The following is a 72,089-nucleotide window of genomic DNA, read 5'->3' on the forward strand; positions in this document are numbered from 1 at the left end:
CAGATGAAACATGTCCGAGGATATGTGCATCATTTACTGCATTTGCCGTAGCCGACGACGTAGTCTTTTTACGAAAAAAATCGAGAACACTTTTCTGCTATATCTTGTTTTATTACATGAACTAAATTATCCTTAATAAAAGACCGCATACTTCATCAGAAATAACTGGATGCTATCCTCATATCCTAACCTTTGTTACATACGGATACCTCCGAGTTTAACTGCTGCGAACATATCTTTATTTATATTTTGTTCCTGTCAAAATGATGTGGATGCTTGAACATCTGAGCATACATGCAAGCTACGCCACTGCCAAGTGTTCAAAATTAAAACTATGTAACAGTATTCAGCAATCTTTCCAAAAAATGTGAATGAATGAATGAATGAACTCTATTCTTATAAAACTACATTTCATAGTTAAGCTCATGTTGTAGTATATATAGCCATTCAATTCAAAATTCCATTATTGCACAAATGGCAAACCACAAGTAAGAGTACAACTAATTCCTCGTGCCAGAGGTCACTACCTAGCAGTTTCAGGCTACAGATATTGTGTTAAGACCAGAAAACAGGGCAGAGATGCAGAACTTGTATGCTTGAAGTGGACTGCCCTGGCACCATAAACACCACAGATAATCTAGTTACCAGATTTCTAAGAGACCATAACCACCCACCATCACATGCAGATATCAAAGCCAAGCTATTATTGTCACACTTATCAGAGAAAGCACGCTCCTGTCTAGACCCACTACCAACACTCTATGACAGTGAAATAATACAGTTATTTCAAATGATTTTACATTACATCAACTAAATGTCAGTTGCACATTTTAACATGCTATGCTAAATAATACTACAGAAAATTTGTGTACTAGAAGAAAATAACCCGTATCATGTCAATAACTGGTTTTTGAATGATTGTTTAAAGGTTTGGTTAGCTTTTGAGGTGAGCAAATAATTGAAACAAACCAATATGATAGCACTAATATGTTATTTAACAGAAAACTTGTGAATAGAAACAACAACCTGCTGTTTCCTTTATTGTCATAACAACAAGAATAATCAACATATACACCATATATTATATCAATAAAAAATGTAATATTTATCCTTGTCTCGCAAACATATTAATATGTTATCATGTATCAAACTATTTCAGCTATGTTTATTTAATATATTGTATATTTTTTGCCCATATATTATATATTATATTTTGCATAAAATATATTTAAGTAACTATTATTTTCATGTGCAAATACCATTTTTTATTTCAGGTGTGACATTCATAGTATAATTTCATTTACAATGCACACACTTATCATACAACATTGTCATATACCATTCGAAACTGTTTAAACGGTTGTCAAATATTCTTAGCATGGATGCAGTATAAGTCAAATTCAATTAAAACTTCAATATCTTAACTTCCAAGGTGTCAGCAATATTACATATTGTTTCTGTCAAATTATAAGATGATCGATGAAATAAGAAAGCTTTTAGAATCGAAGTTTACTGTATCTAAAATAACGTACTTGAAGATAAAATCGTGTCCTTTTCAGAAATCACAAGTACGGCAATTTTGAGTGTTTCGTGTTTCCTTGTTTTTTTTATGCCCCATTTATGGGGATTATGTTTACTGGTCTGTACGTCCGTCGTTGGTCTGTTCGTTCGTCCGTTCGTCCGTCTGTCCTGCTTCAGGTTAAAGTTTTTGGTCGAGGTAGTTTTTGATGAAGTTGAAGTCCAATAAACTTGAAACTTAGTACACATGTTCCCTATGATATGATCTTTCTAATTTTAATGCCAAATTAGAAATTTTATCCCATTTTCACGGTCCACTGAACATGGAAAATGATAGTGCGGATGGGGCATCCGTGTACTTGGAACACATTCTTGTTGCTCTTTTTTGGTTTAATCTTTTTGAAGGTTTACCTACGTTTGTTTTTGCGTATTCTGATTCATCAAATATCAAATGCAAAACAAGAAAAGAAACCACTATAGCAAGCAAATACTGATTCTTACAAGATCGAAAGATCTGTTAGTGTATATACACTTAAATTTACCTTATGCCATAGTTTCCAACAGCTCATTTCACAAACCTGTGAACATTAGCGCATGGGATGCATACAATTTATCAATGTTATCATCATTCAGACATTTTTAACAACAACATATTTTTATTATTTCTGTTTGAGGAAAATATGCTCTCAACATTTATTCGAATTAATTTCTCTATTCGTATGAGACAGATTGCATAGAGATGTTGCCTAATAAGTATCATTTGCTCTGCTATTACTAGTAATATATACGGTTTTCAATTAAGACAATTTTTTAGAATTCCAATTCAATGGATGTTATTTTACATTTATATTTATTTCGTATTAACCTATTAGCTTTTGATAACGAATGTAACCCGAAGGGATAGAAGATAAAGCAAAACTTTAAACAATTCAATCAACCGACCGATATCATGTATGTGCAATATAGGTTTCGTTGTGTATGAAATATAATACTCACTTGTGGCATCTAAATCCTATGATTTTCAAAACCATTAATCAAAGATCAAGCCTTAAGGTTGCACTTTGTAAATACAGCTGTTTCTCAAAACACGCTTCTTTAGGGGAGATCTTGAATTAATATTCAAAGAAAATAAATTTTGTTTACATACTGGTTCCCAGTTATGCTCTCTGTGTTCCATCTCACAGAGACATAACTTGGGAATGTTACCAGTACATTAACATGTGCATATTGTTTACATTGAGATCTGTGGTAACCTTTCATTCGAGGTAGGGGTAGAAAATTAGTGTTAGTTTAAACTCTGAGAAGTTCAGGGCATATAAATGTTGAAAATATGCCGCACAGCCCTATATTTTGACCATTGAAAAAAATTGTGGTGCAAATGAACTTTCAATTCTAGGATAAGATTTTTTTCAAAACTTCATAGAAAAAGTGGTACAGTTTGAGCCGTAAAAGGAGTTCCTTTGAGAAATTGCATTGTCAATATTTACAGAAATGCAACCTTAATCCGTATAGTGAAATAGTTATCAAAGGCACATTAACCAGGTTTATAATTGGATACGCCAGACGCACGTTTCGTATACATAAGACTCATCAGTGACGCTCAGATAAAAAAGTAAAACAGCCACAGTTAAACACACTTTATACTGATTCTAGAAAGTGTATTTTATTTGGCAAAATATAACTAATGTTACAATGGTATACAAAATGAAAACAACACTATAAAAACACCATCCAAATAACATCTTCTAGATCTGTCAGTTATGCTTAACGTTTAGATTATGAAATGAAGCTGCAGAAAAGACAGTAATTACATCATAACTCATTACCCAACTATTTCCTTTTCAGAATTCTACTAAGAACTCACAATGTTGTTCTATATCATTATAGAAAATGTCCACGTGACGATATCAAATGGAAATACTGTATGGATATAAAACCACGTATTGTTAAAAAAATGTATCAATTGATGCCAAAACTGCTTAGCAATTTGATGGATGTAAAGGCACGAACTGGTATCTCCTGAGGTTCAGTGTTTAGTGTTCTAGTGTACGTTTTTTGATGCAGATCTCCAAAATGACAGACTAACATTGTGTTAAAAATTACGATTGTTTGCATTGAGTCACCTGGTAATAAGCATGTCGTATCAACATTTTCATTATTTCAACTTCTATAAGTTTAGAAGTTTATGTATATTTTCATTTATGTATTTTATTTCACACATAGTATTCATATCGTGAAATTAAACATGACAAACGAAAAGCTGTAATGCAGAAACATGACTTTGTTTTCTTACGTAGTAAGGAATTTATACATCATTGGCTTCAAATATTTGACTTTGAGTGTTCTAGATAAAACTACGTAACAAAAGAAATTTGAAGATTATTTTTAACAGGAGAACATAATACCTTCCCTTTTGTTCCATTTAGACTAACGGTAAAAAACAAGAGGAATGGCCTCGGTGGCCGAACCGAGGCCCGAGTCTTCCAAGTAGTTACTATTAGCCAGTAAACACTGAGGTTTTGAGTTCGAACTCCGCTTGTGTGGGTGCAATCGTCTCCAATCTTAATTGACTAGGGTTGTCAGTTTTCCTTTAGAATGTCGGTGTTTTTTTTCAGAAACTCCGGCTCCCTCCACCAATAAAACTGGCCGCCACGATATAGCCCGAAAATGGCGCTTAAAAGTGGAGTTAAAACACCAACAATCAATCAATCAATAAAACACGAGGAAAAGAAAAATGGTTATCACTTGAACAAAATACCCACAAAGACGTCTGTCTGGTATCCTGTGTGTACCTCCTAAATAAAATATTTTCAAAACAAAGGATAAAGAAGATACCAAAACTTGTGTTCTATTGTTTAAGACTGCAATATTTTCCTGATTTTTAAAATCATGTATAGTTTTTATTTCAATCGCTATAAAACCAGGTTCAATCCACCATTTTCTACATATGGAAATGCCTGTACCAAGTCAGGAATATGACAGTTGTTATCCATTCGTTTGATGTGTTTGAGCTTCTGATTTTGCCATTTGATTATGACTTATATCTAGAAATTGACTATGAGTGTCGGTTGAAAACAAAACTTTACGACAAAAGAGATGCTTTCAGCTTCCCAATTGTTACCTTCTCATTTTTAAACCAAGAGATCCAAATGGTGAAGTTGTAATCATTAATTCGTTAATATTACGGACGCCATCACGAGTTGGTTGAACGTTGTGGAATATTCGTTATACACATGATATCGGATATGTTCCTTATGTCGTACCTACAATCCCCTTCCCTTTTTACGAATTTCACCTACCGAATTAGACTATTTACCGGCTTGATAACAACATCAGCAACACGACGGGTGCCACATTTGGAGCAGGATCTGCTTCCCCTTCCGTAGCATCTGAAATCATCCCTAGTTTTTGGTGGGGTCCGTGTTGGTCTTTTACTCCTTTTTGTGACATTTTGTTCATGCATCATTGTCAATATAATGGAAATTGATGCGACTGTCGTACAAGTGAGAGGTTTAGCGCTATAAAACCAGGTTCAATTTTGCCCATGTGAAATTTTAAAATTGTTTGTATAAACATTGAACAACAAAAATGTGTGACGTATAAATGTTCTGACGTCAGACACGCGAAATTTTTTCTTTTAAAATTGTAACACGATGATGACTGCTGTACCCATATTTTGACTATTTTATTTATTATGCCTGTTTGGTTCACGTATCGTTGTAAATATAACGGAATTTGATGAGACTGTCGTACAAAGTAAGAGGTTTAGCGCTATAAAACCAGGTTTAATCCACCATTCCATATTTTTTGGGCGGCCTTTATAGCTTGCTGTTCGGTTTGATCCAAGGCTCCGTGTTGAAGACCGTACCTTGACTTATAATGGTTTACTGTTATAAAGTGTGACTTGGATGGAGAGTTGTCTCATTGACACTAAAAATACATCGTCATATATCTATTTTTCACTTTTTTGGTCTTTTGAAAATGTTGTTTATGCTGTATTTAGACCACTCTATCAAGAAATTTGTTTTATATGCAAAAATATAAATATTACGGCTTTTGTCCAATGCAATCATAGGTTTGAACGATGTTTAAAAAAATTGGCAAAATCCAATGTAAAATACTTAAAAAAAAAAAAATTGTCCAACATCTAATTCGACAGAATTCTTTTATGAATCGAAAGATGATTGTTTGATATAAAATGAAGATGTGGTATGATTGCAAATGAGACAACTCTCCACAAGGGACCAAATGACACAGAAATTAACAACTATAGGTCACCATACGGCCTTAAACATTGAGCAAAGCCAATACCGCATAGTCAGCTATGAAAAGGCACCAACATTACAATGTTAAACAATTCAAACGAGAAAACTAACAGCCTAATGATAATCTAGTTCAAGCATGAATTCTTGCGTAAACATTACAATGAAGAGTACACATCTTTTAATAATTATGTTTTTTTTTTTTTTTTTTTTTTTTTTTTAAACGCTTTTCATCTACTTTTGAATTAAATTTTATTTGAACATTGTTCAGAATAAAATTGAACAAGTGACATATCTTGACTTTGGCTTTGCTTCAGTGCCACATCTGTTAGCATGGTTTAGATATGGGAAATATAATTGAGAAATCCGTGGTACACAGACTTTCTGTTTATGTTATCTTCAGATTAGGGAAAATAGTCCCTCTGGCTTCGGACGCATTACATTTTTAAAGTGTTTGTTACATTATATTGTTAGGCGATTGTATGTAAGCTTCTATATTGAATATGGAAAAACTAGTTTACAAACAATTGTGACACATGATATTTGGATACAAAATTACAGACAACAAGTATTACCCAATAAATATTTTGGTTACAATTATTAGTTTTTCAATATATAAGTCGTACTATGTATCTGAGCAGAAAACAAAAAAACATAGACGTATTCAGAATTTTTATTAATGAATACACCAAGAGAGTAGATACCAATATTAATGGACATAAGACAATAAGTCCAATGTTACTTTCAATTAAAAGAAACTTAATCAATGAATATTTTTTTATATTGTTAATATAGAGTTTTGTAAATAAAATTATGTCAATTAATTTAATCAGCTGATTATTCCCTGGGTAGTCAGTGGATTGTAACAGGGTACGTCAAGAGAAGCTTGGAATCTTGATGGTTTATGTAACAAGCAATATTTGATGAATAAAATTATTATGTAGTTAAAAAAAAAACAAAAAAAAACAAAAAACAATTGTGATTTGAAATAAAGAAAACGACGAAATCATTATTATTTATATGTAATACCTAATTGCTCTCTCACTTTGAGGACATTCTTTTCAATGTGTTTACCAATAATGTTTATGTCATCTTGCGTATATTGTCTGAAATCTGTACATATATTTCCGACTTTTTTCTTTTTTCCTCTGTTTAGAGCCGACTGGTATTTGACAAAACTTTTTGCACAAGACCGGTAATGATGAAAGTCTAAAACAGTAGATGTTGCTGTATGTCTGAAATAAACAGTCGTTATTAGTTGTAGTGATTACTTATACTAAAGAAAGGTAACCACAAATGATGCAAACCAGATGGTGTAAAAAACAATAAGCAAAGCAAAAACACTTAGAATTTATTAAGAAAAACTTAAGATTTTGCCATTAGATTAGAGATTTTCCGTTTTGAATTTTCCTCGGAGTTCAGTATTTTTGTAATTTTACTTTTTACAATGTATGCTAAACATTGTAAAAGGCTACTTTGCAGGGTTTAATTTGACCCTTTTCGTAAGCAGCTGGATTTTGGGAACTTACCAAATAGTGGACGTTTGAGTATCTTTGTTCAAAATTCTTTAAGTGTTGAAATAGCTATATTAAATAATTACATTGCATGCATGTTTCATTATGATACGTTATTTTGATTGGCTAACAGCAATATCGCGTCCTTCTGAAATTGACATTCATTACACAATGAAATGTAATATTCACGATGACACGAGCTCTCACAATAAAGTGCACAGGTAAATTAAAAAAAGAAAAAATTGATAGAAATCGTGTTTTCATGATTCTAGCTAAAATAAAGACAACAGTGGTATACTGCTGTTCGAAATTCATAAATCGATTGAGAAAAAAAAAACAAATCCGGGTTACGAACAAAAACTGAGGGAAACGCATCAAATATAAGAGGAGAACTACGACACAACAGAAACACAACATTAGAATGTAACACACACAAAAACGAACTATAATATAACAATGGCCATTTTCCTGACTTGGTACAGGACATTTTAAGAACACAAATGGTGGGTTGAACCTGGTTTTGTGGCATGCCAAACCTCCCGCTTTTATGGCAATGTTAAATATAACATTAAAATGAAGAAATTGCATGACAGGACAACAATACAAATAAATGGGAGAACCTATAGGACAGAGAAACACACGAATAATAGCTAACAAAAGGTACCAGATTTTAAATTTAATACGCCAGACGTGCGTTTCGTCCACACAAGACTAACCAGTGACACTCAGATGAAAAAAGTTCGAAAAAGTACAAAGTTGAAGAGCACAGAGGACCAAAAGTTCCAAAACGTTGCGACCAATACGACTAGGGGTTTCTGCCTTGGCTAAGAACATCCTTATTATTTAGAATGATTCATACTTTTGCAAACAGTAAATTTTATAAAATGACTATATAATAGATATACATGATAAAACTGAAGTGGTGACTAACTACAGAATAAAAACGGATACATTACATAAAACAACATAAACTAGCACATGAAAATACACAGCCGAGTTAGCCAAAGCCATCAACGCAGTGACGTCACATTTGAATTTCTAAAAAGATTTCTCAAAAATAAGATAGAATTAGGATTATTTTGAATAATTGAAAATTACAATACTAATTAATATCAAATTGTGGTAGTAATTAGATAATTAATTGTATTATCTAGCTATGTCGGTGTTTCTTCTGAATCGAACTGTAAACCAAATATATCGTATAAATTTCGTTGATCCAAACTAAAATATAATAAATGAACTGGATGATGATGAATTATCTTTATCATAACACACGAAAACAACAGAAAAATAATAAGATTTACAACTACAAACGTTAAGACATTTACCAAAATCCGATGAGAATAAAAAATATAACATCAAAACTAAATATATGAATTTGGGAAAGAAAGTACCGTGACACGTCTTATAGCAATGCGAATTCACACTCAGCAAAACAGTCACAATCGGGAATAAGTCACGTTAGGTAATTAAAAGATCAGACGACATAATGACAAACCACAATCTAACACTTTTTTGAAGTGTTGATTACCTGATGGAGTAAGTATAAATATTGTAACGGCTTATAACTGATAACCTGACGGAGTAGGTAAAAGTAGTGTAACGGCCTCCCAACCAAAACAAAAACAAAATACATGTGCTTTTAATGTTTGTTTATTTGTACCATGTAACTTTGTATATTTACATATTAAGATGACCTCTACCGACCAACAAACAAACTTAGATTTCATGTCATGTTATTGTAATGATTGTTATATATATGAAAGGAAACTGCAATTTTCATTTTCTGTTTAAAAAAATATTAGATATAGTATAAACTATATAAAATAGTATTTTTTAAGCAAAGGATAAGAAAATGAATATTGTTTTGTATGTTTACCTTCATATGTTATGTTAGTGGACATGAGTTATGACAGAATTTACCAACTATAAAAACTTTTTATTTTTATTTTCCTAAATTGTTTACTTCCAAGATGTGCATTTTGCCCATTAATAAATAACTGAATGTATATTAACTTTAGTCTGTTGTTTTAATAAACTTTTCATAGCCTCTTTGTATTGTTATACAACTCCCCACGCTAAAAGCATGAAAAGCTTGTGTATTGTAAGTTAACTTGTATAATAATATGAAATCAATAATCAAAACTATAAAGTGATGATAATTTTCATTGGTGTCCTTTAATAATCAAATCGGTATAGTCACATGGTACAGATAAACAAACATTAAAAACGCATGTATGTTGTTTTTGTTTTGGTTGGAAGGCCGTTACACTACTTATACTTACTCCATTAGGTAATCAACACTTCAAAAAATAAAATTAACATATTCCTAATGGGAAACTTTTTTAATTATTGACCAAAAATTATGAAATTAATACACAGAGTGTGTATATATCATATATTAACATACACGAAGGAAAAAATGCTCCTATTCCTTGTTAAGATTTGGCTATACTTTATGTCTTTTGTTGTTAAATCAGCTGTTAAGGAAGAGGTGCAAAAGATACCAGAGGGACATTCAAATTCATAGATCGAAAATAAACCGACATAGCCATGGCTAAAAAAAGAAAAAAGACAATCAGACAAATAATGGTACACAAGACACGACACCAAAAACTAAACACTAAGCAACACGAACTCTAACACAAACGGTGTTGATCTCAGGTGTTCCGGAACTTTCTTTTCAGGTGTTTTTTTTCAAATATTTATTATCGATCATCAATGGGGAAACTTAATTGTCAAAATGCTCATCTGGTGTTTAACATTGGTACCGTTCATGATATTAAAGTCATATGAAACGAATGTTATGTTTCATTTTAATTTGTTGAAAGGCAAGGGCCAAAATATGATAAACAAAACTAATTGCACTATGCACTTTTTGTTTTACATAAATGACGAATCCATAATAAAAAACAAAACAAAAAACGAAAAAAAAAAAAAATATCACATTTTTTATTGAAATTTGTTTTTGCAGTTGTTAAATAATTTGGTGCAACTTTTTTTTTCTCTCAGGCTCGAGTAACACTATCTACCAACATTTTTTTCTTTTCTTGCCCTCTTATAAGCGGTACGCATTTGTCGAAGTTCTTCCGAATGATTTCGTTGCTAAGGACCACTGCATACGAAAAAGATAACAAGAAGACAATTATTGAATGGTAGTATATTTCTAAAAATAAAGGATTCTCTTTAATATCGAGATTTTAAGTCTGACTTATGTTTGTTTCATGTCTCAACACAAAGTTGATAAATTCAAAAAAGATAAACGCAAATAAAAGTATGTTACAAACTTAAAAGTTTTATTTTATCGTATAAATTATGATACTATAATCGATATTAAGCGAAAAGACAATTCGTTTATTTCAAATGCAAATAAAATAAAACTTATATGTGTTCGTTGAATTAACATAGCTTTCTTAAAACAATTCATGTAAATATGCTTATAATACTAACAAATATGTTTCAGGTCAAAGAATAAAATCTTTTCGTTTCAAATTATAAAGATCCCTTTAGGTCTTATTTTGCGATTACGTCGTAGCTTATTCTTAATTGTGCATGTAGCGTGTTGATTTGCAACTAATCACAACATAGCTTATTCTTAATTGTGCATGTTGTGCGTTGATGGAGAACTATTCCTGTCGTACATCGTAATATTTTATGACTAACCTTCATAAATTAAAACTGAAGCAGACTTGGATTGGTTGTCATGCACTACATTTGATTGATAAACTTAACAAAATTTCCATTTTCAGCCGACCCCTAAAAATTACTAAGGTAATAAACATTTGATATCCGCTTGTATTCTCCCGACCAGCGGTTAAACCTTTGCCAAAGTTTTGCGACCGTTTGGCTGTGCAAGTCCAACAGGTTCGCAGTCACGTCCGCTCGAAATGAGGAAGTTTTATGCTATGACTCGTGTTGAGAATGTGTAAAGCCCTCTGTACGCCAAGAACCCTTTCAACAACTTATTGGTGGATCCGTTCGTGGATAGTTGCAAGGCTAAATGTCTCTCCTTATTCAGTATACATTTCCTTTCTGGTGGCAGTCTGATTTTTCGCACACTCATCCCGACCGGTTTCTATAATACGACCTACCTGTTGTATTTATTGTTATTTTGTTCTCGTCCTGAACATGCATGAAATATTTGAAACTGGCCTATTAGAAGCCAACAATCAATAAATCAATCAATATTAGTTTATTAAATTTTACGAAAAAAAAACATTGAACCAATTGGTGACCAATATTGCGAAAATATCGCCTCAGTCTGAATTTTATTGTTTACTCCTGCTGTTGTATTATAAATTTTGTTTAGCAAATTTTGCATACAGAAGTTTACAGTGTTATTAGCGCTCATGCTTTATTCATATATGCTCTATATCTTTATAAATGTTAACAGCTTTTTATTATTTTTCATCAGAATTTGCTGCGTATGAATTTCTAGTAATTTGTTGAGTTTTTCTAATATTTCTGTTCTGTATTCAAACTGAACAGCAATAATCGATCACCGGTAAACTACTGTGGCCTCCAATGAAACAATATTCAACAGTTTCATTGTTTAAATAGATCATTGCATATTATTATTTAATTTGTTTACCTTCTATATCCCCTGCATGCCGTAAACCCGTGAATAGTTGTCGATCCGACAACCGTACGTTCAGGCATGTATACGTATTTATGTCTGTCGGAAACTGATGTAGTGCTATTAAGATATCTGCTGATAAACAAAGTACTTGATCGGTTGAAAGGTATCCATGATGTGACATGTAATTTTGGGTTTAGCTGAACGCCTGCTGTTGATTTGTCAAAAATGTGTTCCTGCAATATGCAAAATATATTTGAAAGGATGCGAAAATGACCACAGAATATGGTATTAAATGAATCGAGTATAACTATAGAGATACAAATAAACATCTGCTACGACAGTCAATTCTATATTCGTCATGACAACATGTGTATATCCATCATTATCGCGGTTGGTTCAAGGTCAATTGGTATAATGGTCTGTTCACTTAGAATTTTTGCATATTTAACTATTAGTTTGTGATTATGTCAGTTAATGTGGTAGGTCAACGCTATTTGGAATGTAGTTGTATAAGCATGGGCTGATCTCATTTTGAAATAAATTATTTGGGCCCGCCCCCTCAGTCATGTTTTTTTTACTTTGAAACTACAGTTTACGGCGAACCACTGGTAGTAGGTCAATGATATTTGGTATGTATTTTTATACGCATTGTCAGATTTAATTTCTATGTACATTTTTGTCCCTGTTCCCCTCAAAAATAGCCTATTAAGTTTGAAACCTTTCCTTAGTTGAGATTTATAAGTTTGTGATTAGGTCAGTTTAAGGGTAACCATTAGACTAGTGGTAGGCTAATGATAATTGATGTACAGTTGTATAAGCATTTGCACATCTCATTTTCATGGAGAATGTTTGGTTCTAACTCCACCAGCATGGTCTATTAACTTTAAAACTTTTACTAAGTCTACATGTATCAGTTTGTGATTAGATCAGATTAAGATGAACACGTATATCAAGTCCATGGTATTTAGTACGGAAATGCATTTGTAATTTGCAAGTTTCATATCCATGGAGGGTATATAGCCCCACCCTCATCATGGTTCATTGATTTTTGAACTATTTACATAGTTTACAAGTCAATGTTTGTGTTTAGAAAATAGTAAAATAAGAAAAATACCTAACTCCGAGAAAAAATTTAACGGAAAGTATAATCAATCAAATGACAAAATCCAAAGCTGAAAGACATGAAACGAATGGATAACAACTGTTATATTCCTGACATGATACCGGCATTTCCTAATATAGAAAATGTTGGATTAAATCTAATCTTATAGCTAGATAAACCTCTCACTTGTATGACAGTAGGATAAACGATTTTTGAACAAAACAAATAGACATTTGATAATAAGAACATTGTCAAAAATAGAGGTACAGCAATCAACATAATGTTATAATCTTAATCACTATGAAACAAAATAATATTTTAACAAAGAAAATCAAAAAGTCATATAGACAAAGCACATAAACAAAAACGAAAGACAAAAATACAAACATTTACCATAGCACAATGGAAAAAAATATGACAGGATGTATAAATACCGAGCTATGTCAAATGGGTATTACGAAAAAAAAACTAAACAATAAAAGTAATAATTTACAAAAACAAATAAAAGAATAATTTCATAGTAATTGAGGATAAACAACGTCAGTAAAAAGTAAAAACACAAAAATACTGAACTCCGAGGAAAATTCAAAAAGGAAAATCAAAAATCAAAAGGCAAAATCAAAAGTCCAAACACATCAAACGAATGGATAACAACTGTCATATTCCTGACTTGGTACAAGCATTTTCTAATGTAGAAAATGGTGGATTGAACCTGGTTTTATAGCTAGCTAAACCTCTCACTTGTATGACAGTCGCATCAAATTCCATTACATTGTCAACGATGTAACTTTGATTACTCTTTATCTTTACATGTATGTGATTCATTAACAAAATAACTGACTCTCATTTCATTTCATGAAATTGACAATAAGATAAGGATTTGATGGCATTTAATCTGACATTCGAAAACCTTACTTTTAAATGGGTCTGAAAACTTCTTTTACATTATTTCATAAACCTCTATTTTTCTGTTAAATTGGTAACAGATTTGATAAATCAGAAGAAACCATAAAGACGATGCTATTCAATTTTGTACTTTATTTGTCCTTTAATCTTTTTTTTTTGTATCTATATATAAACCTGATGTGATGTATGATTTGTTAATGGAAGATATACGTACCAGGGATTTCTCAGTGAAAACCCCAACTTCGTAATATTTGGTACCACAAATTCATTCTTGTCGCACATAATGACATACTTAAATCCAAGAAGTCTTGAATTGCAATCAAGGGAAACAACTTCTTTGTCAGTCCATTGCCTTGCATTCTGCTCCCCAATAAGTCTAGGATATTTGTCTAAAATTAATATAAAGATTTTTTTAATTTTTTTTTATGGAAGTTTAAATAGTTTGCAATAGAAACAACAATACAGTAAGATTGTAAATTCATGAAACCCCTAATAACAACACAATTATTTAGAAAACAAACAAATCACGTCCCTTACGAATAAACCAACAAAAAACTGTAACAATTAAACGAAACAAAGGAACAATGCAGTTTGATCCAATATCGTATTAATCCATCAAAAGGGTTTTCATAGCCCATAATAATATATATGTGATTTTTAACTAAAATTTCATTATTATTCAATATGATGCATGCTCCAATTAGATGATAAGGTTGTTTTCTTATATGTTGTGAAGATTTTTCCAAATATTTAACACTCTTCTTAAAAGAATGATTTTTATTTGCTTTTATAGAACCTACAATTTGTATATTATTATATTCTTATTCTACTTATAAATAAAGATGGATAGATTTTTAATTCTGGATTTGATTGAAGTTGCTATTTTATTTTATAGATGAAATGTTGTATTAAAATGTAATATGATTTGAGACCTAATTTATGTGAATATTTTGAAAAAAATATCAATTCCTGAAAAATATAATTATAGAATGATGTGTGTTTTGCTTACTTTCGTTTATAAAGAAAACATATTCGACCAGTAAAACAATAACATAAGTATTTTGCTTAGAGATACAAAAAGTAAAATAGTAAAAATACTGAACTCCGAGGAAAATTCAAAATCCAAAATCAAAATCTCAAACAAATCAAATACATGGACAACAACTGTCATATTTATGACTTGGTAAATGCATTTTCTTCAGTAGAAAATGTTGAATTAAACCTGGTTTTATAGCTAGCTGAACCACTCACTTTTATGACAGAAGCAGAAAATTTCATTATACTGAAAACCATGTGTGAACAAAACAAACAGACATAATAGGTAAAAATGTCAAAAATACGGGTACAACCGTTTACATTGTGTTATTATCTTATCACCATAAAACAAACAACAATATAAACAACCATTTATCTTGGCACAATAATACCATGACGGGATGTATAAGTACAAAGCCACGTCATTTGTAACAAAGAAACACAAAAAAATGCATAAAGACAAAGCGTAGTAGTAAAAAGGAATAAAACCAATCTTATTTGACAATGAAAATTAAGCTTAATAAAATTATTTAAGACAGCAGAGGAGATAATTCTGTTTTAATTGTTCATTGCTAAGACTTCGATAAAGAGTGAGTTACCTATACTGATAATTCATGATGTCTCTAATATGGTGAAAGGGTCAGAGTTGTCCTACTTAATTGAATGATAAATTGTTGAAATTAGATAACATGTTTTCACGTGCAGAGAAATTTCACTTATTACTAGTGCATGGTTGGATTGCATCTTTCTTATTGGTCAGTGATCTTGCGGGGTCCGCGCGAGTTTTCATGTTTTTTTCCCCAACCTTTGCTATTTTTGGTCATTTATTCAATTGATATGATGTAAGTTGATGTAATATTGTATTAATTATGTATTATTATTTCGTATTAGATATGAACTTTTATGTCACATGTTTTATTTTCAAATGTAGCTTTTGCATTTTATGATTTTAAATAAATGACCTTTTTTCGACAGTTTAGTTTTAATATCATAAAGCAAATCAAGCTCAGATTCTGTCCTGTGTATACATAGTGTGTTTACGATATCTATACTAGCTGTCTGTCTTAAATAACAATACACAAATTATAATAGAACAGAGCAACGTCGAGGGAATATCCCTAAAACAGACTAATTAATAAAAATAATATTCATAAAGACAAATAAAAGAATACTTTAACATGTTATTAAGATGACTAACGTCGTCAGTGAAAACTAAAAGAATAAATCAAATTGAATTTTTTTTATAAAAATATAATGGCCTGCAGTATAAAGTGTATAACATATATAAGAAATTAACAGTTTTGTACTAAAGACTTAATTTTTCGATATATTTATTTACAAATGTGCTTGATTATAATTGACTTTGGTATATATTACGGTGATCGGCAGTTGGAAAGGCATTTGAGCTGTTGATTCATTTTGAATGAGATGAATATGGACTGTATAACAATTACTACAGAATATGACGGCAGAATTTTGATAATGCTGAAGTATTTCTGGTTTTTATATTTACACAATTTGTACTTTGCCAGAAAATTGTTCACTATACTAGGTCAAATTTCCAAACAACTACAATGACTTTTTTAAAACTGCAACTAGCTGCGTTTATTTCCTAAATATAGTAAGATAGCTATATTTTGTATAATGTCAATTTTTTCATGAAACACTTTCTCCACAATAAGGGGCCCATTTAGAGATGAAAAAAGTTTGACATTTGTGTTGCGATTTAAATATCTATCCATTTATTAATTTAAGTTGCAGTATAAAAAAAATATTAGGTCAATGTCATAAAAATATAAACTTTTTTGTACTCAGCGCAAAACTGGGGAACGGCTCGGTAGAACCTCGCTCTTCCCCAGCTACTCAGCCTATTACAAAAAAGTTTACATTTTCCTTGACCTTGACCTTATATTGTATATTAGCAGTTTTGTTTAATTTTATTGCATGTATGTTATAATTTGTTTATGGTTTATGTAACACCATTTTGGCTAATGGATCCAAGCCATTGTTACTTGAATCAATTACGTGTTAATGTCGTTATTCACAATTTTGGCAGAAACTTTATACAACTGTCACAAAAGTGGAACGAATAGCTTAATATAAAAAAAAGGCTAGGTTTCAATCCACCATTTACATCGGAAAATACCTGAAACAAATTAAGAAAATTACAATTGTTCGCATGTTGTTCTTTTGTTTTGATATTGTCGAGCATTGGGACGTATGTTTTATGACTTTTTTTAATACATATATTGAAAGTAAGTTTGTTTTAAGAGACAATAAATTAAAGAAATAATATAAAGCAAACACACGACCACATACCTTTTTCTGGCATATCAAACTCTCGTATCACTTCAGCAAGTCCTATTGATTCATAATAGTCCAGCACTCGCACTGCATGTTAAGCTCCTGTGTATACGTTAAAATTTTATCCACACCTAGTAAACGTTGTGCTTCAAACCACTCGACTAAAATAGCAGCATCTTGGGATCTATACGATATAAGAGAGCATATAGCCATTGTAGAGTCATTTGAACCCAGTGGTAATGTTACTTGTACATAATTCGATATGTCATATTGACATGTAGCTTTCATCATTTATAATTGATACGTATTCAATCAAGTTGACCTCTACTGGAACTGGACATCTATATTGAATTCTGCGAAGTGGCATATGTGCATATATACTAGACATTTTCTGATTCGAATTAATAGATAGTGGTTTTCCATTTTTTAAACGAAAGCAACACGTGAAATGATGGCTTTTTACATGATATTCCCACCCGTTTACAATAATGTCATATTGATGCTTTACACAGTTTGATAAATTAGTATATAAAGCAGATGTAAGAAATGCCTTTCCGTCCGATGACACAAAACATAATAATCCAGATAGAGTTCGTTTCGTTATCAAAAGTTTAACTTGCGAAATACTAAATTTCATGATAGATCCAAGATTATATTCTAAAACAAATTGGAACAAGTAATGATGTATATTGATGCGACTACAACGAAACTTAATGAAAAAACATGAAAGTGAAATCAATGGACCATGACGTATTTTTAAATTGTTGTTCAACACACAATACATTTGAACCGTAACAGTAGTAACTTCAAAAAGAACAAGACTTAGTGGAAAATGGACAGTACTAAATTTTTAGAAAGGGTAGTTTCACATAATCGTTCACAGGTATTTATGAAAAATACCAATTATACCGAGCGTTAAATCAAAAGAAAATAAGATTGTTCTGCCGGCAAAAACCAAAAACAAAACTAGCGACATGTTTCCATAGTCTGATATCTTGAGGTTCCAGTATGGAAGTCTAATTTGTAATTGTGAAAATTGTATCCTATTCCGGATTTTCACATTTTGACAAAATGTGGATACGCACGGCGGGAATGCATGTAAAGCAGATGTCACTCACCCTACCGATTCCCTCAATTTTTCTATAGAATAAGCAGGTGTCTTATTATTTCCAACTAGATAGCTCTCCGCCAGAAATCAAATGGCGAAGATGTAAGCGACAACTTGCCACTGTAAGCATTCAACAATGAGCAACACCCATAACACAAAGAACTCAATATTAGCGAATGGAGACAAAAAGAGAAAATAAACGGCGTGATTTAGGAACAAAGGAACTTTTCATTTGTGAAAATATATATATTTTTATTTCATACCTTTAATTGTATTCTAGGTGTAGTTTTGATATTTTGTAAGTTTGTAAATTTAAATTATTCTATTAAAGTGAACACTATACACAATTGGTATGAGTAACATAAAATATTATGAACTAACAGAAGATAAAACTTTTGAATACGGTATGTACATTGAAGATGTAGGAATTTTATTAGATTTAATGTGTCATAGTCTGCGTCTCACTAATAATTGTAATTGTTTTCTATTTTAAAATAAGATTTACCAAACTACAACCATATTAAACAAATTGTTGTTTACAAAGATTTTATGTGAGTATGATTTGAAATGTATTAACCTACATTTTTCAGATGTACGTAGAACCTTTTCAACGGAAAACCAGACAACATGCTTAAGATTATTCACATGCAGCAGGGTAATTTTCGGAAGAAAGTTGTACGTCTGCTTCCATTCATTATATCACTAGGACTTGTATTTCCAATGTATTGTTACATAAACAGCAACGTCAGATCTTTAAAGTTTAATGTAAAACCCTTTGTGATATATGATACTACAAATGACACAAAAGATGTTCTTGAAAAGTTAAAAACTTACACAAAACTTAAAAAAATACACACTACCTCGCAAACAACTGTTGAACTAAATCAAACTTTAAGTAGCAGTACTGACAAATATGATCAAGAAGAAGAAATAGATGGGAAACACAAATGCAATGGGTGCTTTTCAGAGAGTATTCACTTAATTATCGATAATAAGGACATTTGTAAACCTTTAAACATGTCTATCGATATATTGATTATGATAACGTCTTCTCCACAAAATAAGTTGATTCGAAACGCTATAAGAGATACTTGGTTGAAGCATACGAAAATGAACAAAGGTAATATTAGATATGTATTTCTACTTGGAGAATCGTCAATGACTAAAGAATTAGAGAAGGAAAACGTACAAACAAAGGATATTATTTTGGGAAGCTTTAGGGACACATACAATAATTTAACTTATAAAACATTGATGAGTTTTCAATGGGCAACAAAACACTGCAAAAATGCACAGTTCGTTATGAAAACTGATGATGATGTGTATGTACATATTCCTGGACTTAAGAGAGTCATAAAGGACAACGCTGATGCGTTAAAGACCGCCGTTGGAGGAAGCTGTTATCGTGTTGCACATCCTATACGAGATAAAGGGTCAAAATACTATGCTTCATTTGAAAGCTACCAAGAAAAAACATATCCGGGGTATTGTTCTGGTACTGGATACGTCACAACTTTAAACGTCATCACAAAAATAGTGAAAATATCAAAAGAAGTTCCGTTTTTTCATCTTGAAGATGTGTATGTTGCTTTGTGTATCAACAAAATTGGATTAAGATTACATCCTATTATAGGTTTTATGCTAGCTTATGATTTTGGTAATTGTAAAAACAACGATCAAACGCTAGTTACCATTCATCAAGTGTCAGTTACCATGTTGAGACGTATTTGGGAAGTACCTTGTACTCCAAATTAAGTATGACCGAACCATGAAAAATAAATTCAATATATGTTGATATTTTTATAGATGAGCAATACTAATAATGACAAAGAAGCAACATATTTAATATTTCTAATTTTAATAGGATCGATATCTGAAAAACGAACTTTTAAGCACTAAAAGAGCTTTAGCAAATTTGAATTATGGAGATCAAATTGAATGTTTTCATTGCTTATGCCGTTTTAATAAGTTGTCATAACACAAACCATACTATCTTTCAAACATAAAAGTTATTATAGTGGTAAAATAAACTGTCAGTGAAAAGGCACATGTATCACTATTACGGGCTACATTAATTACACCCTTTCAGTGGGTAAGGGTTTTCATAAAACGTGTGTTGTAACCTATTCGTTCATTTTTACCGTTATTTGACACATCGTTGAATAGTTATTCCTTCCAAGTCCATCATGGTAATTTTTTTCAAAGGCACCAGGATTATAATTCAATACGCCAAACGCGCGTTTCGTCTACATAAGACTCATCAGTGACGTTAAAATCAAATAGCTATAAAACCAAACAGGTAAAAGGTTGAAGAGCATTGAGAACCCAAAATTCCAAATAGTTGTGCCAAATACGGCTAAGGTAATCTATTCCTGGAATAAGAAAATCCTTAGTTTTTCCAAAAAAATAAAAATTTTGTAACAGAAAATTTACAAAAATGACCATATAATTGATATTCATATCAACACCGAAGTGCTGACTACTGGGCTGGTGATACCCTCGGGGACGTTACGTCCACCAGCAGTGGCATCGACCCAGTGGTGTAAATTGTTATCAAATGTACCAGGATTATAATTTAATACGCCAGATAATAAGTGTTTGTTCACGATCTAGAAGTCAAAACTTAAATGAATGGTAACTTCTATGGACTGGTACTTTCTTTATAAAATTACAATAATACATAACGTAATGTCAAGGTATGATCAAATACTAACTGGTCTTTCTATTATTGTTTACGATCCTGAATGATATGATATAGTTACGATAAATACGTTTTTGTCAAGCGCCCAATGATAACTATTTTCTGTTTTCAATGACGTCATATAAAAATGTAGGTGATTAGGCTACGAATACGAATTTCAATGTTTATATTTAATATATCACTTGTTTTTTTGAAATAAAGACAAGCTTTCACAATTTTATGGATTTATAACGGCAAGCATCATCACATCGTTAAGCATTATTCAGTGTCACATTAAAACTCATGCATACCGCATCTGGCTGTCAAGTTGATCAGAACTTAAAAATAATAAATCTTCTAGTCAACTAATCTGAATAGGTGCAGTATGTAACAATGAACTATGCGATAGTATTTAAAGTTCATCATCGTCATAGTCATCATCGTCTTCATCAGCGTCATCATCAGCGTCACCATCATATTCGTCGTCATGTACTTTGCTGTATATAACCAAAACTATATATAACTATAGCTTGCAAGTTCATAAGGTTAAAGTTTTCACAATATCAAGACCTTTGATTTTTATAAATAATCTATATGTAACGATATAGAAAATTTACATTGAAAGATGGAACCACCAAGCCGGCTCCGAACATGCCCATAAAATTTAAATCCAGAACACGGTAATACCACTTTGTTCGGATAAAATCCAAACAACAGAAAGGTAGTGTTATCAGCTGGGTCATCTGAAATGAATAATCGAAGGGTCCATCTCGGTGCAAAGATATTTCTCATGTTAGTCACACAAGAATCTTCACTAACAAGTATGTCGAGCGTGTACACTTAGAAAATGTTACTAGATCATAATCTATTTTCTTCCACTCAATTTTATTATCGGCAAATTAAGTTACATATGTCAACTTTGCTGATAAGAGAATCGTAATACCTTTACATGTGAATAACGATGATAAAAAAGCATGAACTAGTAATCCGGGCAATGCATGTAATGATGGATAACTGATAAATCATCATGGAGTTTCTGCCAATTGGCAAATAACTGCGAGCACATCAAGGTGGCTGCTTTGTGTTTTTTCCTTTCATTTTTGTTTTGTTGAGATATTGAGATAGTAATTGTTTATGTATATTGTTATTCTCTTGTAGCACCATACGTCTGCTTAAGGTAGATGGGGTGTCTTAATGATAATCCATAGAATCGTTTAATAATTTTCCAAAATGTAGTTCATATCCTGCTTGTTTAAAAACTTTAATAAAAAGAATGGGTCACAGGACTTATTTTCACACAACAGGTTGTGCAAAATTGTCAAGATTTTGTATAGATTATGCATGGAAAACCTATTTTTCCGCCATAAAACACAAACCACACCATAGAATTTTGAGATAAAATATGAGAAGATAGCTCCAATATTATGCTTTCAGATAAGAAAAAGAAAAAATTGGGTCACCGGACTCGTTTTCTTGCTACATGTAAAAAAGGGTAAATTCCTAACACATTCTATTGTAAAAGTAACACTATCTGAATTATCTGCCCTTGCATTTGAGATGCCTCCCCTTATTTGACAATGTTGGAAAAAAATGAATCAAACAAAAGAATTCTTATTTTTGTTAAATACAATCATAAATATGATCAAACATGGCATTTTCTATATTATAATGAAAATTCTTACACATGAATTACCTACTACTATAAAAATTTGCACATTTCATCAAAGATCTAGACCTTGTTTTCTAGTATTTCAAAATCCAAGATGGAGGAAGACACCCTATCTACCTTAAGCTGTAATACATTGTTTTGTCTTGCCAATGACCTAGGTTAGAGTTTTTGAAGTTTTGCAAACTTCAATATTAACATTTAAGGCCTGTATGATGCTTATTCAAATCAGAATCCGGTTGTAAATCAGTGCATTTGTAATTTGCTGTCTTTGATATTGTTTTTCTTATGTTTAATGTTTTCTACATAAATTAGGTCATAATTTTTTCCCTTTGTTTCACATCTTTTCATGTCGGGTCATAATGCTGATTTTACGGCGTCACATCTGTCATTCAGCATATCGAAAAAATCAATCGTGACAAAATAAGAAACGGTGGATCTAGTAATGTATCGTAAAGATTATCTCATTGAGAAGACACATACAAGGCCAATAAAAGATATATAATATCATGCACCACGTTTCAACTCTAGATTCTACTGACGGGGAAAGGTAACACTAGTCATATATCATCTTCACTGCGATCCTATAGATGGATCTGTTGTAAAGTTTTCACTTGTTTAGACGTCTTTATTATAATAACATCTATCTATCTATATAAATAATTCGCCTAAATATGAGCCCAACAATGTTAGATCTGCAAATGTTGGTTCTTCCCTGACCGAAATACGAACTCATACTACTGAAATATCGTGCTACCAAATCGCCTTGCACTATTACCTGCGCGTAAGACCACTCGACAACCTAGGCTCGACAAAAACAAGCTTTCGGTGGCCGGGTGTTAACTTTCCTCGTCAGTTCTAATCTGGAATTGTAACAGTCAATGATATATAAGATGAAATTTTCCAGATTAAGAAACTAACATAGAGAATATTATGAATTAATATAGGATGTACCCACTAAAAACAGTAAAATTACAAGAACGTCTGAACCAGTAACAACTCTCCGACAAGTTTTATCTATCGTTGATCAGCTACATTATCTATCGTATATATATAAAAGAAAGAAATAATTTCAATTATGATTCATAACTATTTTATAGGCGCACTGAGTTGCATGAAAACGTTGTTGACACTATTGAATCAAACACAAGGCGGCATTCTCTTTATTATCCGAACTAGTAATGACTGGTACTAAATCTCCCGCAGTGAACTGGAACATGAACTTAATAATGGAACAAAATATCAATCATGCTTGCGATATTTTAAGACATTTAAGATCGGTTCAGTGTTAAAACGTTTCAGTAGTACACACTGTTATAAGTGAACCCCCCCATAAAAAAGCAAAACAATATTAAATCATACTTTTTTGTATTTCATCGTTTGAAATATTTGTTTTGGACGAAATTGTACTATAGTGCGATGAAATGTGTACTTAAAATCTTAAATTATTGCACAATACAGATAAATTGTGAACACGTTTTTCTAAGAGCAATTTTCATCCTTTCAATTACAGAAAACAGAAATATCCATATACTGTGGATTCATTATTAATCGGTGGATACGAAGTTTCGTGGACTTTGTTGTGACAGGAAAACTACGAATTTAAATGTTCAACGAATTGCATATTTGCTGTACGATTATATGCAGACTTTTATGAAACCACGAAATTAAATATCAACGAAAATGCAGATTTTCCTCGATTCACGAATATTGGTACCCACGAAAATAAATTAATCCTCAGTAGTCACACGTCTTTTGGGATAATACATTTTTTTTCCACAATCCATTTTGTTAAGTTTAATTTTTGACTTCTTTTATACTTCTTATTGAGTTTTTCACAAACGGAACAATACATAAACTGCAAAACCTCCTGTCGTGTATATCCATTCGAAAAATATTTATCTTTAGCTTTCAAATAATTAGTGTAAGCAAATTCATTACTTCCTACATTTTTCAAGTACAAGGCAAGTTGTAAAGGCGATCTAAAATCTAATGAAGTGATAAAGGTGCCGTTAGGTAAAATATCCTTTATATTACTGGCTCCTCGGTAAACAGGAATAAAGTCAAAACCATCCTGATATAGTCTAAACACTTTTTCAGAAACGTAGTCATTACAGATGGAATTTTCAAACGCCAAGTAAAACTTGTATTCTTTACGCAAGTCCTTAAAGCATTTATCACTATTCCAAGAAGAGGAGCATGTTTTACCACATTTCCCATATATATATCTATTTGTATGGATTGCATCATCTTTTTAATATACTTGTACCTATTTGATACTGCCTTACAGTTGCTAGCTACCCAGGCAACACTTTTTGACTTATTTGTATAATTATTTTCACTTTGCGAGTGTCTCCTGTTCAATACCCCATATGGAAAAGATATATCAGCATCAGATCTGTAGCTGAATATCAAATCAAATTTATTGTCCCATTCCTTTTTCAAAAAGTGCTTTACAGTATGTGATTCAGATTCATATGACATGAATACCAATATTTGACCAGCTGTTTTATTTGGAACTTTTACATTCATCTCTGTGTGATGAAATAACAAAGCATCACACATTTCATGCGAATTGTCATCTGATGATTCACGGATTATGCAATTCTTAAACGCACAATTTCTAAATTTATATGCGAGGATATCTTTTGAAGCCCAGATAGGTTTTGTGTGCCACATTATTGAATACACATGGTGTATATTTGTGTTTTCATTACCGGTCTGTATGTTTTCAATTGAATGTGCCATTTCCTTCACTGTTGCTGTGAACCTTGATTTATTGTATGGTCTCAAAAAGTGATGAAGTTTTCCTTCGACTAACATTGCGGTAAAGTTTGTTTTAAAACTACCATCATCAAAATATCCATAAATCATCGTAATTGAAAATGCTATGACAATGCATATTCCAATGTACTTTATAATTGTTTTGTTGTTTGTAAACTGCATCTCAAGGACCCCTACAAGATACAAAAAACATACATTTTTTTAATACTTTCATGCAAGACAAAGCGAGAAAAAATTAAAATTTACACTAGTTAACAAGTAGTGTTCAATTGTCATTTTGATCTTAACAGCATCTTAAATAAAGGAACCAGTAATAGTATATCGCTTTTCAAAAGTCATAAATCGATTGGGAAAAAACAAATCCGTGTTTATACAAACTAATACCGAGGGAAACACATCAACTTTATGAGGAACACAACGAAAAACTGAAGTGGAACAAAATGCCACATACATAGAAACGACATCAAACGAATGGACAACAACTGCAATTTTCCTGACTTGGTACAAGACATTTTTTTGAGAAAAAATGTTGGGTTTAACATGGTTTTGTGGCCAGCCAAACCTCGCGCAAGTCAGGAATATGACAGTTGTTGTCAATTCGTTTGATGTGTTTTATCATTTGATTTTGCAACTTGATTAAGGACTTTCCGTTTTGAATTTTTCTCGGAGTTCTGTATTTTTGTGATTTTACTTTTTATGACAATGTTAAATATATCGAAAAATGACAATATTACAGGACAGGAATACATTTCAAGTTTTTCAAATACATAAATCCATAAGATAATAGTACGTTTTGGCATGTTAACCACATAATAACAACGAATACGTTTAATGATATATAGGAGAGTACATAAAAACAGCATAATAAAAATACGTACTGTTCGTCACACGAATTTATCAACGCCTCAAAATGTGACGTCACAGGTAAATTTTAAATCATTTGATATAAATCAAGATGAGGTTCGTAATTATATTATTTGATGTTTTTTATAACAAATACAAGAATACCGATATAAATTTAAGAAATAATTCATTTGGGCTTGAATATATATATCGTGATTTTACCACAGGTTGGCCCTTTATGACAAATATTTTTCCCTGGCATAAAGGGACAACCGGTGATAAAATCTAGATATATTCAAGCCCCCATGAATTATTTCGATTCTAATAGGACAAATACGGCAATTCTTTTGGATTGAAGCGCTCTAGGCGGAGGCAAATATTTGCCGTTCCCATAAAAAAAAAAACCGCACTATTAAATTTGCGTAAAACAACGGAGCTAACTGAATTAGTGACATGCTTTAACTATTTACAATAGCGTATTTATATTATTTGAAATGAATTTAAATGATAATTTACTTATATGTCTTATATGTTTAAAAAAAAAATTACTTATACCACATTTTTGCATTGTTTCTTTACGTTTCCTTGTAATGATTTTCGGTTTCACAAGCGTGTTTTTTCCCGTAAAATGCTCATATTCTAACGTCATCGTTCTATGACGTCGGGAAGCTCATTCATATAAAACCATATGACGTGGGAGTACGATGGGAATAGCCCAGGTAGTATATTCATATTTTACCACGATTGTGTACTCAAAGCGTTTGAAGGACGTCATCTTAGAATGTGTTATATATAATAATATAATATAGTAATTAGTTAATTAATTGTATTATCACTGGGGTAAAGCTGATGACCGTAACTGCATTCATGGTCATCCAAAGATGTCGGATGAAAAATTAGGGTTTCTATATCATTTTCGTTATCAGCTTTACCCCAGTGATTATCTAGTTATGTTAGAATTTCTTCTCAATCAAACTGTAAAACAAATTAATCATGTACACACAGTTACTTTAAACTAATAATAAACTATTCAGTCATAGCGAGCTTTTGGTTTTCCATTCGCTTGTTCAGTTAGAGTTTTTATTTTTGCCATTTGATATTGGACTTTCCGATTACAATTTCACCTTGGGGTTCGTTATTTTGTTATTTTATTTTCCGACATATATTTTCCAGACATTTTGTTTGTAGTCGATTAAGTACTGTTCAAGAGCATGTCAATCAACTAGTATGATGTTGATGTGTATAGCTAATTACTGATATGTACACTACTAACGAATACTCTGTTCTTAGAATATAGCAACGAGCTCTCGACCAATGAAAGTGTAGAATTTGGTGTTCCTTAATTGTGAAGAATGAGTGTAAAGCATGTTCTTAGTAAAGAATTATCCTATTGGGTAGACCTACTTACAATTCAATACGAAGAGTTTTTATAAATGAGTAACAACTGCCCTGAAGCATATTTACCAGATTGAAAGGACTTATCACAGTGATTGGATATGACTAAAAGTTGCATTGTGAAACAAATAAAAAATAAAAATAAGGTTGAAGTTTACTGCTGCAGTAAAATTTGTGCCCATAATGTTATGAAAATAAATGACTCCAATTAAAATCAGTCATAGTTTATTTATTTTGATGTGAAACACCAGTTGTCTTTCCCTATTAATTGTGTTTTTACATGTATATAAGTTTCTCCATAGTTGGAGCACCATCTATTACTTAAAACACCCCTAAAATTGGTATAGTCTTTATTTTCACCCCTTCAAGTATAATGGACCGTTCCATATCGTAGTATATAAACCAGCTCAAGACAGAGAAACTTTGTCAGTTTTATGTGGACCATTGAAGAGTTAACCTCTAGGATTAAATATTCCAACTGGTAAGTAGAGTGGCTTTAGTGATTCAAAGGATATAAATTATAGTGTTTGGATTTATATGTGAATATTTCGAATAGTGATTGTGTTATAAAGTGAACTTATATAATAAGTTATTGTACAGTGAAAGTACAAAGTGTATACTTGCTTGTGTTGCAAGTTGTTATATTGTGGACGTGTATTAGTGAGAATACATGGTGAAATCTTGCTGGTGTTGCAAGTTGTTATATTGTGGAAGTGTATAAGTTAAAGTGCACTGTATTTAATCTTATCAGTTTGGAATATATTCATTTCGATCGGATTCATAGTGATAATTAGTGTGTGAGTTGAGCTGTGTTCATATACATTCCTTGTGCATTGAAGCATTGTGCAAGTGTAATTGTGTCACTGTGTTATTGTGGTTTATTGAACATTCAAAAGGTGATATTACAAATTGGTGGATATTGTTAATAGATGTTGTATATATGTGGTAATGTGTTCATACGTTTTGTGTGATATGTATTGATGCATGTTGCATAGTAATCCGTTAGTGACATTGTGTAATAAAGTGTCTGGCGCATGTTGCATAGTGATATATTAGTGACATTGTGAATAATCAGGCTTAATACATGTTGCAAAGTGATTGCATAGTGACATAGTGTGTATATATTCTGTAATAAGGCATTGTGTTTATACATAGTGAATGAGGAACTTCACCCTGTAATTTAATTTATGTGCATTGTGTAGTTTATATATTTGACATTGTGAATTCATATAAGGGTGTGTTAATTGTTTTAAATAGGACAACTTGTTGTGGTGCAAATTTAAGTTGAACACTTGAAATCCTGATTTATTCAGATACGGATCCATTGATCGCACGGTTACACGTTACAGTATACATAAGACTCATCAGTGACGCTCAGATAAAAAAGTAAGACAGCCACAGTTAAACACACTTTATACTGATTCTAGAAAGTGTATTTTATTTGGCAAAATATAACTAATGTTACAATGGTATACAGAATGAAAACAACACTATAAAAACACCATGCGTCCAAATAACATCTTCTAGATCTGTCATTTATGTTTAACGTTTAGATTATGAAATAAAGCTGCAGAAAAGACAGTATATACATCATAACTCATTACCCAACTATTTCCTTTTCAGAATTGTACTAAGAACTCACAATGTTGTTCTATATCATTATAGAAAATGTCCACGTGACGATATCAAATGGAAATACTGTATGGATATAAAACCACGTATTGTTAAAAAAATGTATAAATTGATGCCAAAACTGCTTAGCAATGTGATGGATGTAAAGGCACGAACTGGTATCTCCTGAGGTTCAGTGTTCAGTGTTCTAGTGTACGTTTTTTGATGCAGATCTCCAAAATGACAGACTTACATTGTGTTAAAAATTACGATTGTTTGCATTGAGTCACCTGGTAATAATCATGTCGTATCTTTTAAACATTTTCATTATTTCAACCTCTATAAGTTTAGAAGTTTATGTATATTTACATTTATGTATTTTATTTCACACATAGTATTCATATCGTGAATTTAAACATGACAAACGAAAAGCTGTAATGCAGAAACATGACTTTGTTTTCTTACGTAGTAAGGAATTTATACATCATTGGCTTCAAATATTTGACTTTGAGTGTTCTAGATAAAACTACGTTACAAAAGAAATTTGAAGATTATTTTTAACAGGAGAACATAATACCTTCCCTTTTGTTCCATTTAGACTAACGGTAAAAAACAAGAGGAATGGCCTCGGTGGCCGAACCGAGGCCCGAGTCTTCCAAGTAGTTACTATTAGCCAGTAAACACTGAGGTTTTGAGTTCGAACTCCGCTTGTGTGGGTGCAATCGTCTCCAATCTTAATTGACTAGGGTTGTCAGTTTTCCTTTAGAATGTCGGTGTTTTTTTCAGGAACTCCAGCTCCCTCCACCAATAAAACTGGCCGCCACGATATAGCCCGAAAATGGCGCTTAAAAGTGGAGTTAAAACACCAACAATCAATCAATCAATAAAACACGAGGAAAAGAAAAATGGTTATCACTTGAACAAAATATCCAGAAAGACGTCTGGCTGGTATCCTGTGTGTACCTCCTAAATCAAATATTTTCAAAACAAAGGATAAAGAAGATACCAAAACTTGTGTTCTATTGTTTAAGACTGCAATATTTTCCTGATTTTTAAAATCATGTATAGTTTTTATTTCAATCGCTATAAAACCAGGTTCAATCCACCATTTTCTACATATGGAAATGCCTGTACCAAGTCAGGAATATGACAGTTGTTATCCATTCGTTTGATGTGTTTGAGCTTCTGATTTTGCCATTTGATTATGACTTATATCTAGAAATTGACTATGAGTGTCGGTTGAAAACAAAATTTTACGACAAAAGAGATGCTTTCAGCTTCCCAATTGTCACCTTCTCATTTTTAAACCAAGAGATCCAAATGGTGAAGTTGTAATCATCAATTCGTTAATATTACGAACGCCATCACGAGTTGGTTGAATGTTGTGGAATATTCGTTATACACATGATATCGGATATGTTCCTTATGTCGTACCTACAATCCCCTTCCCTTTTTACGAATTTCACCTACCGAATTAGACTATTTACCGGCTTGATAACAACATGAGCAACACGACGGGTGCCACATTTGGAGCAGGATCTGCTTCCCCTTCCGTAGCATCTGAAATCATCCCTAGTTTTTGGTGGGGTCCGTGTTGTGTTTTTACTCCTTTTTGTGACATTTTTTTCATGCATCATTGTCAATATAATGGAAATTGATGCGACTGTCGTGGAACCACAAACGTCAAAATTATTTTATCACGTAGTGAAATGAACTTTTGGACTATTTTAAATCTCGGTCTATTCCTAAAATTAATTCTTACATAATTTTGATTTTTTAACCCTGTAAGCTAACATTGCCCATGGGAAATTTTTAAATTGTTTGTATAAACATTGAACAACAAAAATGTGTGACGTATAAATGTTCTGACGTCAGAGACGCGAAATTTTTTCTTTTAAAATTGTAACACGATGATGACTGCTGTACCCATATTTTGACTACTTTATTTATTATGCCTGTTTGGTTCACGTATCGTTGTAAATATAACGGAATTTGATGAGACTGTCGTACAAAGTAAGAGGTTTAGCGCTATCAAACCAGGTTTAATCCACCATTCCATATTTTTTGGGGGGCCTTTATAGCTTGCTGTTCGGTTTGATCCAAGGCTCCGTGTTGAAGACCGTACCTTGACTTATAATGGTTTACTGTTATAAAGTGTGACTTGGATGGAGAGTTGTCTCATTGACACTAAAAATACATCGTCATATATCTATTTTTCACTTTTTTGGTCTTTTGAAAATGTTGTTTATGCTGTATTTAGACCACTCTGTCAAGAAATTTGTTTTTATATGCAAAAATATAAATATTACGGTTTTTGTCCAATGCAATCATAGGTTTGAACGATGTTTAAAAAATTGGCAAAATCCAATGTAAAATACTTAAAAAAAAATAAAATTGTCCAACATCTAATTCGACAGAATTCTTTTATGAATCGAAAGATGATTGTTTGATATAAAATGAAGATGTGGTATGATTGCAAATGAGACAACTCTCCACAAGGGACCAAATGACACAGAAATTAACAACTATAGGTCACCATACGGCCTTAAACATTGAGCAAAGCCAATACCGCATAGTCAGCTATGAAAAGGCACCAACATTACAATGTTAAACAATTCAAACGAGAAAACTAACAGCCTAATGATAATCTAGTTCAAGCATGAATTCTTGCGTAAACATTACAATGAAGAGTACACATCTTTTAATAATTATGTTTTTTTTTTTTTATTTATTTTTTTTTTTTAAACGCTTTTCATCTACTTTTGAATTAAATTCTATTTGAACATTGTTCAGAATAAAATTGAACAAGTGACATATCTTGACTTTGGCTTTGCTTCAGTGCCACATCTATTAGCATGGTTTAGATATGGGAAATATAATTGAGAAATCCGTGGTACACAGACTTTCTGTTTATGTTATCTTAAGATTAGGGAAAATAGTCCCTCTGGCTTCGGACGCATTACATTTTTAAAGTGTTTATTACATTATATTGTTAGGCGATTGTATGTAAGCTTCTATATTGAATATGGAAAAACTAGTTTACCAACAATTGTGACACATGATATTTGGATACAAAATTACAGACAGCAAGTATTACCCAATAAATATTTTAGTTACAATTATTAGTTTTTCAATATATAAGTCGTACTATGTATCTGAGCAGAAAACAAAAAAACATAGACGTATTCAGAATTTTTATTAATGAATACACCAAGAGAGTAGATACCAATATTAATGGACATAAGACAATAAGTCCAATGTTACTTTCAATTAAAAGAAACTTAATCAATGAATAATTTTTTATATTGTTAATATAGAGTTTTGTAAATAAAATTATGTCAATTAATTTAATCAGCTGATTATTCCCTGGGTAGTCAGTGGATTGTAACAGGGTACGTCAAGAGAAGCTTGGAATCTTGATGGTTTATGTAACAAGCAATATTTGATAAATAAAATTATTATGTAGTTAAAAAAAAAACATAAACAAAAACAATTGTGATTTGGAATAAAGAAAACGACGAAATCATTATTATTTATATGTAATACCTAATTGCTCTCTCACTTTGAGGACATTCTTTTCAATGTGTTTACCAATAATGTTTATGTCATCTTGCATATATTGTCTGAAATCTGTACATATATTTCCGACTTTTTTCTTTTTTCCTCTGTTTAGAGCCGACTGGTATTGGACAAAACTTTTTGCACAAGACCGGTAATGATGAAAGTCTAAAACAGTAGATGTTGCTGTATGTCTGAAATAAACAGTCGTTATTAGTTGTAGTGATTACTTATACTAAAGAAAGGTAACCACAAATGATGCAAACCAGATGGTGTACAAAACAATAAGCAAAGCAAAAACACTTAGAATTTAATAAGAAAAACTTAAGATTTTGCCATTAGATTAGGGACTTTCCGTTTTGAATTTTCCTAGGAGTTCAGTATTTTTGTAATTTTACTTTTTACAATGTATGCTAAACATTGTAAAAGGCTACTTTGCAGGGTTTAATTTGACCCTTTTCGTAAGCAGCTGGCTTTTGGGAACCAAATAGTGGACGTTTGAGTATCTTTGTTCAAAATTCTTTAAGTGTTGAAATAGCTATATTAAATAATAATTACATTGCATGCATGTTTCATTATGATACGTTATTTTGATTGGCTAACAGCAATATCGCGTCCTTCTGAAATTGACATTCATTACACAATGAAATGTAATATTCATGATGACACGAGCTCTCACATTAAAGTGCACAGGTAAATTAAAGAAAAAATTGATAGAAATCGTGTTTTCATGATTCTAGCTAAAATAAAGACAACAGTGGTATACCGCTGTTCGAAATTCATAAATCGATTGAGAAAAAAAAACAAATCCGGGTTACGAACAAAAACTGAGGGAAACGCATCAAATATAAGAGGAGAACTACGACACAACAGAAACACAACATTAGAATGTAACACACACAAAAACGAACTATAATATAACAATGGCCATTTTTCTGACTTGGTACAGGACATTTAAGAACACAAATGGTGGGTTGAACCTGGTTTTGTGGCATGCCAAACCTCCCGCTTTTATGGCAATGTTAAATATAACATTAAAATGACAAAATTACATGACAGGACAACAATACAAATAAATGGGAGAACCTATCGGACAGAGAAACACACGAATAATAGCTAACAAAAGGTACCAGATTTAAAATTTAATACGCCAGACGTGCGTTTCGTCCACACAAGACTAACTAGTGACGCTCAGATGAAAAAAGTTCGAAAAAGTACAAAGTTGAAGAGCACAGAGGACCAAAAATTCCAAAACGTTGCGACCAATACGACTAGGGGTTTCTGCCTGGGCTAAGAACATCCTTATTATTTAGAATGATTCATACTTTTGCAAACAGTAAATTTTATAAAAGACTATATAATAGATATACATGATAAAACTGAAGTGGTGACTAACTACAGAATAAAAACGGATACATTACATAAAACAACATAAACTAGCACATGAAAATACACAGCCGAGTTAGCCAAAGCCATCAACGCAGTGAAAGATTTCTCAAAAATAAGATAGAATTAGGATTATTTTGAATAATTGACAATTACAATACTAATTAATATCAAATTATGGTAGTAATTAGATAATTAATTGTTTTATCTAGCTATGTCGGTGTTTTTTCTGAATCGAACTGTAAACCAAATATATCGTATAAATTTCGTTGATCCAAACTAAAATATAATAAATGAACTGGATGATGATGAATTATCTTTATCATAACACACGAAAACAACAGAAAAATAATAAGATTTACAACTACAAACGTTATGACATTTACCAAAATCCGATGAGAATAAAAAATATATAACATCAAAACTAAATATATGAATTTGGGAAAGAAAAGTACCGTGACACGTCTTATAGCAATGCGAATTCACACTCAGCAAAACAGTCACAATCGGGAATAAGTCACGTTAGGTAATTAAAAGATCTAATGACAAACCACAATCTAACACTTTTTTGAAGTGTTGATTACCTGATGGAGTAAGTATAAGTATTGTAACGGCTTATAACTGATAACCTGACGGAGTAGGTAAAAGTAGTGTAACGGCCTCCCAACCAAAACAAAAACAAAATACATGTGCTTTTAATGTTTGTTTATTTGTACCATGTGACTTTGTATATTTACATATTAAGATGACCTCTACTGACCAACAGACAAACTTAGATTTCATGTCATGTTATTGTAATGATTGTTATATATATGAAAGGAAACTGCAATTTCCATTTTCTGTTTAAAAAAATATTAGATATAGTATAAACTATATAAAATAGTATTTTTTAGGCAAAGGATATGAAAATGAATATTGTTTTGTATGTTTACCTTCATATGTTATGTTAGTGGACATGAGTTATGATAGAATTTACCAACTATAAAAACTTTTTATTTTTATTTTCCTAAATTGTTTACTTCCAAGATGTGCATTTTGCCCATTAATAAAAAACTGAATGTATATTAACTTTAGTCTGTTGTTTTAATAAACTTTTCAGAGCCTCTTTGTATTGTTATACAACTCCCCACGCTAAAAGCATGAAAAGCTTGTGTATTGTAAGTTAACTTGTATAATAATATGAAATCAATAATCAAAACTATAAAGTGATGATAATTTTCATTGGTGTCCTTTAATAATCAAATCGGTATAGTCACATGGTACAGATAAACAAACATTAAAAGCACATGTATGTTGTTTTTGTTCTGGTTGGAAGGCCGTTAAACTACTTATACTTACTCCATTAGGTAATCAACACTTCAAAAAATAAAATTAACATATTCCTAATGGGAAACGTTTTTAATTATTGACCAAAAATTATGAAATTAATAGTCAAAGTGTGTATATATCATTTATTAACATACATGAAGGAAAAAAATGCTCCTATTCCTTGTTAAGATTTGGCTATACTTTATGTCTTTTGTTGTTAAATCAGCTGTTCAGAAAGAGGTGCAAAAGATACCAGAGGGACATTCAAATTCATAGATCAAAAATAAACCGACATAGCCATGGCTAAAAAAAGAAAAAAGACAATCAGACAAATAATGGTACACAAGACATGACACCAAAAACTAAACACTAAGCAACACGAACCCTAACACAAACGGTGGTGATCTCAGGTGTTCCGGAACTTTCTTTTCAGGTGTTGTTTTCTTCAAATATTTTATTATCGATCATCAATGGGGAAACTTAATTGTCAAAATGCTCATCTGGTGTTCAACATTGGTACCGTTCATGATATTAAAGTCATATGAAACGAATGTTATGTTTTATTTTAATTTGTTGAAAGGCAAGGGCCAAAATATGATAAACAAAACTAATTGCACTATGCACTTTTTGTGTTACATAAATGACGAATCTATAATGCCCGCGTCACACTGTCCCGATTTTTACGCCGATGGCAACACGATAATGGAAATTTGCAAAATCGGGACTGATCGTATCCAAATTGGGCTATTCGTAGTGCCATCTTTAACCATCGTAGAACCATCGTCCACTTTTTCTAGCCTTCGGGGACAACTTCGGGAAGGGTTCTAAATTTTTTAACATGTTAAAAAATCCCCGAAGTTGCGTCCGATGTTGAGGGTTCGTATTGAGTTCGTATCACCATCCTCACCATCGTAATGTCACCGGGAATGCATCTTTGCACATCGTATTGCATTCGTGTTTCCATCGTTTCCATCGGGCAGTTTTGACATTACGATGTCTACATGAATGAATCATGAAGATACCCGAAGGTCTTAAGATGGCAACACGACTTCGTGAAGACCTCGTAATCCCGTTGTGTTGCCATCGAATAAAAGTACGAAGGCGACAAGATGGAACTACGACGGCAATAAATCCAGCTAAATGTAAGTTAATTTTCGCGCTACTATACAAAGTGCCATGCGCGATATGCACTGGTCAGTCTAATATGACAGTTAAGAAAGACGTTCACAAAACATGGAGCTCATATCATATGATTCTATAAGAACAAGAAAGCGACAGCGTTGTTTCTATTAATTCAAATGGAACAAGAAGAGCAGCTATTACAGGCTCAGGATTTACTTTAACAAGTAAAATATTATTTTTTGTCAATTTTTCATATCAAGTAACATAATGAAAATCATAAACGCGCCTCGTACACCAACACTGCAGGTACACGTATATAGGGAAACCAACTTTTTCTTCATTATTCTGATTTTTTATGTATCGTCTGAGTTGTTGTCACACGAATGTTTACTCCATAACCATTTTGTTTTCTATATATGTCATATTTTGCCGCGTTTGTTGCTTCCCCACATCCTTCCTTTTGTCTATATTATTATGATATTCTCCTGGAAAGAGCTCTTTTTTAATAAAAGGGATCAACGAACCCATTACCTTACCTTTAAGATAGATCAGTAAACATGGGCATAATTATGGGTGATTATTCAGACAAGTGCACACATTTTACACTTCAAACAAGGCAATGCCGAGCGTGGCATCCCCTCGTATTTAACATATTGGGGACAAATATGGACACTATATTTGTATATGACACATGCAGAAAATGGTAAATTGAATATGCATATTTGATACATAAACTATTTTTTTAGAAATCAACCAAAACATTCAGTAATTGGAAATACCTTTAATATTGTCTTTAGAACCAGCAGGTAAAAAAATGAGCAACCAATTTCCTGTGTATTATGCTATTTCAAGGAGAAAAAACAAGTCCATCTGCATGACCTTGACATTTGGCCTTGAACGTAAAAATGTCAGATTATTACAAGGAGGAACAATATACCAAATGTGGTTAAAGTCTTTTGAAGCATATTGGTTTTAGAGTGTCCACAAGGGTGATATTGCCTTGTATTACAACTGCCACTGTGACCTTGACCTTTGAACTTTAAAGTCAATAGCGCTTAAGATATTCTTAACTATTAACACCATACCAAGTTTTGAGCATTTTGGTTCTAGAGTGTCCATAACAATTTTATCTACACGCAACTTACATGTAGTAGGCGAGGGGATAATAAACTAAGTTTTATAAGAATTAGACAAAAATATCGATTTCCCGCCATGCATGGAAGACTTGTACAGAAACGATATGTTGTCGAAATTCTGTTCGTATCTTTGAGACATCGTATGGCCATCGTGTAGCCTTCGTAATCCATCGTGTAGCCTTCGTAATCCATCATGTAGCCTTCGTGATCCACCGTGTAGGCTTCGGCTGAGATATGAATCTTAAAAACCTGTCTTCGGTTAACCTTCGTATGTCCATCTTTTGCTATCGTATGTAATTTCGGCACCATCGTATAGACTTCGTTATTCATCGTACTTGCTTCGGTCACTTTTTTGTATTTTAACGAGATCGGGACCAACTTCGTACGAACTTACAATTTTCGCATTCGGGTGTCCATCGTATATAAAAATCGGGACAGTGTGACGCGGGCATAATAAAAAAACAAAACAAAAAACGAAAAAAAAAAAATCACATTTTCTATTGAAATTTGTTTTTGCAGTTGTTAAATAATTTGGTGCAACTTTTTTTTTCTCTCAGGCTCGAGTAACACTATCTACCAACATTTTTTTCTTTTCTTGTTTCAAGTTTCCCCCTCTTATAAGCGATACGCATTTGTCGAAGTTCTTCCGAAAGATTTCGTTGCTAAGGACCACTGCATACGAAAAAGATAACAAGAAGACAATTATTGAATGGTAGTATATTTCTAAAAATAAAGGATTCTCTTTAATATCGAGATTTTAAGTCTGACTTATGTTTGTTTCATGTCTTAACACAAAGTTGATAATTTCAAAAAAGATATACGCAAATAAAAGTATGTTACAAACTTAAAAGGTTTTTTTTTATCGTATACATTATGATACTATAATCGATATTAAGCGAAAAGACAATTCGTTTATTTCAAATACAAATTGAATAAAACGTATATGTGTTCATTGAATTAACATAGCTTTCTTAAAACAATTCATGTAAATATGCTTATAATACTAACAAATATGTTTCAGGTCAAAGAACAAAATCTTTTCGTTTCAAATTATAAAGATCCCTTTAGGTCTTATTTTGCGATTACGTCGTAGCTTATTCTTAATTGTGCATGTAGCGTGTTGATTTGCAACTAATCACAACATAGCTTATTCTTAATTGTGCATGTTGTGCGTTGATGGAGAACTATTCCTGTCGTACATCGTAATATTTAATGACTAACCTTCATAAATAAAAACTGAAGCAGACTTGGATTGGTTGTCATGCACTACATTTGATTGACAAACTTACCAAAATTTCCATTTTCAGCCGACCCCTAAAAATTACTAAGGTAATAAACATTTGATATCCGTTTGTATTCTCCCGACCAGCGGTTAAACCTTTGCCAAAGTTTTGCGACCGTTTGGCTGTGCAAGTCCAATAGGTTCGCAGTCACGTCCGCTCGAAATGAGGAAGTTTTATGCTATGACTCGTGTTGAGAATGTGTAAAGCCCTCTGTACGCCAAGAACCCTTACAACAACTTATTGGTGGATCCGTTCGTGGATAGTTGCAAGGCTAAATGTCTCTCCTTATCAGTATACATTTCCTTTCTGGTGGCAGTCTGATTTTCCGCACACTCATCCCGACCGGTTTCTATAATACGACCTACCTGTTGTATTTATTGTTACTTTGTTCTCGTCCTGAACATGCATGAACTATTTGAAACTGGCCTATTAGAAGCCAACAATCAATAAATCAATCAATATTAGTTTATTAAATTTTACGAAAAAAAAACATTGAACGCCTCTGGTGACCAATCTTGCGAAAATATCGCCTCAGTCTGAATTTTATTGTTTACTCCTGCTGTTGTATTATAAATTTTTTTTAGCAAATTTTGCATACAGAAGTTTACAGTGTTATTAGCGCTCATGCTTTATTCATATATGCTCTATATCTATATAAATGTTAACAACTTTTTATTATTTTTCATCAGAATTTGCTGCGTATGAATTTCTAGTAATTTGTTGAGTTTTTCTAATATGTCTGTTCTGTATTCAAACTGAACAGCAATAATCGATCACCGGTAAACTAATGTGGCCTCCATTGAAACAATATTCAACAGTTTCATTGTTTAAATAGATCATTGCACATTATTATTTAATTTGTTTACCTTCTATATCCCCTGCATGCCGTAAATCCGTGAATAGTTGTGGATCCGACAACCGTACGTTCAGGCATGTATACGTATTTATGTCTGTCGGAAACTGATGTAGTGCTATTAAGATATCTGCTGATAAACAAAGTACTTGATCGGTTGAAAGGTATCCATGATGTGACATGTAATTTTGGGTTTAGCTGAACGCCTGCTGTTGATTTGTCAAAAATGTGTTCCTGCAATATGCAAAATATATTTGAAAGGATGCGAAAATGACCACAGAATATGGTATTAAATGAATCGAGTATAACTATAGAGATACAAATAAACATCTGCTACGACAGTCAATTCTATATTCGTCATGACAACATGTGTATATCCATCATTATCGCGGTTGGTTCAAGGTCAATTGGTATAATGTCAAAGTATCTTCACTTAGAATTTTTGCATATTTAACTATTAGTTTGTGATTATGTCAGTTAATGTGGTAGGTCAACGCTATTTGGAATGTAGTTGTATAAGCATGGGCTGATCTCATTTTGAAATAAATTATTTGGGCCCGCCCCCTCAGTCATGTTTTTTTTACTCTGAAACTACAGTTTACGGCGAACCACTGGTAGTAGGTCAATGGTATTTGGTATGTATTTTTATACGCATTGTTAGATTTAATTTCCATGTACATTTTTGTCCCTGTTCCCCTTAAAAATAGCCTATTGAGTTTGAAACCTTTCCTTAGTTGAGATTTATAAGTTTGTGATTAGGTCAGTTTAAGGGTAACCATTAGACTAGTGGTAGGCTAATGATAATTGATGTACAGTTGTATAAGCATTTGCACATCTCATTTTCATGGAGAATGTTTGGTTCTAACTCCACCAGCATGGTCTATTAACTTTAAAACTTTTACTAAGTTTACATGTATCAGTTTGTGATTAGATCAGATTAAGATGAACACGTATGTCAAGTCGATGGTATTTAGTACGGAAATGCATTTGTAATTTGCAAGTTTCATATCCATGGAGATTATATAGCCCCACCCTCATCATGGTTCATTGATTTCGAACTATTTACATAGTTTACAAGTCAATGTTTGTGTTTAGAAAATAGTAAAATAAGAAAAATACCTAACTCCGAGAAAAATTTTAACGGAAAGTATCATCAATCAAATGACAAAATCCAAAGCTGAAAGACATGAAACGAATGGATAACAACTGTTATATTCCTGACATGATACTGGCATTTCCTAATATAGAAAATGTTGGATTAAATCTAATCTTATAGCTAGATAAACCTCTCACTTGTATGACAGTAGGATAAACGATTTTTGAACAAAACAAATAGACATTTGATAATAAGAACATTGTCAAAAATAGAGGTACAGCAATCAACATTGTGTTATAATCTTAATCACTATGAAACAAAATAATATGTCAACAAAGAAAATCAAAAAGTCATATAGACAAACGAAAGACAAAAATACAAACATTTACCATAGCACAATGGAAAAAATATGACAGGATGTATAAATACCGAGCTATGTCAAATGGATATTACGAAAAAAAAAAAACTAAACAATAAAAGTAATAATTTACAAAAACAAATAAAAGAATAATTTCATAGTAATTGAGGATAAACAACGTCAGTAACTTTGATTACTTTTTATCTTTACATGAATGTGATTCATTAACAAAATTACTGACTCTCATTTCATTTCATGAAATTGACAATAATATAAGGATTTGCTGGCATTTAATCTTACATTCGAAAACCTTACTTTTAAATGGGTCTGAAAACTTCTTTTACATTATTTCATAAACCTCTATTTTTCTGTTAAATTGGTAACAGATTTGATAAATCAGAAGAAACCATAAAGACGATGCTATTCAATTTTGTACTTTATTTGTCCTTTTATCTTTTACTTTTTGTATCTATATATAAACCTGATGTGATGTATGATTTGTTAATGGCAAATATACCTACCAGGGATTTCCTCAGTGAAAACCCAAACTTCGTAATATTTGGCACCACAAATTCATCCTTGTCGCACATAATGACATACTTAAATCCAAGAAGTCTTGAATTGCAATCAAGGGAAACAACTTCTTTGTCAGTCCATTGCCTTGCATTCTGCTCCCCAATAAGTCTAGGATATTTGTCTTAAATTAATATAAAGATATGTTTTATTTTTTTATGGAAGTTTAAATTGTTTGCAATAGAAAAAACAATACAGTAAGATTGTAAATTCATGAAACCCCTAATAACAACACAATTATTTAGAAAACAAACAAATCACGTTCCTTACGAATAAACCAACAAAAAACTGTAACAATTAAACGAAATAAAAGAACAATGCAGTTTGATCCAATATCGTATTAGTCCATCAAACGGTTTTCATAGCCCATAATAATATATTCGTGATTTTTAACTTAAATTTCATTATTATTCAATATGATGCATGCTCCAATTCATCTTAGATGATAAGGTTGTTTTCTTATATGTTGTGAAGATTTTTCCAAATATTTAACACTGTTCTTAAAAGAATGATTTTTTTTTGCTTTTATAGGATCTACAATTTGTATATTATTATATTCATATTCTTCTTATAAATAAAGATGGATAGATTTTTAATTTTGGATTTGATTGAAGTTGCTATTTTATTTTATAGATGAAATGTTGTATTAAAATGTTATATGATTTGATACCTAATTTATGTGAATATTTTGAAAAAAATACAATTCCTAAAAAAGATAGTTATAAATGTGTGTTTAGCTTACTTTTGTTTATAAAGAAAACATATTCGACCAGTAAAACAATAACATAAGTATTTTGTTTAGAGATACAAAAAGTAAAATAGCAAAAATACTGAACTCCGAGGAAAATGCAATATCCAAAATCCAAATCTCAAACACATCAAATACATGGACAACAACTGTCATAATTATGACTTGGTAAATGCATTTTCTTCAGTAGAAAATGGTGAATTAAACCTGGTTTTATAGCTAGCTGAAACACTCACTTTTATGACAGTAGCAGAAAATTCCATTATTCTGAAAACCATGTGTGAACAAAACAAACAGACATAATAGGTAAAAATGTCAAAAATACGGGTACAACAGTTTACATTGTGTTATTATCTTAATCACCATAAAACAAACAACTATGTAAACAAACATTTATCTTGGCACAATAATACCATGACGGGATGTATAAGGACAAAGCCACGTCATATGTAACAAAGAAACACAAAAAAGGCATAAAGACAAAGCGTAGTAGTAAAAAAGAAAAAAACAATCTTATTTGCCAATGAAAATTAAGTTAATAAAATTATTTAAGACAGCAGAGGAGATAATTCTGTTTTAATTGTTCATTGCTAAGACTTAGATAAAAAATGAGTTATCTATACTAATAATTTATGATGTCTCTAGTTTGGTCAAAGGGTCAGAGTTGTCCTACTTTATTGAACGATAAATTGTTGAAATGAGATAACATGTTTTCACGTGCAGAGAAATTTCACTTATGACTAGTGCATGGTTGGATTGCATCTTTCTTATTGGTCAGTGATCTTGCGGGGTCTGCGCGAGTTTTCGTGTTTTTTTCCCCACCTTTGCTATTTTTTGTCATTTATTCAATTGATATGATATTAGTTGATGTAATATCGTATTAATTATGTATTATTATTTCGTATTAGATATGAACTTTTATGTCAAATGTTTTATTTTCAAATGTAGTTTTTGCATTTTATGATTTTAAATAAATGACCTTTTTTCGACAGTTTAGTTTTAATATCATAAAGCAAATCAAGCTCAGATTTTGTCCTGTGTATACATAGTGTTTTTATGATATCTAGCTGTCTGTCTTAAATAACAATACACAAATTATAATAGAACAGAGCAACGTCGAAGGAATACCCCCAAAACAGACTAATTAATAAAAATAATATTCATAAAGACAAATAAAAGAATACTTTAACATGTTATTAAGATGACTAACAACGTCAGTGAAAACTAAAAGAATAAATCAAATTGAAAATATTTTATTAAAATATAATGGCCTGCAGTATAAAGTGTATAACATATATAAGAAATTAACAGTTTTGTACTAAAGACTTAATTTTTCGATATATTTATTTACAAATGTGCTTGATTACAATTGACTTTGGTATATATTACGGTGATCTGCAGTTGGAAAGGCATTTGAGCTGTTGATTCATTTTGAATGAGATGAATATGGACTGTATAACAATTACTACACAATATGACGGCAGAATTTTGATAATGCTGAAATATATCTGGTATTTATATTTACACAATTTTTAATTTGCCAGAAAATTGTAGACTATACTAGGTCAAATTTCCAAACAACTACAATGATTTTTTTAAAACTGCAACTAGCTGTGTTTATTTCCTAAATATAGTAAGATAGCTATATTTTGTATAATGTCAATATCATCTTGAAACACTTTCTCCACAATCAGGGGCCCATTGAGGGATGAAAAAATTTGACATTTGTGTTGCGATTTAAACAGCTATCCATTTATTAATTTTAGTTGCAGTATAAAAAAAAATATTAGGTCAATGTCATAAAAATATAAACTGTTTTGTACTCAGCGCAAAACTGGGGAACGGCTCGGTAGAACCACGTTCTTCCCCAGCTACTCAGCCTCAAACAAAAAAGTTTATATTTTCCTGACCTTGGCCTTATATTGTATATTAGCGTTTTTGTTTAATTTAGTTGCATGCATGTTATATTTTGTTTATGGTTTATGTAACACCATTTTGGCTAATGGATCCAAGCCATTGTTACTTGAATCAATTACGTGTTAATGTTGTTATTCACAATTTTGGCAGAATGGCGCAACTTTATACAACTGTCACAAAAGTTGAACGAATAGCTTGATATAAAAAAAGGCTAGGTTTAATCCACCATTTACATCGGAAAATACCTGAAACAAATTAAGAATATTACAATTGTTCGCATGTTGTTCCTTTTTTTTGATATTGTCGAGCATTGGGACGTCATGTTTTATGACTTTTTTAAATACATATTTTGAAAGTAAGTTTTTTTTAAGAGACAATAAATTAAAGAAATAATATAAAGCAAACACACGACCACATACCCTTTTCTGGCATATCAAACTCTCGTATCACTTCAGCAAGTCCTATTGATTCATAATAGTCCAGCACTCGTACTGCATCACTGTTAAGCTCCTGTGTATACGTTAAAATTTTATCCACACCTAGTAAACGTTGGGCTTCAAACCACTCGACTAAAATAGCAGCATCTTGGGATCTATACGATATAAGAGAGCATATAGCTATTGTAGAGTCATTTGAACCCAGTGGTAATGTTACTTGTACATAATACGATATGTCCTCTTGACATATAGCTTTCATATCATTTATAATGGATACGTATTCAATCAAGTTGACCTCTACTGGAACTGGACATCTATATTGAATTCTGCGAAGTGGCATATGTGCATATATACTAGACATTTTCTGATTCGAATTAATAGATAGTGGTTTTCCATTTTTTAAACGAAAGCAACACGTGAAATGATGGCTTTTTACATGATATTCCCACCCGTTTACAATAATATCATATTGATGCTTTACACAGTTTGATAAATTAGTATATAAAGCAGATGTAAGAAATGCCTTTCCGTCCGATGTCGGCGTAAATTTAAATGTTGTTTTTGTCTTTTTTGTATCTGGAATGAGCGCTACTTTTTTAAAGTGAATGTCACGGTAAAGATAGTTATGATTAATTGTAATAAAATAAAATAATACAAAACAAAATACTGCTGATAAAGTTCGTTTTGTAACCAAAATTTTAACTTGCGAAATACTAAATTTCATGATAAAATCCAAGAAACATATTCCAAACAAATAAAAACAACAAAAACACTATTAATGACGCTATGTATTGTTGCGACTACACACAAACTTATGAAAAAATAGGGAGGTAAAATTAATAGACCATGACGTATTTTTGAAATTATTTGTTCAATAAACAGAAAAATTAAAATATAGCAGTAGTAACAACAAAAATATAAAGACAAGTGGTAAATTGACAGAACTAAATTCCCAGAAAGGGTAATTTACATAAACGTTTGCAGGTATAAATGAAAAAGGCCCAAGTTCCGTAAGTAATGTGCCAATTTATTTTACTTGTCTCGGGAGAAGAATTTTCGTAATCGAAAACAATATTATAACAGCTTAATTCGTTTGATACTTCATTCAAGTGAAACATGATTTATCTATTAGTTTCAAAATTGGTTTGAACTATCTTTCAGTTACTGCGAGTAATCTTTAATAGATATGAAGATTTTGTTTTTTGTTAGTTGTTGTTTTGTGCTTCATATAAACAGTCTGTAGATTTATTTTGAGACAACGTTCAAATCTCAAAAAATACACCTAAAAGGTACAAATCGATAATGTAACCAAAGACTGAAGGGATAACATGAACTAAAAAATACACCTAAAAGGTACAAATCGATAATGTAACCAAAGACTGAAGGGATAACATCAACTAAAAAATACACCTAAAAGGTACAAATCGATAATGTAACCAAAGACTGAAGGGATAACATCAACTAAAAAATACACCTAAAAGGTACAAATCGATAATGTAACCAAAGACTGAAGGGATAACATCAACTAAAAAATACACCTAAAAGGTACAAATCGATAATGTAACCAAAGACTGAAGGGATAACATCAACTAAAAAATACACCTAAAAGGTACAAATCGATAATGTAACCAAAGACTGAAGGGATAACATCAACTAAAAAATACACCTAAAAGGTACAAATCGATAATGTAACCAAAGACTGAAGGGATAACATCAACTAAAAAATACACCTAAAAGGTACAAATCGATAATGTAACCAAAGACTGAAGGGATAACATCAACTAAAAAATACACCTAAAAGGTACAAATCGATAATGTAACCAAAGACTGAAGGGATAACATCAACTAAAAAATACACCTAAAAGGTACAAATCGATAATGTAACCAAAGACTGAAGGGATAACATCAACTAAAAAATACACCTAAAAGGTACAAATCGATAATGTAACCAAAGACTGAAGGGATAACATCAACTAAAAAATACACCTAAAAGGTACAAATCGATAATGTAACCAAAGACTGAAGGGATAACATCAACTAAAAAATACACCTAAAAGGTACAAATCGATAATGTAACCAAAGACTGAAGGGATAACATCAACTAAAAAATACACCTAAAAGGTACAAATCGATAATGTAACCAAAGACTGAAGGGATAACATCAACTAAAAAATACACCTAAAAGGTACAAATCGATAATGTAACCAAAGACTGAAGGGATAACATCAACTAAAAAATACACCTAAAAGGTACAAATCGATAATGTAACCAAAGACTGAAGGGATAACATCAACTAAAAAATACACCTAAAAGGTACAAATCGATAATGTAACCAAAGACTGAAGGGATAACATCAACTAAAAAATACACCTAAAAGGTACAAATCGATAATGTAACCAAAGACTGAAGGGATAACATCAACTAAAAAAAGAGCGAGACAACTAGTTGTAACAGGATGGCTCATGTGATTTTGAACAAAATAAATTCTGGAGCACATCATGATGATATCAATATATGATTATAAACCAGCGTCATTCTTTTATTATTTGAAATACCTTATTCTTTTGATAATATAATTTATGTTTGTTTGGTGAAGGAAAAAATGTCAGGCATTTGCCGCAAAAGATTCTTATGTCAAACCAATAATACTGATAGTTCTGCCTGCAAAAAAGAAAAATAAACACGAAGAGCTCAGAAAAAGCAGAATCATAAGTCGAAAAATAAACTGACAACGCCATGGCTAAAACAATATGGAAAGACACAAACAGAAAAAAAAATTAAAATCACAAAATACTGCCGGGGATTATTCAAAACGGAAAGTCCCTAGTCAAATGGCAAAATCAAATGATAAAACACATCAACCGAATGGACAAACAATAGTGCAAAATAAAACAAACAAAAAAACAAAACAAACACAGAAAACTTAAGACTAAGCAACACAAACAAGCACAAGTATTTTGAAGTTCAATATTGTAGTTGACAAGTTAATGGAAAAGTCGTAACACAAACAATATCAACTCTGAACAGGAACAGATGATACATATTGTCTCCTCTGACGGACTTTAATATGCTTATATTTATGGTTTTATTGGTATGTTTCTAATTCGGTTTATGAACACGTACACAAACAAAAATCTATTATGATAGATTATTTGTAGAAACGGCGATCGGTAATTCATTGTTGAATTGACACAAAAAAGATCTACATATGTAATATAAAAATTAAAGACATTCACTCAGTCAATACTTAAAATATGAACCTGTTAGATTACATTGAACCTTGGACTTTGAATTTTAAAAATGAGAAAATAGGGGGGCCAAAAAACGGGCCTTATCGTACCTTGTCCTTTTCTTCGCTCACTCGCCAAAATAGTTCACATTGTGGCTCTCGGCTGATATTTTACGAAATCAATGTGTAGAAAACCCGATAATCTATACGTATAAGACCAATATCTGAATTCTAAGTATAGCTTGCATGTTTATAAGGTTAAAGTTGTCACAATATGAAGACCTTAAGCTTTTATAAATAATCTATATATAACGATAAAGAAAAAATACATTGAATGATAAGACCATTTCGCCTGCTTTGACCATGCCCCTAAAAAAGTAACTCCAAACAAACAAACAAACACTTTGTTTGACTAGAATCGATACAACAGAAAAGACGTTTGGTCATCTGAAATGCATAATAGAAGGAACCATCTCGGTGAAAAAATATTTCACATGCTAGTCATGCGAGGCTCTTCATTAAGGAAAATGTCGAGCGTGTACACTTACAAAATATTACTAAATCATAATCTATTTTTTCCCAATCTATTTTATTATCAGCAAATTAATTTACTTATTTCAACTTTGCTGATAAGAGAACCGTAATATCTATAAATGTGAAAAACGATGATAAAAAAACTTGAACTAGTAACCCGGGCAATGCATGAGATGATGGTTAACTGGATAATCATCAAGGAGTTTCTGGCAATTGGCAAATAACTGCAAGCACATCAAGGTCGCTGTTCTGTCTTTTTGTCTTTTAAAAAAAAACTTGATGTCTTGTGCCTGTCTCAATAAACCTTTGCAATTAATTTGAACTAACTTTTTGTTTTTATATTACGCTGGTTTTCCAATGTCCTTGGTTACAGTGTTTGAGCTCTTGAAAACTGAAATATTACCATTTACAGCATGTGTTGCTCATTCAAATCAGGAGCCAGCTAAGTCAATGTCCTGAATTGATTTCCTATAGGCTGTAATAGTAATGTGTTTTTCCTGTAGCTCATTCTATATCGTAAACTTGGATATGTATGATGACTCGTTTTGAAGCTGAGACATTTTCCAGTATGTGGTTAAATTTTTGGGCTACGAAGTGCGATTTCCCCCTCCGTTAATTAGCATACTCCGAAAATCCTTTCTTGATGCGGCTCCTCGTGGTTAAAACACCCCTTTTTAACAAAATAAGTTCTTTGAAATTTTTTAAATACTTTTAACACATACAATAGCTCCATAGTTTTTACATTTTTTCTATGTTCCTCTACTTTCCAAATCAATACAAGAGGTTAAGCTCAGTAACTTTTTATACATAGGAACATGTCTTATGTGACTACACAGATTGTTTTTGTTAACACAACAACTTTTGAGTTCCTCAATTTGAGGCGCATTTGGGATATTGACTGTCAATTAGTATTGTTAAAAAAACTATTGACACTTACGAAGGCAATTTGATAAACTGAAAAATTTGTCAACACGATTTTATAACATCATCTTCGTATAGTACCAACACATAAGTATTGTTGTGCAAATCTTTAGATTTAATTATGTTTTCCTTATCTGCACAGAATCGCCTGTTCAAGTCGATCCAGGACATATTTTGTCCTTTATTATAGCCCAACCATGTTATATCTGTAAATGTTTAAGCATTTTTTTCCCGGGATTTGAACACAAGCTACTGAGATATCGTGACACCAAATTGTCTTGAATTATGCCAGACGCAATTGACCACTCGACCACCTTGGCTTGACAAAAAACAAGCTTTCAGTTGCAGGATGTCACCTTTCCTTGTCAGTTTTTAGCTTTCAGTTATCTTTCGTCCCTCTTTTATCTAGAGTCGTAACACATTCCATGATATATAAGGCATGAGGATTGAATATAACAGATCACTTGAATTATCTATTGTAGAGAATCTTACAAATTAGTGTAGATGGCAATCTCTGAAATATTTATTATTACAAGTATGTTTAAACCATTGACAACCCTACGACATATTTTATCCATCTGATCACCATTGATGATGATACAAGGCTGAAAATACATTCTGTATATATAATTCGTCTAAATAACAGGCCATCAATGTCAGATCTGTAAATTTGTATTAGCAAATAATTGTTTTTCCCCGCCGGGATTCGAACTCATGCTACTGAGATATCTTGGCACCAAATCATCTTCCACTGTGCAGTAGACCACTCGACCACCAAGGCTCGACAAAAATCAAACTTTCGGTGATCGTGTGTTACCTTTCCTTGTCAATTTTTATCTAGCGTTGTAGCACAGTACATAATAAATAATTATGAAGATGGAATATTACAGATCAGCTGAATTATCTATCGTATATATATATATGAAAGAAAAGAAATATTGTCAATTCTTATTTAGTTCACAGAAGTTTCCAAAGAACTATTTTATAAACGCACTGAGTTGTGAAAATATTATTGACACTATTGAATCAAACACAAAACGGCATTCTCTTAATTATCCGAACCAGTACTGACTGGTACTGAATCTCCCGCAGTGGCCAGGAACAGAAACTGAATAAATAAAGAACAACTTACACCCTTTCAAATGATAGATATATCCATATACACCATGTAGAACGCCACATGTGGGGTGTCGGCTATGTTTGACATGGGGTGGCAATTTTGAAGCGACGAAAAAGTAAGAAGGTAAGTTCAAGCATCAAAATTTCTTATTTCTAGAACTCTCAGTACCATATAATGTATTGCACGGAAGGAACAGCAACATAATCTATTTCCTGAAAGCAGAAGCAGTCGTTTTCAGTGCTCAGTTTTCTCAAACATCTCGCCCTAGTTTTCCGTGTTGCAAATTTTGAGGCTTTATATGCAAATTTCGGTATAAAAAACTACTTTACACAGCCATCCCCCGTATCATTTATATAGATTTGTATTCCTCTCATTGACTTATACTAGATACTTGTTTCTTATTTAAAATTAATTGGTTTTAAAACTGTTATTCATCAAAATATAAAGTGTCGCTCGGGGTGTCAGATTTTGCGTCGTAAGGGGTAGAGGCTTGTCATAAAAAAAAATACATATTTGCTTGTAAATTAGTCTTCATATGATACATTTTATTTCAAACACATCTACTTTACCATGCCAAAACAAGGGTTTTTCATTTTGCCTGTTTTTGGTCTTATAAAACATGTGCTTTTGATTTCATAGTTAAAAAAATGGCTTAAAATATTTAGTTTTCATGCTGGTAAACGATTTCTTTTCCTTTTCAGTCACTATCATGGTAAAAAAAGTCAATGCTATGGCTCAATAAACCAACACATCACAAAATAGTCCTCAATATAAGATATGCCTGAAGCCTCCACCAGTCAAAATGCATCATAGTTCATCACCAGGTTCATCTAAAAAGCACTCGTGCACGCCGCAAAAATCCATTACTCCAACACTCTATCCAATGAAACACTCACCGGCATCTTTTTCAGCGAATGACAACACAACTTCAAGTAATCTTGAAGAAAACATGTCATCTTCAAAAATACCAGTCACTTCAGGTGTGCCACAGGGTACAGTGCTAGGACCCATACTCTTCCTTATTTACATTAAGGTTCATGTGGACCCTATGGCTAAAATGGCCGTATTTTCACCTCAAAATTTACTCTGAGTACAGACAAACCTGCGCATCTGTAAACAATTTCAGGTATAGCATGCCCTAGATAAATAAATTTCAAATATGTTTTATGTTTTAGAAAAATAAAAACTTACCAGGATTTTGCCGTGCACTTTTTTTCATTCCTCCAGAAGGTGACAAAATAAACTAAGTTGGGAAACAGGTTTGAGAACTTCCCCACAGTTAATAATTGAAGTGAGCTGTATTGCTTTACATGGACATGAGATGGACAATAGATACCTGACAATAATTGGTTATTTAAACTGTGTACCTGAGTTGACCATATCAAGGTAAACTCAACTGTTTGTTAATTTTATCATCTTCTGCAGGGATGAAAAAAAGTGTACGGCAAAATCCAGTTAAGTTAAGAATTTTCTAAATCATACAATGCATTTGAATTCTATTTATCTAGGGCATGCTATGCCTTAAAACTTTTCCAGATGCACAGGTTTGTCTGTACTCAGAGTAAATTTTGAGGTGAAAATACGGCCATTTTAGCCATAGGGTCCACATGAACCTTAATGACCTTCCGGAATACATCAAACATAGCAAAATCAGACTCTTCGCAGACGACAGTATAATTTACAGACAAATTAAATCTCAAAACGACTGCCTCAAGCTTCAGGAAGATGTAGAAGCCGCCATACAATGGGAGCAAGACTGGCTCATGTCTTTTCACCCAGACAAATGCAACATAATGAGCATAACAACAAAGAGAACTCCCATCTACTTCTACTACAACATGTATGGGCACATATTAGAATCAGTAAAACATGCTAAGTACTTAGGTATCACAATTTCTTCAGATTTAAAATGGAACACCCACATTCAACAAACAGCCGCCAAAGCAAACAAATCTTTATGTTTTATCAGAAGAAATCTCAAAGTCCAGTCACAAAATATTAAAGAAAGAGCATACCAAACCATCATAAGACCCAAATTAGAATACTGCTGTACTGTATGGGACCCCTATACAAGCGAAAACATACGATCATTAGAAAAAGTACAGAGACGAGCAGCAAGATATGCATGTAACAGACATCACAACACCAGCAGTGTGTCTGAGATGCTAGACACCATGAAATGGCAAACATTACAAGAACGCCGGCTAAGAACAAGGCTAATAATGTTTCACAAAATTACAAACGAAAATATTGCCATTCCTTCACAAAATTTATTACAGAAGAGTCAGTCCGTCACAAGATCTACCAACAAAGATGCTTACAGACAAATCCAATGTAACAAGGACAGCTACAAATTTTCTTTCTTTTGTCAAACAATTAAAGACTGGAACAAATTATCCTCAGTCATAACAAAAAACACTACCACAGAAACCTTCAAGGATGCACTCACGCACGATGTGCTCCTTGATACACATCCACACCTGAAGTAATCAGGCAATCATGTTTTTATCTTAAATTAAAAATAAAAAATAAAAAATATAATATTTAAAAAATCTAAATAAAAACGAAAAATCTAAAAACAAAGAAACATTGTAAAAAATTAATAATATGGTGTCTTCCTCCTATTCCCACTTTTTAAAAATACTATTCCTTCTATTCCCACTTGCAAATAACAATAGATGTTTTGATAAATAATTTGTTTTTATAACAATCAGGGTTAATTAGAAATTCACCTAAGATTTACCTGTACTTTTTTTTTAAAGCATAACATATTTGGTACACTGTTTAGGTATAATACCTTGTTTATTTGTAATATGTTTCTTTTTTCATCAAATAAATACTTAAAAATAGAGAAAAATTATAATAAATAGATTGGAGTCAGATTTATTTTAAAATTTTTGAATTTGTAACTTTAAAAGATTGTCTGCTTTACTAATAAATCATGATATAAATAATATTATAAACAAGTATAATCTTATATATATATAAATCTTTATTTCAAAAACCAAATAACAGAAAGGTATAGAGATAATTTTTACATATTTCAATACAATTACATAAATATATAATGTACGAAAGTAGACAGAGGCATTCACAATTGTTCACCCAGAAAAGTTCAATTTGTTATTGATCTCCTTTATAAGTTTACAAAGTTCGTTCAGTTCTGTACATTTTGGGGATTTCATTAAGCCAGAAAACTTCAATGTGTTTGTTCTATTTCTATTGTAAAATGCAATACATTGTTTTCTACAATTATCGAAAGCTGAACAATTAAAAATGTAATGGTATTCATCACCAATGGCATCTGAATATTAACACAATACACATTTTCTGTTTTCTCTTTCTATGTTTTGCCATCTTCCAGTTTCTATTGGAGATTTCATGTTCAAAGTTCCAAATTTAAGAAATAAGGATATCTGCCATTCATCCAAAATAAATATTTCTCAAACTCCAAAGTAACTTTAAATTAACGATAATTTAATGCTTTTGGTGATTCCTTTTGGCTTAAGATGTGGAATAAAAGTATACTTTATAACATAATTACTTGGACCAATAATCAAAGATATAAAATAATGGGTGAAAACTGTTAACTTTACTTCATTATTTTGTTTGTTTAAAAAAAAACAGAATTCACACAGAAGCAAAAATAACGTAATACCTGTTCTAATAAAAAAACAATTACCTGTTCTAATAAAAAAAAATGGTCAATTAACAGTTGATTAAAAAATGTTTGTACAGTATAATCCTTTGTTTGCACAAGTTTTCCTTCTATTCCCACATGAAATTTTACCTTTTCTTACCAGATTTATAAAAAGTGGGAATAGAGGGAATGAACCAATAATATAACAAATATATATACAAAAATATGGAATACATCTATGTTAAACTATATTTATAAATACATAAATTTGAAAAATTTTACTAGGCATGCGCCGGAAAGTAAACATCAGTATGTTGATGGTTTTCTGAAACTAAAGAAGAAGAAGAAGAAGACGATTATACTACAATTGTCAATGAGAAAACAACGACTTGTACACAATATACAACGGAACAGGTTTACAAGAAAAATGATTCAAGACAGTTATTTCGTTCGTAATCGCCCAGGTAGAACTTTCCGTTTTCTGTTACACATCTATTATATCATATCTACTTTGAAGGTCTACTCTGACTATATACATATCTCTGAACGAACCGGAATTGAATAAAATTTGAAGATTTTGATGTAACCTGTGTTTTTCTAGGTTGAATTTCTGTTACATTTATGTTCCTATTTGTGAAGGTGTGTTTGAATTAAAAAGTATCAGATAGAGATCGATTTATAAGAAAATGTATTCTTTTTTTAATGACAAGCCTCTACCCCTTGCGACGCAAAATCTGACACCCCGAGCGACACTTTATATTTTGATGAATAACAGTTTTAAAACCAATTAATTTTAACTAAGAAACTGGTATTTGGTATAAGTCAATGAGAGGAATACAATTCTATATAAATGATACGGAGGACAGCTGTGTAAAGTAGTTTTTTAAACCGAAATTTGCATATAAAGCCTCAAAATCTGCAACACGGAAAACTAGGGCTAGGTGTTTGAGAAAACTGAGCACTGAAAACGACTGCTTCTGCTTTCAGGAAATAGATTATGTTGCGGTTCCTTCCCTGCAATACAGTATATGGTACTAAGAGTTCTAGAAATAAGAAATTTTGATGCCGGAACTTACCTTCTTACTTTTTCGTCGCTTCAAAATTGTCAACCCATGTCAAACATAGCCGACACCCCGCAAGTGGCGTTCTACACGGTAATATAGTCACACGTCTTTTTGGGATTATACTTTTTTGTTTTTTTACCAATTTTTTTAAGTTTAATTTTGGACTTCTTTTGTGCTTATAATTGAGTATTTCACAAATGGAGCAATACATAAACTGTAAAACCTTCTGTCGTGTATATCTATTAGACATCTTTTCTTTAACTTTCAAATAATGTGTGTATGTACTTTCATTACTTCCTACTTTTTTTTAAGTACAAAGCAAGTTTTTAAGGCGGACTTAACTCAAATGAAGATATACAAGTGCCATTGGGTAAAATAACCTTTATATTACTGGGTAGGTTGCACGACGGGGTACACACGTATAGCAGATGTCACTAACTCTGCCGAGGCACATGGGATCATACAATTTCCTCAGTGTTTTTCTATATATAATTTGCATATGATGTATGATTGATAATTAGATAACTGTACACCCTAATCAAAAATGGCGTAGATGTAAGTAACTACGGGCCAACATAAGGAATTCAATAATGATCATCACCCATAACACAAAGACAAGTATTAAAGACCTTGAAATAGGAAAATGTAAGACCAAAGGAGAAAATGAACCGCCTGATTAATAATCAAAATGATAAACGAAAAACAAATACAGCAACAAGTGACATTTTATGTATCTTTCATCCATGTGCCCAAACATACTTAATTGGCACTGAAGGACAGCAACTTCACATAATTTAGATTGAGATCACTTTCTCCAAATTATTTATGTTAACTGAATTGCTATGGGTATCCTCGGAGTTCAGTATATTTGTAATTTTACGTTTTTTGTATGACAAACGTATCAAATTCCATTATATTAATAACGATGGGTGAACAAAGCAAACATGCATGATAAGTAATAATGTTAAATATAGGGGTACAGCAGTCAAATTGTGTTATAATCCTAGTTACTAAACAAATTTGTTAACCAAGATAAACAAAAAGTAATATGGACAAAGCTCATTATCAAAAACGAAAACAGGATTACAAAAATTAGGCATAACACAATAACAAAACGACGGAATGATCAAGTTCCAAACTACGTCCAATGAATATCGCTAAAAAATTACTTAGCAGAAATAATTTACAAAAACAGATAAAGGATACTATAACACGCTATTAAGAATCTATACTTCAAGACCGCCGTGTATCATTTGTTAAGCTGATACGACATATCAATCAATATGGTCTAGGTATCTTGGCTCCATCGTTGCTTACGTTTAGTTAGATAGTAAGAAAAACAACTCTTTGATGTTTTGATCGAAGAGCCAGTCATCTGGTTTAGAATTAATAATGGCATAATATCCAGGAGTGACAAAAATGCTATACATATTGATACTGAAATCATGCTTAGTTAAAAAGAAAATCCTACAAATGACATCAACAGGGAGAACTAGCAGCCTTCATTGTAGACACCCTCGTGAGAATGATCTTTCACCACTATCTAGACGTTTTACATATAAAAAATTATATTTATATGTATAGAAAAAATATTTAGAAAGAAGTCAACACCTATTCTAACGAGGGTGTCGGATCGCTGTAGAAAACGATTAGAGAAAGATACTGATCACAGAAAATAAATATAATATACGTCTAAAAAATATGATTTTTTTTTTATACAAAATCAATAATTATTTCGAATAGCAAATATCCATCATCAGTATTAGCATCCTGGTAATAAATGGTGTCACAAGTTATGATAATCTAAAAAATCTTCACCATTATACAAATCAAAATGATCGCACAGAGACAAAGGTACATGTATCTTCTTTGGCGCCTTTATTGAAAAATTAAAACTTATTATATATGTAGGACTCGGAGGTGCGATGGGGACGCTGAAGTGCGATGGTCACGCTGAAGTGCGATGGTCCACGCCGAAGTACGATGGTCCATTCGCTGAAGTGCGATGGTTTGTTATGATGTTTGAATATTGTGACGTTTTTATATACAACATGTATAACTTATATACATCAAATACAACATAGATATCCGGCAGGATAATAAGTTTGTAGATAAAAATTTCATGCGAACAAAAGAAATCAAAATATTCCGGGAAAGGTATCGGATGATAACTTGTTTTTCGAAAATATCTGGACATTCTATGCAGAATTGTTATTCCTGATACAGATGTCAATTTTGACATGTCTATTGCATCATAGTGACATCAAATGTGACCTTTCTAATCAAAAATGTTTTTATTAATCTGTTTCTATATTGATAAATTGGAAAAGTTTTGAAAGGCTTTCATGAATTGAGGAAAATAGGGTCACATAATGGCTCTGTGTTTACCTCCTTCTTTGATTGAAGATTAATCATATGTTATGATACTTTAAAAAATACCATGTACTTCAGAAGAGAAAACGTTTACACAAATAATCATATAAGCACTTCAGAACTATCCCATTATAATTAAAAGTGATCGATCTAATCTATGAAGATCCTGTACTTGTATATCGCAAAGTTATCGGAATCCCGAAGGGGTAACTGTACATTATGTTCCTTTCGTCGTAACTACAATCCCCTTCCCTTTCATGAATGTGACCTACCGAATTAGACTATTTACCGGATTTGTTATCACATAAGCAACACGACGGGTGCCACATGTGGAGCAGGATCTGCTTACCATTCCGGAGCACCTGAGATCACCCCTTGTTTTTGGCGGGGTTCGTGTTGCTTATTCTTTGGTTTTCTATGTTGTGTCATGTGTACTATTGTTTGTCTTTTTCATTTTTAGCCATGGCGTTGTCAGTTTATTTTCGATTTATGAGTTTGATTGTCCCTCTTTTATCCAGGACTTGTTTTGTATGCTACAAATCATGCTTAATTGATAAATAACAGCAAAGAATCATCAAAACAACATTTGATAACACTTTAGCATCACTGAAGAGACATGTCGAAATGCGCATCTGGTGCAAGAAAATTGGTACCGTTAATTTTATTACTACCACTGGGTCGATACCTCTGCTGGTGGACTATTAGTCCCCGAGGGTATCACCAGACCAGTAGCCAGTACTTCGGTACTGGCATGAAAATACGGATTTTTTGTGTTATTAAAATTTGCTGTTACAAAATATTAGAAATTATTTTAAATTAAGGAATGTATCTCCCTCATGCAAAGCTCTGATTCCTTTCACGAATTTGGCTATACTTTTTGGACCTTTTGGATTATAGCTCTTCATCTTTTATGTAAGCTTTGGATTTCAAATATTTTGGCCACGAGCATCACTGAAGAGACATGTATTGTCGAAATGCGCATCTGGTGCAAGAAAATTGGTACCGTTAATTTTATTTAGATATTTGGATGATATTTTGGCTCTCAATATTGACAAAATTTGTTTGTACACCAATGTGACAAATCTAATTGAACTTACATTAAATAAAACTAATACCAAGAAAAAACACTGCCCTCTCCTCGATCATGATATCTATATCTATTAAGCTTCATACTTGAATTGATGATAAAAGAGATGAAGTTGTTTATATCCTTTTTTGTGAATAATCCGGTTGTAGATAAATACCTTTCATATGGCACCATCTTATTGTGTTTATTTATTTCGATTCACTCGTGTATGTAGCAACGTTTTTTTATTTTGACGGAAGAAAGCCTTGTTTTACTGAAAACAAAGTTACATTAGGGTTTTTGATGTCACAAGATTTTAATTAATTCTATCATCGCTACAAGGATATCATTTGTAATAGATAAGAATTAACATTCAGACATTTAACGTACTACAGGTATTTTACATCTCATCTTAAATTGTATTATTCTGCACAAAAATGTCGTCATTCACCTCAAAAGTTAAACAAACCTTTGAACAAAGTTTACATTGGATATAAACACGATTCTGTTGTCAAAACATAAGAGATGGCAAGTCTGGGAAATAATATTAGTTCACTGAATAGTTATCAAAAGTGCCAGGATTATAATTTAAAATGTCATTTTACTAAGATTCTTCTGTTACCTATTCTTATATTGAACTCAAACTTCTTTCAAACTGATTTTGACTGTGTTCGTATATTTTACTTTAGCTAGAGGTATAGGTTGAGAGATCAAAACATTTTAAACACACCGCTTTTCCCCGCCTGTCCAAAGACGGAAACCAAAAGCCTTTGTTAGTGTTGCTTTTGTTTCAAATGTTGGTTCATTTGTATATTTTGGAGCTAAGTATGTCGACAACTTTGATGAACTAATATAAATTATTTTATAAGGGGCCGGTGGAAAGTTCAGATTACATATTATCGCTCGATGGAAGAAAATTCTTTGCCGTCTGAATTTTGTTTAGAAATGCAATTAAAAAAAATAAATGTCATTTATATATATTCACGATCGGTAAAATGACAAATTAAACCGGCAGCAATTATTATCCAACACTGAAATTCATAATTGTGACTTAAACGGTACATGTAAAGGAAATTCTGCTTTCGATGATTTTAAGTTGTTGTTTATAACTATATCTGCAGAGTCGTGGTGTAGTGGTGTAGCTCTCCCTTGACACCTATTGCGAGTATGGTCTTGAGAAACGATAATAGTCCGTCGGAAGAGGATAATAAATGGCTGATCCGTGTTCAGGGAGAGAGCAATATCTCTTGCACGTAAAATACACCCTTGTAGATTTCGAAAAAGAGCTGATGCACTCGCACCCGAAAGTGGATAGAAATAAATATAAGTTGTTATAACTTGTTTCCCAATCCACTATAAAATAAATATGTTTAAACTTATCTGGAATGGTATTTTACATCTGGGAATGGTCGAAATCTCCAGTTGGTGTCCTTTCGTCTGATGTGTTTATCATTTGATTTTGCCATTTGATTAGGGACAATTTGAATTTCCGCGGAGTTCAGTATATTTATGATATTACTTTTCACAAATATTGAGAACGAGTATATCTTGCATGAATTCTAATATTTTCACGCTGTCATCATACCTTAAATCCTGTACCCTAGATCACGAGCTCTAAAAACAATAGATGTGTAGATCATTTAAGATGTGATATTCGTACAAAAATTTTCTGAGTTGTGTTGATGAGTTTTATAGAGAATTTACTTTTTCAGAAAGTATTTCAATTGCTTTAAAGTTGTCTGATAAACAAACAAGGTATTTAATTGATTAATGCGTTGATATAATAATATATTTACAGAAATGCGAAAAGCAAGTAAATGTATTTGCCATCAGCATTAGAAAACTCTTTAATATGACAAGAAAGAACTTCATAATACTTTTTTTCTAAATATTATATCATTTGCATAACCATCGTAATGAGACATTCTGATAAGTGAGGAGTATCCGTTATTTTCTACAAAGCTTTTCAATTGTGTTTCCCCTCCTGGAACGTGTTTAAATTCAACTGTCATCATTTCAATATCTACTTTTCCAAATGGTATAGTCTTTAAAACTTGTAATTCAGCTCCCTCAACGTCCAGACTGAAGAAATCAACGTGAGTAACATTAATAGCCTTCAATATTGAATAGAAAGGGAAGCACTGCACATTCACAATGTCTTTTCCCTTGGAATTCTGGTCCTGTAATATCTTTCCAACACTGAAACTTTTTTTGAATTGCATCTGAAAAAATAAACGATACCGCGAGATTTCTACATGATTACAAAAATCTGTGAGATGCTAAAAAGAGAAAAGAAATGCGTCATAGTAAAGATTTGCAGAGACTTGTACAAGTTATACTTGTACACTATGTGTTTAGTCAAATCTTATTTCTTTTAATTTGCCAACTATATGTAAAAATGTGCTTTATGGATAGGGGTAGATATTAACGATGCAGCAATCAAAGAAATAAACAATCCTAAAAACGTTTCTTTGTGTAGTCTTCACCAATGACATATTTTCAAACTTTCAATCGACCAGAGAGTAGAAAGCTGTGAATGAATTTATAAAGAAATCACCCATCAGTTCCATATCACTAAACGTGAAAAACATTATAAGAGATAACAAAATACAAAAACCAAAAGAAAATCACTGAAGAGTAGCGTGACCTAGGGAAAATAGATGACGATCAACCTGACCTTGGACAAAAAAAGAAAACCACCGACGATGATTTTGACCGTGGACATATGCAGTCATTGACACGAATTATGATATAAAACAACAGTCTTAAGACGAGGAATTTGATCCTGGTCAACAAAATCTACTCAATACGATTTTAATCTGGGGGCATAGACAACCACTGTCGATAATCATGAACAAGTTAAAAAACAATCCGACAAGGTTTCAGGCATCGTACAGAGACAACGACTAACGAGGATGGACACCATACTTAACACACCTAATAACGATAAGACTATACTTAAACGAAGACTATCATTGACGAGGATCTTGACTCCAGACAAATACATCAAGAGACGAAGATTTCTAAGCTTGAAAATTACATAAACTGCTGAGAACTCTAACCTTGCACAAAGATAGCAACTGACGATGATACTGACAAGGTAAAGAACCTTGACGATGATATTGCAGGTGCACACACATTACCACTGACAAGGGTCAATACCTGTTAGAAAGACGAACTATGACAACGTATCTGATTATTGTCAACGACATCAACTGACAAGGATCCTTTATTACAGTATTTGTAACACACATATTCAAGATAAACCAACCTTTACTGGATATGGGTAAACACTGAGACAAGCGTTAATCGTAAATGCTTTTCTGTTCTTTTTCTTCACTAACTTGTAGTTTGATGGGTCAGCCTCAATCAAAAGACCATTCCAATTCCTCAGGCGTTCAAAAATTAAGGTATTTGATCTGGTTTCCCCATCAAGTGCTCCACATTCAACGAAAAACCCGCCTCTCTAAAAGAGTTATAAAAGTTAGTTTACTTTATAATAGATATCCATAACACCAAAAATAGAGAACCATTCAAATCGGCAAATCTTGGTGATACTCGCAAGTTGGTATTTTGTTTTATATAAATCGTTATAGGTATATACGAAAGTGAAAAAAAAATATAAGCTGCTATAATTTGCTTTCCTAAAAATGCCTCAACAGAATATATTTGTATTTTCATAGTTTTCAAAATCAATCATCTTTTATCACTTCACATGCCAATAATGTATCTGTGTATATAGAGTGCTATTTTGTTTTTGAAAGTTGAGTATATGCGCTTTTCTCGAAAGAATTTAAGTATAAACTGGCAGTTAGGTAATTTCAAGAGAGGAAGAATACCCAGCTGTGAAATAGACATAATCAAAAGATAGTATTAGGTTAAAATATGTACCTAATAACAAAATTGAAACAATCCAGAACCCTGAAGAAATAGAAATTAAATCTATGTCAAGCACAACAATTGGAACGTTTTTCGGTGTGTAAATTGGGTACGGACGGAAGTCAATTGGAGATGTCAGATCTATTGATGAGTTATCAAATTTGCGATATATTTGTTTTGAAATTCTTTATGTCAAGTATTCAAATATTTAATACATTTTGAGATTTGTATTACTCGCTTTGGAATCGTCAGACTGCACTTAGTAGATATATTTATATACAATTCGAGCTATTGATAGCAAAATTAGTTGAACAGCATTAGCTTGAATTGTAGATCTAACGGACCAGCAAATTTAATACAGACTCATTATACAACACCCAAACAATGACAGTGTTGATAATACGATCTTCTTTATCAGTGTTTGGTTTATTCATCTGGATAATATGATTTTAATTTTTATGTCCGTAATGACTTCCTTTTATGGTATGGTGATCATTTTTGTCAATTCCATATTCTTCAGAATACCGATTTGAGAAATCAAGATTGAATGCTAAATACCTGTAGGAAGAAGATGTCTGCATGTTGACTAAAATTTACGAGTGGTGTCCTTGTATCGAAGATTAAATTAAGTAAACGTTTTGGCTAGTTTGTTATATCAAAAACCCTGGTGTGATGATTTTTCAGTAATACAGAGATTTTTTTTCTTAAAATCAAATACGTTGTTATATACACGAGCGAATGGAACAAGTTGAGATATATAAACACGATAATACCGCAGTCCCACTAGGCCACGAGCGCACTACGATTTGTGGAAAATGCAAATTTTGACGATTGAAGTGCGATCGCGTAGATCGCAGTAAGGTCGTAGTACAGTCGTGTTGAGGTCTTCATAATTGTGATGAGCGTGGCCAACTTTGAACATGTTCAAAAACAATCGTGGTGCGGTCGTGGCGAAATCAGGTCGTAGTAAAAGCTAAGTGAGAGCGCAATAAGGTCGTGGTAAGATCGCGGTACCATCATAGTGAGAGCGTACTGAAAACGCAATTCAAGTCTCAGCAACGTTACTACGACCTTTCTACGACCATCACGTTCTCACCGCGACCCAACAACGCTTCCACTACGACTTTACCTCATGCCATTCTCATCACGCTCTTCTTACTACCTTTACTCCAACAGGTCAACAATATTTAACATTTCTGTGTCATCTCTAATATCGTCGTTTGATCTTGATGTACCAGCAATAACTTGTGATTGCGTTTGGATTGGTCGGTCCGCATCTCTAATGGATTAGGATTCGATACTATCAGAGCTCTCTCGGCCTCTATCCCAACCCTACTACCACGTCCCCGAGTTTTAATAGATTTTGGTGGCATGGCTGATTTGTTTCCTAGAAATCTACTTATTAATGAGAAATACAAGGAATGGAACAGTATTCATATATGGAACACGACGTTATTGCTGAGATCGTAGTAAAACTAGTATGATTGCGGTATGAACGTTATATGATCGTGGCAAGAGCGTGCAATAATCGCAGTAGAAGCGTGTTTAGATCGTGTTGCAATCGGATAAATCGTGGTATGGTCGTAGTGAGAACGTGATGAGCGTAGTAAGATCTTGATAATCGTAGTAAGGTCGAAGGAAAAGTTTGGTGAGAACGTGAAATAATCGTAGCAGGATCGTTGTAGAAGCGTAATGAGATCATAGTAACATGGTGACCGCGACCTCACCACGATCTAAATTTATTTCAGATCGCGGTGAGCGTATTGCAATCGTGGTCTAGTGGGACTGGGGTTTAAAAGATGGTGACAATAACACACCATTATTTAAAAATGAATAATTAACGTAACAATAGGAATAGTAAATGAAAAATCATCTCTTTTATCGTGAATGTTGGTATTCAGCGTCCAGTTAAAGTTAAAGATGTCAAATTCCAGGATAGGACAGTGTTCATTGTTAGTATCTGCGTTATTTAATGTCAGTTCAGCAACATAGATATATTTAATATACATACTGAAGTCGTCATTATTGAAAGCCAAAATATCAACCAAATATCTTAAAGTGTTATAACAATTTTTGTATTTGGTGTTGTTGCGATGGGTCTGTGATGATTTCAGTCCTAAATTGAAATTCGTTACAATACAGATACAGATTCGAAATAAGTGGTACACAGTTAGTCCCCATTGGAATTCCGATAAGTAGACTAATCTCCACAGCGAAAAAAAAGTTTCAAGTTCAGTTATCGTATCAAAATAGGTCCAACAGATATAGTTCTTTTGTTTAATGTTACAAAAAGTTGACATAAAAGAGGTAGAACTCATATATTTGAATTATGATTTTTAAATGCCCATTTAACTAGGTGTGTTAATATTTTCCTAATGATATTATGTAGTATTTAGATTAGTAAATTCAAATCTTCGAACAGATTCGAAATCACCAATATACACATGCAAATTATCAAGTACTTCAAACAAACTGAAAATGCCAAATACAATATTAAGCTGGAGAGATTTCTTATGCATACAACTGAGATAAAAAGGGCAGAGTTTTCTTAACTTAAGTATTTATTAAGGAAAATCGTATACCGAGGGCCTTGCTTTATATTTTTATATATTTTTCGAAACTCAATCGGATAATTTAAACTAGAAACTATGACAAAAGTGATTATTTCAATTTTCAAAACATTGAATTTCTAAACACTAAAGCACCCTGTGCCACCATAGCATGGCATTTATATTTATCTTACCTCCTATACATTTCTAGGAATATGATTGGTTAAAATCGTCCTCGTGGAAACCGTGTATATTTGATATAAGTTAGTTGGGAGGCGGGGCTTATTTCATACACGGTTAATAGTGGAGTTACGTTCCTTTATATTCCATATAAGGTAATAAGTAGGCGGGCTTATTTCATACATGGTTAGTAGTGGTGTTACGTCCCTTTAGAAAAACAAAACAGTACTGAGAAAAAATCTTAAAGGTTTCAACAGACGAAGAAAGTGATGATAAACTAAAATAAATTCATAAAACACATTTGAATCTAACAAGTTGTCATTGTTGGCATCTGTTTTTGTAGGATCAAAGGAAGTAGTTTCTTAATCATGTAACTATTGTTAATGCTAACTGTATTGAAGACTGGCTCATTTTGTCTAAATTTTACACGTTAAGATAGTCGATAAGATAAATTCGTTACATAGTGGGCTAGTGACGTAATACGGTATATATGGTTCAGTAAATTCCATATATACTGTATTAGGTCACTAGCACACTATGTAACTAATAGTATCAGTTGAATACGAAACACACGTGCATATGAACCCTATAAAGAGTCTAGTACCAGGCCTAGGAATGTGATCCTCACACAAAAACAGTTCACAAAGAGTGGCGATTGAAGAATTATAACTTATTTACTGAGTCGTCACAAGTTATGGTTTACAGTGACATTTACTACATTGAATACAATGTGTCGGTGTCTCAATAATTTAACGACATGTTTTGGTGGTCTTGATCTTTAGATCAAATATATTCGTTTGATCTGTATTGTTCGTTTATGATATATTCTAGGTTATGACATTTATTCCAGTGTGAATGTACCTGGCGAGTGGTGCTTGCATAGCAAGAAACGCTACCCTGTCGACGCACTCGATATCGCTCTTTTGATAGGTCACACAATTCAATATGTTTGTTCTTTTTCCTTGATTTGACTATTTTTATCGATTTATAAAAGAGGGACGAAAGATATCAAAGGGACAGTCAAACTCATAAATCTAAAACAAACTGAAAACGCCATGGCTAAAAATGAAAAAAGATAAACAAACAACAGCACACACGACACAACAAGAGTTGAGCATATATAAACTTCTGTCATTTAAAAAAATGGTAACGACAAGTTTGAGCTATGATTTTTTTTGCGGAACTGTAGATGCTGTCACTAAAAACACAGAAACAAAAACGCTTCATATTGAAAACACCAAACATACGTACCTTAAAATTTAATCGGTTATCAGCAAACGCAGCTTGTCCAATGGACGGATCTAATAATTGAGGTTTGTTAAGATTGTATGGTTGGTCTGACGGATTTTCTATCCAGTAATTCCGTATTAAACTGATTAACCTTGGGTCGTCCATATCAACCTTTTGTTTATTGAGGATGTCCATCTGTTCAAGGTAGTCGTCTTTATTTCTTAATTGATTGATGGAAGTTTTAGCTGGAGAATCGACAGTAGAACTAGGTACCATTTTGTCTAACGAAAATTTATAAGATTGTACCGTAATCCAAAAGCAAAATATACAAAGTGCGGAAATTGCACCAACTTTGTAATTTTTGAAATAAATCATTGTGTGTTTCATAAGCATTTGAACTATAACGGATTTCTTTTTGCACCTTACGTTTTGTCTTTAGCTGCAATTAAAATGTACACATTTTTTATAAGAAAACATATAAATCTAGAACCGAAAACAAAATCGAAGTCAACTGGTATATAAAAAGAGAAAAAAAAAAAAACAAACACACCATGGGAAAAATTTATAAGCCCAATTAACAAAGCTATATCATTTATCAAAATATCATTGTACGGTAGCAGGTTTTCTACAACAGGTCCGAAAAACTGTCGATAAAATGTCATTCATCAACTTCCATTGCACTAATATAAGATGATGACGATGAGTTTATCTACATACAATCATTTGTTCAAACATACTTTGATGTTGACCTTATCACCATTTATAACTTTCAAATTGTAGATTTTCCTTTTGATTGCATTGTGGCTTTAACATTCTATTTAATAGTTTACATGTATCTGCTTTGAAATATGCGAATTAAAAGGAATAAAATTATTTTTAATCAACGTAGTATTACCTTTGCTGAAAAAACTCAGCAGAGATCATGAGTTGGGTCAAAATATCTTTCTCTACTCTATCACACATAGAACGTGGATACAGAGTAGCATATATATGAGAACTAAACTTTACGAGACAAAGGATGATTTCAATTTTCCAATTAAAAAAATCCAAATCCAGAAGCAACACTCCCACAGCGCCGGTATATGTAGTATATATTAGCCTGTTGATACGTTATTCAAGGGCGTGCGTTTTCTTTTGTATTTTTCTTTAAAGCGGGTTACAACGTATAAAGAACCAATTGCACTAAAGGGTCAAAGTAATGTCCATTATTGTTTTTTTTCTTACGTTGTTGTTATATTTGGCCATGTAACATACAATGTCTGACTTGGATTTTCGAATAGCCCATTAAATCTAATCTCTTTGTTATATTATATATATTCTTCTCACAAAAGATAAAAAAAATGACTATTAACATGAATTTCCCTGTCATACCTATAGCTAACAAAATAAACTTTTTATAGACTTGTGTTGCAAGTACAGCAGTATCACATTAAAAAAAAAAGTACAAGATATCCTTGTAAAGAATTATGACAATACATTTCAATTGAAAATTCTAAACCATATGTACCAATTTGACAAATGCTACACACATTTAAATCTACAAAACAAATTCTGATCAGTATAACTATAAACTACATTGAGAACAATGCGGATAACATACACATATAATGGCACATTAATAAACACGAAATCGATGGATGTTTTTTTTTTTTTATATATATATATGTCCACTTATTCTTTGCACATTCCAACTGACTTTAAGCTTATCCTTATGTTTTTATTCTATAATAGTGTCCAACGTTACGGGGACGTAGGATTGCTCAGAAGGAGGGGCGAAAAATACCAGAGGACAGTCAAACTCATAGATTGAAAAAAACCGACAACGTAATGGCTAAAATTAAAGAGACAAACAGACAAATAATAATACACAAGACACAACATAAAAAACTAAATACTAAGCAACACTAACCCCGCCAAAAAACTGGGGTGATCATGGGTGCTCCGGAAGGGTAAGCAGATCCTGTTCCACATGTGACACCCATCGTGTTGCTATTATGCTATTGCAAATCCGGTAAATAGTCCAATTCGGTAGTAGGTCACATTAAAAAAATGGGAAGGGTATTGTAGTTACGACATAAGGAACAAATCCGATATCATCTGTGAAACTGATGTTCCATAACGAAATAACCAGAATGTATGTGCCTGTACCAAAACAGGAGCATATATTCAAACGGTTTTTGTTGATTCACCGTATGTCATAACATTTTATGTTTTATGTTTAGTGTTATTTTAATATTTTAATAAATATAAGGTAGCACATTATCATGATTGTATTATCCTGTCATTTGTTTTTTAGTCAGTAACCAGTTAATGGAAAATGAAATTATTCCACACCTATGTTTGTCTCCTTTTGCGAAAGCCGATAAGGAGTATAGTTGTGCAGTATTACTTACTTCCATTTGTCAGTAGCTCTGTCTGTTAAGTTAACCTTGCTATCCTTATTATTTTTAAGTTGAGAGGTTTTTCTGAACGTTGTGACCCTTTAACATAATGAATACCTAGATATATCAGTTTCTGTACCTTATTTTCTAATATACATCAATCTGTTGTTTTAATGCGTACACAGATAAACCATTAAGAGTACCAATTCAAATTTGAAAGCAGTTCACCTTGAGCGATTTTTAAAGACTTGCATTGTCTGTTAATTTGACGATTTATTTCTCTCAAAATTCGGTTGGGTGACTTTTCATGAAAAATGAAAATGTGAAATTAGTGGTATTTTTAGATCAGTCTTTCTTTCAGAAAACACAAAGTGTAGTCAAAGGTTAAAGCTATTAAAGAATTGATAAAAAAATAAACTGTTTTGTTTTAAATTTCGATTCATATAACCGAAAGTGATTTCTTTGATTTTGGATTGATTGGAAATGTTTTGGTTTTAAGAAAGGGATGTTAAGAGTAAAGCACTTTTGATAATATATTATGTTAAGGATAGCAGAGTTGTATAAATTGTACATATAACAAATTAGGAGAAATAATTCATCCTTTTGCAAACAGTAAATACTTATAAAAATACCATATAATAGATATACGTGATAAACCGAAGTGGTGACTTACTACAGAATAAAAACGGATACATTTCATAAAGCAACCTAAAGCAGCACATAAAAATTCACAGCCGAGTCAGCCAAAGCCAATAATACTTCTTTTTCTTCAAAATACTGAACTGAGAAATGAAAAAATCAAAAGTCTTGATATCTTTATGTGATGAGTAAAATTAAAATAACGCATTTCAGATACCAGGATTAAAATTGTTTTCGCCAATGACACGTTTATATATACAAAAAAAAATTGACTACATTTTTTTTCTTCTACTGTGAATATATATTATTTAACTATCAACATTATAATAAAAAGTGGAGAAGAAACAATCACACACACATACACACACTCTCGCACTTGCATTAACATATATTAACTTGTGTATTTCAAAGAAAAAAGTTATCTTTGTAAAGATCTGCACTTTATGAACTGTAAGTTTCATTTTTTATTTTATATGATTTGAATCAAAAGTAATGGTGACTAATCAGTAAAAATGTAATCTACTGGGGCCCAGAATTTTTGAAAATAAGGTGTGGTACCATTTTTCTTTGCTATATAATGTTCATTTTCCTGATATTTTCTTATTTTTGCTAATAGTCCTATAATACTTGGTTTCTTTTCATACACTTTACATTTGTATATATAGTTCTTTGCAATAATAATGATCAAATTCAACAGTTAACTCTCATTTTGAAGACCAAGAAAAATGTCTTTCTTAGATAATGTAAATTTCACAAAATATCTTTTCAATTTTTGTGAAAAAGATTGCCATATAAAATGTGTTATTGGACATTCATAGAATAAATGCTCCATGGTTTCAGCATAAACCTTACAAATCAACACTTGCTATATGTGTACTTTATATTGAAAATGTTCTGCTATAAAAAAAAAAATATCAGCAAATTTGTAACTGGAAATTGACTGTATAATAATTTGTGACATGAGTATTGGTATACAATTACCAACAGAAAATATAAACTTACTTTAAATGTGTAATATTTATTTATTTATTATTGATGAACTGGCATAATCAGTCTATAAGGTTGGTTGTATGACACAATCTGTTTGCTTGCATGTGTACGCCCTGACCATATTTGTATTTTCTTTAATCTTCTATGCTGTTAATTGTTTTGTCGGTTTCTATTCGGTTCATGAACATGATGAATGTTGATTATACTTTTTCCATTCACCGCCTCGTTTTATACTGAAAATTATATGCTGGTTCTAAAGTTTATAAATTTTAAACTTCCGAATGAATAGTTTTATATCAATGACAGAACTATTGGTATGCACAATATAAATAAGTTATCATGTTCATATAATTAAGAGTACGAATATTATTTTTTTACAGTTCTAAAATTATCAATTTAAAAAATAAGATATGGTATGATTGTCAATGTGAAATGCTTCCCAAGAGACCAAAGGACGAACAACATATAGCCTTCAACAATGAACAAAGTACATACCGATTAGTCAGCTATAAAAGGCCCCGAAATGACAAATGGAAACAATTCATCACCAGAAAACTAACTACCACATTCACGTACAAAATACTGAACGAAAATCAAATATGTAACATACATGTAGCAACAAACGACAACCACTGAATAACAGACTACTGTCTTTGGACAGGCACATACATACAGGATGTGGCAAGGTTAAATATATAAAAAGTAAAATCACAAAAATACTGAACTCAGAGGAAAATCAATTTGAAAAGTCCATAATCACATGGCAAAATCAAAAAACAAAACGCATCAAAAACGAATGGACAAGAACTATCATATTCCTGACTTGGTACAGGCATTTTCAAATGTAGAAAATGGTGGATTAAACCTGGTTCTATAGCGCTAACCCTCTCACTTTAATAACAGTCTCATCAAATTCCGCTACATTTACATGATGCGTTAAATAAACAGTCACAATTAATAAAATAGTCAAAATATGGGTACATCAGTCATCATCGTATAACAACTTAACAGGACACAAAATTCAATCAATTTATATTCATAAGTGGGCGGCCAATCATCCTCTTAATTCCTTGGACAGTGGTGCAACAGAACTATACACGAACTGTACAAAACAATAGTCATGGTGAGATAGTGTTTAAATGTTATTCACCAACATTTGAAAATAAGTATATATAAGCCAGCGTTAAAAAATGTTTGAGAAAATGTGAAGCT

General features: G+C 32.0%; 2 protein-coding genes and 2 long non-coding RNA genes across 6 annotated transcripts; 1 reads left to right on the plus strand and 3 right to left on the minus strand.

Annotated features, from left to right (window-relative positions):
* Window positions 1-6,441: 6,441 nt before the first annotated feature.
* On the minus strand, window positions 6,442-17,832 carry LOC139491929 (uncharacterized). The gene is made up of 4 exons (XR_011656672.1): window positions 17,236-17,832; window positions 14,096-14,270; window positions 11,886-12,106; window positions 6,442-7,015 (listed from the first exon to the last, which is right to left on the minus strand). It is a non-coding gene; the product is annotated as an uncharacterized lncRNA (long non-coding RNA).
* A 121-nt stretch (window positions 17,833-17,953) lies between these two features.
* On the plus strand, window positions 17,954-21,244 carry LOC139491936 (uncharacterized). The gene is made up of 2 exons (XR_011656674.1): window positions 17,954-18,103; window positions 18,919-21,244. It is a non-coding gene; the product is annotated as an uncharacterized lncRNA (long non-coding RNA).
* A 2,506-nt stretch (window positions 21,245-23,750) lies between these two features.
* Window positions 23,751-45,930, minus strand: LOC139491927 (uncharacterized). The gene is made up of 5 exons (XM_071279865.1): window positions 45,065-45,930; window positions 41,929-42,104; window positions 39,967-40,187; window positions 32,854-33,059; window positions 23,751-25,631 (listed from the first exon to the last, which is right to left on the minus strand). The coding sequence occupies exons 1-5, from the start codon at window positions 45,804-45,806 to the stop codon at window positions 24,703-24,705; spliced, it is 2,274 nt and encodes a 757-aa protein (XP_071135966.1). The 5' UTR covers window positions 45,807-45,930; the 3' UTR covers window positions 23,751-24,702.
* Window positions 45,931-60,847: 14,917 nt separating this feature from the next.
* On the minus strand, window positions 60,848-69,512 carry LOC139491944 (uncharacterized). 3 transcript variants are annotated; one of them, XM_071279893.1, is made up of 4 exons: window positions 69,388-69,512; window positions 66,889-67,306; window positions 62,301-62,495; window positions 60,848-61,251 (listed from the first exon to the last, which is right to left on the minus strand). In XM_071279893.1, exons 2-4 carry the CDS (start codon window positions 67,258-67,260, stop codon window positions 60,898-60,900), a joined length of 921 nt encoding a protein of 306 aa, XP_071135994.1. In that variant the 5' UTR covers window positions 67,261-67,306; window positions 69,388-69,512; the 3' UTR covers window positions 60,848-60,897. The 3 variants fall into 3 exon arrangements, with proteins under 3 accessions (XP_071135994.1, XP_071136002.1, XP_071136011.1); XM_071279901.1 differs by having other exon boundaries at window positions 69,261-69,498; XM_071279910.1 differs by having other exon boundaries at window positions 69,366-69,457.
* Window positions 69,513-72,089: the final 2,577 nt, after the last annotated feature.

The sequence above is a fragment of the Mytilus edulis genome, chromosome 1 (genome assembly GCF_963676685.1).
Source record: "Mytilus edulis chromosome 1, xbMytEdul2.2, whole genome shotgun sequence".
Taxonomy (NCBI): Eukaryota; Metazoa; Mollusca; class Bivalvia; order Mytilida; family Mytilidae; genus Mytilus; species Mytilus edulis.

What these genes read in the sequence shown, in the direction of transcription:
- LOC139491927 (XM_071279865.1), bottom strand. Translation starts at nt 45,806, where the DNA reads ATGAAATTTAGTATTTCGCAAGTTAAAATTTTGGTTACAAAACGAACT. An exon ending in TTTCACTGAGGAAATCCCTG is followed by an intron (nt 40,188 to 41,928) that starts GTAGGTATATTT and finishes TGCATATTGCAG; the next exon opens with GAACACATTTTTGACAAATC. An exon ending in CAAAGTGAGAGAGCAATTAG is followed by an intron (nt 25,632 to 32,853) that starts GTATTACATATA and finishes TGTATCTTGTAG; the next exon opens with GGGTCCTTGAGATGCAGTTT.
- LOC139491944 (XM_071279893.1), bottom strand. Translation starts at nt 67,260, where the DNA reads ATGCTTATGAAACACACAATGATTTATTTCAAAAATTACAAAGTTGGT. An exon ending in ATAACCGATTAAATTTTAAG is followed by an intron (nt 62,496 to 66,888) that starts GTACGTATGTTT and finishes TAACTCTTTTAG; the next exon opens with AGAGGCGGGTTTTTCGTTGA. An exon ending in TTTACCCATATCCAGTAAAG is followed by an intron (nt 61,252 to 62,300) that starts GTTGGTTTATCT and finishes TTATTTTTTCAG; the next exon opens with ATGCAATTCAAAAAAAGTTT.